Below are 72,089 nucleotides of genomic sequence, written 5' to 3' on the forward strand. Positions count from 1 at the left end.
AATAAATACAACTACTTAATACATAAGTCTTCTTCTTTGTTTAGACTTCTTGTATGTCTCGTCTTCTTCTTTGTATCACCTCCATTGGATAGCCTTCTTGAGTCTTCAATTACATTACATAGATTGAAAGTAAAACAAATCTAATGAACTTATAAGAATAACTCGAGTTACATTCGAGATTTATGATTACAAAGATTGACGACATGCAAGTCGTATTTAAAACCAAAACCAAAACCATTACACTAAGGTCGAAAGGCCAAAACCATCCACCATGCTCATACAACACATAAAAGCATGTTAAAACATATAATCTGATCTTAACATATCATATTATCCATGATCTAATCATAAAAAAAAATATGACAAAAATCAGAAAAATCAGAATCAAATCAGAAAAACAAGAATCACTGTTTGCGGGCAGTAAACGACGTCAAACGCCTTACAGACGAGTCGTTTACCTATGGAATAGGGTATTCGTTTCCGTAAATCGGACACCAGACCCAGATTTCAGCAAATCTGCAGCAGCCAATTCAGAATCCGTATCTAATATGATTCTCATAATTAGAACAAACATAAGTCATGTATATATCAGTATATATACAGATTACATAATCATCTTATGATTATACAACTCACATGAATATCATATATTCAAAACCATACATATATAAGCATATTATATCAACATCAAATCATGATGAATCACGTACATGCTCATATATCGAAAACAGTTAAACACATAAATGAATTAAAAACTTTTCGCAAGTAGCTCTGATGCCATTGAAGGATTTTAGCACATAAACGCAGCGAAAACGTAAATTTAAATTTTAAAAAAAACGAAACCCTCCGCGGGATCCATGCGAAAAATAATATTTAATTCGTAGTTCAATATGTTTACCTTAAGAAGCTTTACGTTAATGGAAAGATGGAGGTCTTTAATAGCGATCCAAGAACGATGAACGGAAATCCCTAGCAGCTGCTCCTCAACTGTGAAGCACTCCACCGGTATCCACCAAGAGTACAATGTGATGGAGGAGGAAGAGGTTGAGAGAATTAGTTGCCTCCCTCTTGTTCTACTTTAAAATTAGGGTTAATTATTTGGGTTGAGGCAAATAGGGTTTATAATAGTATATTTATAGGCAAAATTTTCAGCTGAAATTTTTCCATAAAATAGTATTATTATTAACCCTTTAATTGATTATTCTTATTAACCAATTAACTAATAATTAAAACACCTTTTAATCATTAATCCCTATTCTAAACACTTTAGAAAAATAATTCTCTCACTTGATTTTATTTCCAAAACTAAATTTTTAATTAATAATATTAAGAATTAATTAAATCTCATTTAATCAATTATTAAATCTGCTAATTAATTATTTATTTCACAAATAAATAATTACCGGCCATTATTATTTAATTCCTCCACCATTAAATCATTCTCTTTTATGGTGTGACCCTGTAGGTTCAATATTAAGCCGGTAGTAGAAATAAATAATAATAAAACTATTTTATCATTATTTATATAAATTCTCTAATTCATTAAATATGATTAATTAATTAATCATATTTATTCTACATCGTGAGGGATACTTCTCAGCATATCGCGACTATCCGGATAATACGAATTCACTGCTTAGAATACCAAGAACCTATTCAGTGAGTAGTTACCGTACAATCAATTCCTTCTACCATGCAATGTCACGATTAAATACAAGGCATGGAACTTGTGTCAAGCCTATCTTATTTAATCATTTGCTTTCCCATTCACGATGCTTAGTTCTATTTAATGTAAATTGGAAACTCCTTTCTAATTTCATTCACTCTGGCCAGAGATTCCTGAACTAGCATAAGTGGATCAGCATTGAACATTCTCTTCCTTCACTGGAAGGGGTAGATCCTTTATTAATCATACACTATCTTCGTGTACAAATTCCTATACCCAGTAGAACCCTTATAATTGTCCCTGGAGGCTAAGAACTAAACCAAAGCATAGTTCAGTGTACACAAGATGACTATGATGACCTCAAGTCTAAGGATACTTGTACAACTATCACTATGTGAACAACTGCTTACACGTGAGTGAACTCCATCTGTTGTTCAGCTGTGTGAGTCATGTTCAGTGAACTTATTATATAATAAACACCTACATACTAGCTATAGTGTCACCACACAAATGTCTATGAGAACAAACATCCTTCATAATGAAGCAAACATAGTATGTACCGATCTTTGCGGATTATTAATTACCAGTTAGTAATTGTTATTCCTAGTGGACTAACAATGAGATTTACAGAAGGGGGGTTGAATGTAAATCTCAATACTTTTTCAAGTTTTTAGCAGTTTTCAAGGCTTTGTGTTCAAGATAAACAAGTGTGTGAATTGCTTTAAGCTAATACAGACAGATATATATTCAAGCACTAATGTAAAGAACACAACAGACCTTAAAAATTTTTCTGGTGGATTGTTGTTCCACCAGAGATGGTATTTCAGAAAATCTGTGATTCAAGATGTTGATCACAGCTGCATCCTAGTACAAACTAGATAATTTTTCTCTCATGATTTTTTTAAACAGCACTGGAAAAATTCTCATCTAATTACTAGCTGCTACTTGGTTTATATATCACCAAGTGTACAAGTGAAGACAAAGATAAAAATACAATAATAAAATAAGTTCTCCACTTGTTTCTTCTCCATATCACTCAAGTACTTTGTTGACTATTGCCTCTTTGTACTAGAGTAGAACGGCTGCTTTTTCTGATGTTCCTGATATTAGGCTTCCACATTTCAGTTATCTCTGACAACCCATGTGCCTCTGTCTGCTGTTACAACTACCACTTATCAACTGCTATTTAACAGGACATCCGTTGAAGCCTTCATCCGTTGATGGCTTTTTCCGTTGATGTGTTAGCAGTTGAAGCTCTATCCGTTGAAGCTTTAGAGACATCCGTTGAAGCTTTGTTTCTCATCCGTTGAAGGTCTTTAAGACATCCGTTGATACCACTTCATTTATACAAAATTACAAGGCATGAAATATTTACAATTGGCCTTCCTATTTGCATATCTTCTAGTAGTCAACATGACTTATATTTTCTCTCAACTTCTAAGAATTATATCTTAAATACAGAGACTGAAATATGCTACAACACTAGACTTATTTCTAAGTAAAGCTGCACCATCAACGGATAGCCAAAGTGGTCTTATCCGTTGAGGCTACAAACACTAAACTTCTACTTAAGTGTTTTGTTAAACATATCATCAAACTAATGCACATATATTCCTAACAATCTCCCCCTATTTATGTCTATAAGAATTGTAGACATAAATTCAGGGTTAACTTGATGATAACAAAACACTTAACAGATATATGAATTGAAACTAAGTAGAAATTTAAAAGTGCTGCAAAAGTGTATGTACTAGGAGGTAATTGAAGATTTACAGAATTTCCAAGGGTGCTCCTCTAGTCTGAGCAAATCATCTTTTTCTTCTTTGTTCCCTTGTTTTCTTTCCTAGCCCTTTGTCATTTTCCTCAATTTGGAGTTGGAGTTGTCTGTAGAATTCAGCTTCATCTTCATCACTGATATCCAACTTAGATTGCATTTCCTTGAGAGTTTCATTGCTGGCAATCTTGAGTTGGTCTTCAAGTCTGAAAAATCTTCTGACTCCTTTATCATCTCTAAATTCCATCAACCAATGAGGTGATTTGTGGATTGTAATTCCCCTTTCTTGAATGAGTAAAGTTCTGGGCAAAGCATTGGGCTCCCTCCAAGTTTTCCTTATGTTGGCAATCTTGTTGAGAATTTCAGTCTTGGCAGTCCTGGTAAAGCCAGAATCCTTTTGTATGGCTGAAAAGACTCTGATCAAGGTAGAGTAGCCTTCATTCAGAATCCTGTAGAGAAGCCATGTTCTTTCCCCAGCTCCTTTGTATCTGAACACCAATCTCTCTGGTAGCTGTCTATAGGCAGCTATTCCCCTTACATCCTCCAGCTCATCCAGATAGAGTTCAATGTCTGAAATTTCTTTTATGTCACAGATGTGAACATAATCATCTTTAGAAATGGGTGGCATAGGCTTAGGTTTTTGTTTTTGAGTGAATTTCTTAGAGGTTAGTGGAGGTGTAGATTTGGATTTTCTTTTCTGTTTCTTTGGTAGTGGAAGAGTGGTTAAAAAGGTAGGCAATTTGATGGTGTCCCAATCAATAGGTTCCTCTTTTGGGATGATTAGTTCACCATGGATGTTTATAGTGGGATCAGCAACACAAGGTTCAGGTATGGAAGGTAGTGGTTTAGATATTGATTTAGTTTCTTCAGTGTTATCTTCACTCCTTCTATGTGCCTTGGCCTTTCTTCTGTTTCCCTTCTGCTATTCCTCTCTTTCCTCCATACTCTCACCAAATATACTCCCAAAAACCTCATCTAGGTTTGCAATCTTGTCTTCACCCCTGACTTCAATTCCTTTCTCTCCTTCAACTTGACTTGACTTTAGCTGTTGTTCAAGCTTTGCTTGTGCTCTTTTGTCAGCCTTGAGTTTTTCAGCTTCTTTCTTCAACCTTTTGGTTTCTTCCCTCTTGGCCTCTGAAAATTTGGGATGTCCTTGCATCACACAGATACTCTTTCCCTCTCTAAAGATAATGGCCATTTTCATTCTTTCAACTATGTTCTTGGTCTCCTTGTACTTTATGATGTTAGCACCCAAAACTTTGTCTTCATCAGGCTTTGGAAGAGGAAAGTCCACTTCTTTCATCTGAGCAAAGTCTAGGGGGTTCTTTGTGGAGTCCTTGCTGGATCTAGTGTTGGGCTTGAGAACCATAGGTTTTAGATTCTTGAAAGAAGTCTCTCCAACCTTATTCCTCCTTTCTGGCTTGTGCTCCATAATGATTGGTTCAACCTTTGTGTTATGTTTCACAGATATTGATTTATCTTGTGTTGAGCCAAACACTTGTTGCACCCTTTCATCAATTCTCCTTCTTTGCTCTTTCACTTGAATTTCAGCTGCTGCTAGCTGGATTAGGTCAATTCCATCAGGCTTTCCTTTGATTTGCATAATTGGAGAAGTAGTGATGGCAGGAACTAGCACTTTAGATATCTGGATTTTTGTAGATGGCTCTCCTTCCCCTTCCCTTTTTCTCTCCCCCTTTTTGTTATCATCAAGGAGAGGGGTCAAGCCTTGTGCCTTTGCCAGCTGCATAAGTAGACTTGTTTGAGATTGTTGGTTGTGAAGAATGCTGGCCACAGAATTTTCAATAACTTGGACTCTGTCTTCTAACTTAGCCAGCCTCTTTTCAGTATTTGAATCCTTTTTCAATCTCAACAATAAGTCCTTCATTGTACCATAGGGCATGACTGAATCCAATTTTTCAGAATTGTAGGATTTCAAGTCAGCAATATCCTTCTTGAGTTCATCCACACTCTGATTCTGGCTTACTTGCTGCAACTTCATGAGATGCATTGAGTCCAGGTGAGCTGTAAGGATTGCCTTGGTACCAGCATGTGAAGTTTTCTGAATGGCCTGTTGGATAGTACTGATTTGTTTGACTAAGGAGACATTGAATTGCCCTGGTGTAGACTCCTTTGACAAGGCCCATTCAGGTAAATTTGGAATAGAACTAGGGCTTTCATCTCCCCCTAAGTTCATGCTTCCATCAAAAGAAACAGAGTCATCATCATCAGAATTTACTCCAAATTCCTCAGATGACTCACCAGCTGTAGAAGGCATCTTGTTAATAGCAGCTTTATCCCTTTGAAGAGATTCTGTTGTATGTACTAGATGTAGTGTCTTTTCTGCCTCCTCATTGCCCTGAGCAGCCAACAACTGATAGGCTGACACAGGATGAGTAAAAGTGTCAGCATCCAAGGAAATGTTATCAATTACAGCTTTGTAATGTTGCTGAAATTGTCTTTCCTTTTCAGCATCATCCACAATCATTGACTCATTAGCAATGGCTGGATCCACCCTTATATCTGTTGTACCTGCCTTTCTCTCTTTTTCTCTATATTCTTGCATCAGGGGCTCCCCCTGGCTCACACTCCTCACTTCCTCACCTTCACCTACTAAGGTGGTACTCCTCTCACTTACTTTTGCCATGCTGGAAGAAATAGCATGCATATTTGAGCTCTCAATCTCTCCTTTTGCCTGGGTGCATCCCAGCCTCTCACTCAAATTGTCACTCCCTTCCCTCAGTCCTAAAAGTGATTGTACAGTAATCATGTCTTCAACACTTGGAATTGTTTCAGTTGTGTGTGTAGAGACTATCAACGGATATGAAATAGCCGTTGAAGGTGACACGGATGGTATCAACGGATAACTGCTGTTAAGCTTATCCGTTGAAGAACAACCACTTGTCAACGGATGAGTGATATCCGTTGAAGAAGGAAAAGAAGTAGAAATTGAAAGTGATATAACTGTTGAATCTGTGTGGATTGATTTGAGTTTTGGTGACACAGATCCTTCAATTACATCTGAAAGAATTTGCGGGTGATCCAACAAATCATCTAAAAGATGATGATCACCTGTATTTGAGTGGGGTTCCTCCCTGAGTTGCAAAGAGGGAGAATCAGGAATTGATGGGAATAACATATCCACATCCAGAGATGGTGATGAAGTGTGTGGTGATTGATGTGTGTTAATTGTGAGAGAATGGGACTGTGACTCCACATTTGTTGGAGCCACATCAAACTGAGTTTGAGAAGGCATAGATACAGATGGATGTATCTGTGCAGTGTGTGCACCCTGTATAGAAGATTGGGTTATAGCCCTCTTTCTTCTAATAAAATCTTTTGTTGGTGAGTGTTTGGCTTCTGTGTCCCTCCCTCGTTTGATCTGTGTTCCTGGTTGGGAACTATTTTCAATAGTTACATCCTTTTGGGAGAATGCAGCTAGGGATGTGCTAGTAACCTTTTCAACCACCACAGCTTTTTGAGAAACTGTGGCTTGGCTAGCTTGGGAAACACTTATTTCTCCTTCCTTATCCTGGGGGTTTCTTTGATGTTCACCCCTCCCCTCACCACTCACACCCTGTTCACTCCCCTCAGGGTTAAGGGTAGGTGTTACAACTATTGTCTTTTGAGAAACAACAGAGGTGGTTTTCTTTGTCTTTGATTTTGAAAGTTTAGTTTTGGTGACCTTGGTAGGAATCTGTTGGGGCAATGTCACAGATTCCATGGGCACACTAGAAGATAAAGAAATAGAGGGGTTGGAAGAAGTAGGAGTTGTAGAAACAATTACCTCACTTACCTGAGGTGCATTCATGATTGGTAAATATACCAATGGTACACTGCTGTTGAGATCCATTCTCAATAAATCTGCAAGAACTCTTTTCTCTTGTGCCCAGCACTTGAGTTTGTTATTCTCATTGGTTATGACCAAACCTTCAGCAACATGGTTAGCCAATAACATAAAGAATCTAGCATAATAGATGTTATTAGGTCTATTAGCTTTGTTACCTAATCTAGTACCCAATTCTAGCATAACATAATTGCTAAAGTTGAAATACCTATCAGAAACAAGCATATAGAGCATATTAACAAGAGATGAAGTTATGGCATCAAAATTACTAATTTTCCCAGAGAAAACCTTGATAAAGGCATCCCCAAGAAAACTCCATTCTTTCCTAAGGCCTTTTCTTTTAATACTCCCTAAACTAGCAGAGTTAAGAGAATAACCTATGGAATCTAACATGCTGGATACATCATTATCAGTGTGTGGTGTCATGGCATTGTTCTCAGGTAATTTAAAACATGCTAGTAAATCATCACAGTTAACACAGTGATTTTTACCTTTGAGAGTGAAAGAGATGGTCATATCTATGGAGTTGAACTCAGCAGTTGTCCAAATCTCCTCAACTACTTCACAGTAAATCGTTGGGGCTTCCAGCATTGCATAGCTAAGTTTACAGTTTTTGATGAAGTCCATCATTTTGTGATAATCTGAGTGGGCTTCATTGTTTGCTACCAAAGCTATGAAATTGTTCTTCTCATAGATGAACCCAGATTGAGACATAATTTTTACTACTGGTGCCATTGTTGTAAGTAGAAATTGCAGAGAATAACTTGAAGGTTTTGCAGAGAGTAAATGGTAAAAGCTTTGAAATTTCAAGAAAGCGTAAAGTAAAAATGAAAAATCAGAAGGGCTTTTATACTTTCTCAAATTAAAAAGCATAAATAAAAGATTAAACAATAAATATATGTAAGTGAGTTTCAGCCGTTTAAGAATAAACTGTAAGTATTCTAAACACTACCTTTAAAACAAATACATACAGCTGTATGTATGAGTATCAACGGTTAAGAAAATAGAATCAACGGTTGTACGACACCTGAATCGACTGATGTGACATTTCAACGGATAAAGTAAATTGTCATCCGTTGAAAAGTACTACAGTTTTATCCGTTGACGGATAAAAATTCCAGAAATGTATATGTCTTTCAACGGATAATGAACAACAATTTTGACTTTCAACGGATAGGAAATACCCGTTGATGGAATAAACTGTGTTAAAAAGTCAAATTTGTTCTAGCAACTAATACATTTCAGGCTTCAATTCAAATTGCATTTAGGACATAAATTTTATGAGTAATTAAGCATACCTAGCTCACTTACCAATCTTGTGAATGTTGATTCATCAAGTGACTTGGTAAATATGTCTGTAATTTGTTGTTCACTTGGAACAAAATGTAGTTCCACTGTACCATTCATGACATCCTCTCTGATGAAGTGGTACTTGATATCAATGTGCTTGGTCCTTGAGTGCTGCACCATCTTTGGAGTTTGATGTAGATCTCACAGTTTCTTGTCTGCATTCTTTCTCATTTTCAGCTACCAAGGCAACTGAACCTCCTTTCTTTCTTCCCTTCTCCAATACCTCATCCTGTTCCAGCTCTAGTTCATAAGTTTTCAAGATTCCATATAATCTTTCAAGAGTGAAGTCCTTATAATCTTGAGAGTTTCTCAAGGAGATAGTCATGGGTTTCCATTCCTTTGGCAAGGATCTTAAAAATTTAAGATTTGAATCCTTCACCTGGTACACTCTACCATACAGCTTCAGTCCATTCAACAGCTTTTGGAATCTATTGAATGTGTCATTTAAAGATTCATTTTCTTCAAAATGAAAATACTCATACTGTTGAATGAGAAGCTGCATTTTCTTTTCTTTTACTTGTTCTGTACCTTCACATAGTAGCTGAACTGTGTCCCAAACCTCTTTGGCAGTTGTGCAATTTATCACATTATCAAACATATCCTTGTCAAGACCATTAAACAAAATGTTCATAGCCTTCTTATCCTTGTGGACTTCTTCTGTGTCTTCCATTGTCCATTCTGCTCTAGGTTTTGGAATGGATTGACCAACAACAATTATGGCCGTAGCAACTGTGGCTACTTTGTGGGGAATGTGAGGACCATTCTCAATGCAGTTTACATAACCTTCATCTTGGGAGAGTAGATGAAGGTGCATTTTCACCTTCCAATGGTGATAACTGTCTTTGTCAAGAACTGGGATTTTTACTCCAATATCCTTCTTACTCATCTTTGTTAGTTTCCAAGATCTTTAAACTCTTTGTGTGTCAAGAGCTTGCTCTGATACCAATTGTTATTCCTAGTGGACTAACAATGAGATTTACAGAAGGGGGGTTGAATGTAAATCTCAAAACTTTTTCAAGTTTTGAGCAGTTTTCAAGGCTTTGTGTTCAAGATAAACAAGTGTGTGAATTGCTTTAAGCTAATACAGACAGATATATATTCAAGCACTAATGTAAAGAACACAACAGACCTTAAAAACTTTTCTGGTGGATTGTTGTTCCACCAGAGATGGTATTTCAGAAAATCTGTGATTTAAGATATTGATCACAGCTGCATCCTAGTACAAACTAGATAATTTTTCTCTCAAGATTTTTCTAAACAGCACTGGAAAAATTCTCATCTAATTACTAGCTGCTACTTGGTTTATATATCACCAAGTGTACAAGTGAAGACAAAGATAAAAATACAATAATAAAATAAGTTCTCCACTTGTTTCTTCTCCAAATCACTCAAGTACTTTGTTGACTATTGCCTCTTTGTACTAGAGTAGAACGGCTGCTTTTTCTGATGTTCCTGATATTAGGCTTCCACATTTCAGTTATCTCTGACAACCCATGTGCCTCTGTCTGCTGTTACAACTACCACTTATCAACTGCTATTTAACAGAACATCCGTTGAAGCCTTCATCCGTTGATGGCTTTATCCGTTGATGTGTTAGCAGTTGAAGCTCTATCCGTTGAAGCTTTAGAGACATCTGTTGAAGCTTTGTTTCTCATCCGTTGAAGGTCTTTAAGACATCCGTTGATACCACTTCATTTATACAAAATTACAAGGCATGAAATATTTACAATTGGCCTTCCTATTTGCATATCTTCTAGTAGTCAACATGACTTATATTTTCTCTCAACTTCTAAGAATTATATCTTAAATACAGAGACTGAAATGTGCTACAACACTAGACTTATTTCTAAGTAAAGCTGCACCATCAACGGATAGCCAAAGTGGTCTTATCCGTTGAGGCTACAAACACTAAACTTCTACTTAAGTGTTTTGTTAAACATATCATCAAACTAATGCACATATATTCCTAACAGTAATCCTACGACCAGGAACTATTTAAGTTTAGATTTATCATCTTTTAGGTCTCATTATTATGATCTCATCACAATCCATAAAAAGCTTTACTCTAAACTGTGGTATATCTTATTTAAACACTTAAAATAGATAGAGCCCGCAATAAAAACAAAACAAGTCAATGAAATCAAAACAGATTACATAAAAGGTATTCCTAAATCATCATACATGATTGGACTTATGACACATCTCTTTCAGAAGTAGGGTCACGCCCCTCGACTGAGTGTATCATATGCAATAGCCTCGGCAACAACCATGACTGCAATGAAATTATGATCCGAGAATGAATATAATATACAATTGGTAAGGACTATATAGAAGACAGTAATAGTAGAGGAACATACCACCACTCATATATCCTCACGATAATCCGGCTCGTCATTCATTTAATCTATGATAAGACCTTCAAATCGTCTAGTACCGAACATGAACAAAACCCAATGCACATCTCCGACACAACATGGGATGAATATGTAGTCCACCTCGAGAATAGAAGGACCAACAGTAGCACTAGAAAAACCAGTAAAACTACGTAATGCTTTATTCCATGCCCTCTGCAATGTATCTTCACCGACCCTCGATGCCTTTCTGATTTTCTTCACATGTCTTTTTCCAAGTACCATGAAGTAGGGATCCATGAAATAATAGACGGGTTTCCTCTCCCATATACTTCCAGTGTGAATCTCCTCCTCCCGACTCCTTAGCAATCCCTGAAAATATATATGAATGCAACAAGTAAAATAAATGCAACAAGTAAAATGAATGCAACAACTAAAATGAATGCAACAACTAAAATGAATGCAATAACTAAAATGTATTAGACAACTAAAATGTATTAGCAACGAGTAACGAACAATACCATATAAGTGTATATGATCCTGTCATCAACCCATGTTCCTGGAGCCAGACTCTGCATAGCTGATGCATGGACGTGATAGTCCTGAACACTAAGACCACCGGGAATCCTCGGCGCCATCCCAAAACCCCATCCCCAATCTGAATATATAGCATTTTTCTTTGTCATGCTGAGACTCTTAGTGATACTCCACTTCTCCTCTTTCAACCTTCGGGATGCAAGCTTCGCGGGCCTACTAGATGAGGCAATAGTCTGGGGTGGCTGAGACACATGCTGGGATGGTTGTGTCATGTCAACGACATCCTGGGCGGGAATGGCTGGAATGTCAAAGTCGTCAGCCGAAGGTGCAATGAAATCTGGTTTTATGTTCTGAAATGTGGGAGGTCTATAGGCGGGACCTTTGATCTTCTTCATCAACCGAGAGAATGGTGTGAGGAAGGTACCATAAATCCTCCCAAACTCCTCCACAAACTCAGGAGGAACCCTAGCATCCAGCTGCTTCAACATATTAAGCCCGACAACCATCTACAAACAAAAACAAGCAAACATTTTTTCATTAATTCCACAAGGATATCATATCATCAAGATGAAATACGTGTGAATGCAAATTTTGTATTGTGTGGTGTAATGTGAAAATATGCATATTGGTAAAACACTTACAACTTCATATCCCTCGAGGCTATCATACAACTCCCTCGTCTTGTACTGCTGCTGAGGATGTGGATCCGGCTTCCCTATGCGCATACGATATATATCAGCATACCACGCCATGTAATCAGCCTCCGAAGCTATGTCTACCGAGTCATCAACAAGTCCATCCAAATCTGAACAGAACTTGGCCCATTTGCCAATATCAATAAACCACCGCACAAGCCAATCCTCCCCTGCAAACGTGGCATCCTTAGCCCCCTGTAACCAACCATGTTCACCGGCGCCCGTGGAATCTGGGGACTAGAACCAAATTATCTCGACATCCTGTCTGGATGCTGCCACTCGACCACGTCATAACATACAAGGGGAACTCGACCGCACCCAACTAACTGTGCCTGTATCATCTCACTGTCCATAACATCCTCGAACCTAGCATACGGCCTCCAGACCACCTCATCACCAGCAACACCATCAAACTCACCCCTATAGAACAGTAAGCTGTGGTGAGGACCTGACATCCTGCGCTTCTTCGAAACCCCGACATGAGTATCACTAGAATAGGCCCATCCCTCAGCAACCGGATAATCATCCTGACCGGGAGATCGTAAAGGCACGCCAATACGAGGAAATCTCTCGTAAGACCAAACATGTAACACCCAGACATAACAAGCAATGCTCTTGCTGCCCTTCCTTGCAGCAATCTCCAAACCCCGGTATATATGAGCTAACACAGCTGCACCCCAAACATAATAAGGAATCTCCCGCATATTAATCAATGGGTGCATATACCGAACATGAACAAAAGACCGGTTGATGCTAGGGAAGAGGATACAACCCATAGGGAATAGCAGATACGCCTTAGTATGTACAACCGTGACCCTCATATTGTTCTTCTTAGGCTTATGTGTACCATATCTCTCAAATAACCACCCTAGCTTGATGTTATTCCGAGACAAAGCCTTCTTTACCTCCTCCTCGGTCAAAGGCTCAAATCAGTTATTAGCAAAATACGCAGCCTTGTTCTCTATCACCCCACAAGTCAGTGCATCCCCCTGAACTGGCAACCCTAGAATAAACCCTACATCCTCCAGTGTAACAGTCATCTCCCCCTGCCTCGTGAAGAAAGTGTTGGTCTCAGGTCTCCAACGCTCTACCAAAGCAGATATCAACCGAGTGTCAGTAGCCAAGACAACAGCAGGGTCTGCAAAAATCCCAAACCCAAGCATGTGTAGCAATTCCCGCTGTGGTCTCCTTAACTTCCACAAGTGCAATGACTTGTTCCCCGAATAACTCTGCAACTCATCTCTCCCTGCACCATCCCAAACATCCTCACTAACATGATACCGATTATCCCAAATAACATTATGCGCGTTCGGACCCGACAACATATTCCCGAAATCACCAAAATTATCCATACCTGAAAATATTGTCAACAGAATTCATCAATCACCACAATAAATACACCATCGCGTACACAATAAAAACAATCATCACATATATAAACACCAAGTACACAATATATTCGAAATAACTACCCATAATTTGGAACAAAATCATATGTTAATTACATCCATACTTTTACACTAATATAATTCGAATTTAACACAAATTTTATCATTAAATTTTCGAATTTTACACTAAATTTATCTATCATTACAAATTCGAATTTTATCATACAACTTTATCATTAAAACTTTGAATTTTACACTAACTTAACTCGAATTTAACACTAAATTTATCATTACAAATTCGAATTTTGACAAAATTATGACGAATTATCCTAAAAATGTAACACTAAAATTCGAATTATAACTACATTAAGGGTTAATAATTTGAATTATCCTAAAAATTTGAATTTAATATTTAGCACTAAAATTATCCTAAAAAATTCTGATTTGACAAAATTATCACGAATAATCCTAAAAATTATTAACCCCAAATTCGAATTATCACTAAATTTATCACTAAATTCGAATTATCACTAAATTTAACACTAAATTCGAATTATAACTAAATTTAACACTAAAATTATTTGACAAAATTCGAATTATCACTAAATTTAACACTAAATTTATCCTAAAAAATTCATCCATATTTTTCATTACATTACAATTCGAAATTTACAATAAAAAAATCGAATTAACCCTAAAAATTATTAACCCTAAAAACTGTAAAAATTCGAATTAAATCATGCTAGAAATCATACGTTAATTCGAATTTAATTATATTATAATTTACACGTTAATTAACCCTATAATTTTGAATTACATACAAATATTCGTATCTAAAACAACAACAAAAACACAAAAAATCAGTTTAATAAAACAGAAAATAACAAAAGGGGATCGATTTTATACCTTAATTACGAAAAAAGGAACGATTAAAGGATGAAATTGGTTGTTGTTTTGTATCTTCTCTCTGCTGCGGTTGTTGCTCTGTTCTGTGTGTTTGTGTTTGTGTCCCGTGTTTCTGTGTTGTTTGTTAGGTTTTGATAAAAATAAAAATGACACCAACCGCGGAAACTTTCCGCGGTCCGTAGGCGAGGGTGTTTTCGTATTTTCTTCGTACCGCTGTTCTTTTCCGCGGTCCGTTGTAGATTGTTTTTGTTATCAGTCGTTGGATCTACCATCCAACGGCTCAGAAGTTGTTTGTTGTCCAAAGGTATCTAGCAACTGTTTGGTAGAGACCCGTCCCCCATATATATAGGGGAATGATCTCAATCATTAGATCAACCTAATCTAATGGTCCCCCTAAAAGCACCCCACCCAACTACTCTCCACCATCCCATACCCTATTTCAGCTTTTCCCCTCCATTTTTAATTTGATTTTTCCCGTCAAACCGTAACTTTTTTTTAAAATCTGATTTCACTGTATTTTTCTACATCTCTCAACGATCGATTTGCATACCATATATGTTATATTTCGAACTAATGTTAAAAAAAATATTTGGTTTCTAGTCTCTATTTTAAAATTGGTTTATATTAGAGTAGCCCCATATATATCTATATACAGAGAGAGAGAGGGAGCGCTATTCTACTAGAATTATTCTAAGAATAAAAACTAAAAATTGATGACATTTTTGTAATTATTTACAATTTCATGACCTAAATATTATACACGCATATACACCAACCACCCCCTCTCCTCCTTTCCCCTTTTATTCACCACAACCTCTTTCATCCCCAGATACATCCCGCCGAAGCACCACCACCGATGGCCGCAGCACCTGTTAGGAATGTATGTGCATTAGTTTGATGATATGTTTAACAAAATACTTAAGTAGAAATTTAGTGTCTGTAGCCTCAACGGATAAGACCACTTTGGCTATCCGTTGATGGTGTAGCTTTACTTAGAAATAAGTCTAGTGTTGTAGCATATTTCAGTCTCTGTATTTAAAATGTAATTCTTGGAAGTTGAGAGAAACTATGAGTCATGTTGACTACTAGATGATATGCAGATAGGAAGGCCAATTGTAAATACTTCATGCCTTGTAATTTTGTATAAGTGAAGTGGTATCAACGGATGACTTAAAGACCTTCAACGGATGAGAAGCTAAGCTTCAACGGATGTCTCTAAAGCTTCAACGGATAAAGTCATCAACGGATAACATCCTTCAACGGATGAGTGCATCAACGGATGAAAGCTTCAACGGATAACATCCTTCAACGGATGAGTGCATCAACGGATGAAAGCTTCAACGAATGTTCTGATGATTAGCCGTTGATAAGGGGTAGTTGTACCTACAAACAGAGGCACATGGGTTGATAGAGACAACTGAGATGTGGTAGCCGAATTTCAGGAACAACAGAAAAAGCAGCCGTTCTTCTTTAGTACAAAGATGCAATAGTCAACAAAGTACTGGAGTGAACAGGAAAAGAAGCAAGTGAAGATCTTATTTTATTACTGTATTTTATATTGTTCTTCACTTGTACACTTGGTAATATATAAACCAAGTAGAAGCTAGTAATTAGAAGAGAGATTTTCCAGAGCTGTTTAGAAATATATTGAGAGAAAATTCATCTAGTTTGTACTAGGATGCAGCTGTGATCAACATTGTTTAATCACAGATTTTCTAAAATACCATCTCTGGTGGAACAACAAATCCACCAGAAAAGTTTTTAAGGTCTGTTGTGTTCTTTACATTTGTGCTTGAATATATATCTGTCTGTATTAGCTTAAAGCAATTCACACACTTGTTCTTCTTGAACACACAACTTTCATAAACTGCTCAAAACTTGAAAAAGTTTTGAGATTTACATTCAACCCCCCTTCTGTAAATCTCATTGTTAGTCCACTAGGAATAACAGCACCGCCATCTACGGGGAAGGACTCTCAGATACACTCTCTCTCGCTCACTCCCCTCTCCCCCTCTCTCTCCACTCACCAACTGCATCTCCTCCCTCGCTGCCGCCGCGACACAACCCTACCACGCCCCCTTCCTCCGCCCTCATCTCCCTAAAGATGGTGCCGTCGTATTTCAGATTTGTAATATGATTATCCTGGACGATTCATTTCAGATCTGTAATTTCGATGCTTTTTTTTTTAATTTTTTGAACATATGCACATCAGATTTGGTGATTGTGAACATATACATACGGTGGTTTTGTTTATATTCTGGTAGTGTTGTGTGGTAGATATGATAGATGACATTGTTGGGGTGGGGAAAGTTAGTAATAGTTTAGTGATTTATTGGTGGTTGGGAAATATGATTGGAAGTGATAACCGGAATATGTGCGGTGATTTTTTGTTTTTCATATGTGGTTTCAATTTTCTAGTGATGATTTTCATTTTACAGGTAGTGATTTTTCATTTTGATGGTGATTTTCCGGTTATGACGGGGCAATGAGTTCCATTGATGATGTGGCGATAATGTGGCAGTGGGGTCATTACCGATGTAGAAGTTAAAATGTAAAATTAGGGAAATAATTATGTGAATTAGGAGGCAAAATGTAAGTTTTAAAAATAAAAGAAACATAATGTAAATTTGAAAATTTATTTCTAGTTTTCATTTTAAGAGTTATTCTTATTTGAACAATTGCCTATATATATAGGCCTTTATTCCGTGTAGAAACATTTTAGACAGAGAACCGCAGAAAATCATTGATTTTATTATAAAATCTCAGTACTTACAAATTGTACAATTTTATTTCAAAAAATATAAAATTAGATGCGAATCTAGAATATTAAATATATTTGAACATAATAAAAAACTTAACAATTAAAATTTGATAAAATTACTTGATTTTAAATTTGATTGTACAATGGAATAATTTTTAATAAATATGATTTTACTGTGATTCTACTATATAACCAATTTAAACTTTTTCATAAATTTCAATGATTTTTTAAATTAAAAAATTGTGTAGCTTTGAATTTTAGCCTGATAATTAAAATTTATAACTATTTATGATGAAAAATAAAATAAATTATATATTTTATATTTTTTAAGTAAGATCAGGTTAAAGATATCAAAATTATTTTACGTGGGATAAAAAAGTGCCCACAAACTGTCACTATTCGGTAGTACGTATTATAAAACCGGGGGTCTTTCGGAAAACACACTCTTCGTTCTTTTGAATGAGGGGAAAGTTGCGTAAATCATACCCTTCCCAAACCCTACTTTTGCGGGATATACCGAATATATTTGGTTATCTGCAGTTTTTGTACAAGTTCTCCATTAAATGCTACCTCAATTCATATAACTTATTAAATTGTTTTTCTACTTATATTTTATTTTTTTTGAAATTGTTAATTTTAAATAGCTTTTGTAATAAGTTATGTTACAAAATAAATGTTTATAAATGGAGCTATTGTTCGATTCAAAGTCCATGATCAAACAAATCCAAATAGGAATTAGTCTATAAAAAAATTCAGTATTAATCCCATCCGAAAAACCAAATTTATATTAATAAGAATTTAGGTCGATTCGATTCAAACTTGAATCATTGACAGACCTCCATTACGGAATTGCATACAATAATTTGGATTAATTTGGTCGAGTTATAATCACAAAGATATAATCACCCCTGCCTTCATATCGCATGGTGTTTTCCGCTTCTTTACCCTTTACTTTACCTTTATTTATAGCACAAAAATTGCTCCCTCAATTCCAATTCGCCGATGTCAATTCTGTTTTTTTTTTTATTTATCGTTTTGATTTTTACACACATTTCAATATCCTTTGACCGACTAGTTAAAATTAACATTTATAATTTTTTTTTTAATTATAAGTAGACAACTTATATTTTAATTTATAAAAAGAAAATTTTTAAAATAATATTTTAACTAGCCGGTCAAACCACATTGAAATACGTGCAAAAGTCAAAGCGACAAATAAAAAAAAACAGATGGAGTATTTTAGAACGGCACCAAGTTAGTTTTACAGAAAAATAATTTTTCGAAGGATGAAAAGTTAATTTTGCAATTTTTCAATATTTTTAAATGTGTAAAATACGTTCCTTCATCCTTAAAAAGTTTGATTGATTTCAAACCGTCATTCCACTCGTCCCGCCATCTTCACGAACTTGTACATATAAATTTTATGTTACAGAGGAGCGTGTCCTTTACTAGATCCTCCTTCATCGTGTCCTTTACTAGATCCTCCGTCCTCGGCCAGAATGCTATTTCGAAACACATATAAATTTATATAAAAAGAGAATATAGGGAAAATGATTGTTGTTGAATCAACGATGTGAATGAAACACAACTGCCCACCTTCCCCTTCATTTTTGTTCTAGCATGGGAATTCTTTCGAGCTTTGCGCATCTTTTTTTAGCACACGCCGATACACACTATCCCTGCATATTCAATTTATAAACTAAAATAAATAAATAAATATTTTTTAATAAATATGACTTATAGTAAATTCTCCGGGATAAGCGAGAACGAAACTCATAACCTAAAAGACGGAGAATAAACTCTTAACCACGTTAGATATCCAACCGTACTCTAAAACTGAAAATACACGATAGAACTGAACAAATATAAACATACAAATATAATATAGAACTGAAAATGTAAAAGATGAAGCAGCCTCTTGAAGGCTGATGTTGTGTTTGAAAGATATGAATGAGTTGATGCGTTATATAGGCGGCTTTGTTGATGGATTAGGGTTTTTGCGGAAATGGGCTTGGAGATGTTAAATGGGCTTTTTGGAGACTATTGGGGATCCAGATGAATGTGTAATGGGTTGAGTTATTGGGCCAGTTTAGTAAAAATTGACAACGGAGAAAAAAAATAAAAAAAATGCGGTGAACGTGGATCGAACACGTGACCTTCAGATCTTCAGTCTGACGCTCTCCCAACTGAGCTATCCCCGCTTATGTTGATATTTCCCAAAATAACAATTTCTACGAAGTATGTATTTGGGGTTAACACTAGGACTGTTAAACGAATAATTCCGGATACAAATGCGGATTTTTTGAACGAATATATTTGAGGTTAACACTAGGCTTGTATGACATCAGTATCTCAGAACTGTCTGTTAAGAGAATGATCAGTTTGCTTCTTCATAGATTCAGACACTTTCTGGGTACATCAAGTTTTCGACATCATTCATTATTTATTCTCTGACTGAAAATTTCAAATGACAATATAAATCATCCCATTTAAAACTTTAACAAGATGGAAAAGAAGAGCCCTATAAAAAGTTGCAACATATACTTCATTATAACCTGTTCTTCCTTAAACTGTAGTCTTTTATCGCTGTACGTTTAGCAAAATGATAATAAACAGAACGAAAACAAAGAAGCGATAATAACTGCTTTGACATGTAACACCATATTCTTGAAAGGAAGCTGGAGTGATCAACTGATGAGGTTGATGCCTTCAATGAGCAGAGAATCAGCAAGAATCTGATTTGCAGCCTCGGATGGATGAACGCTATCCCAGAACACATATTCAGTCGCGTTGCTACATGTTCCTATCGACTTTGGATTGCACAATAATGATGTTAGCTCTATTCTTCCGGTTCCACAACATCCTCTAGTTGCCTCCACAAATCCTGTCAAATAAAAATAATTATATAAATAAACGTTCGGGCTCTGAATTGAAATTCTACATACTTGGGAATATTTACTTACCATTAGTTGAAGGAGATGCAATAACATCATACAGAGGCTTAAAAATATCAAAAACCGCGATCTTAAGGTCAGGAAGTTGTTTCTCGAGTTGTTTTGTAGCTGAATTGATCTTCTTGTTGAATCCTTGTGCATCGGTATTGATTCTTGATACACACCCTGGCTCATGGAATCCGAACAAAGTTCTAGTTGCAGGAAGACATCCTAATGGTGGGAGTGATGTTACTCCAATTCTTCTGGCTCCCAAATTATACAAGTCCTGTCAATTGTGAAAATTAGTCCAATTTTGTCAGCTTCGAGTTTGTTACTTGCTGTATAACACTGTCTGTGGTAAAACTATTAATATATGTACCTTAATGAAGCTTTGATATATATCAACGAGGTATGATCCGTATTGATCAGGAGTATAGAACTTGTTAAGGTAAGGATTGACATAGTAATTCTGGACAAAGTCACTGCTCCCGAAGCTCACTAAATATAACGCTTCCTTGATAATGGATGCTGCCTTTGTACTACCTGCAACTGCAGCTAATTTTGATTGGTATTCCTTGTAGTATGCCAATTGCTGCGTCAATGGAATTGCGTGCTGCAACCAAAACCTCGTATTAGTACAGTACTTGAAGTATAAAAGATACATTTATCTTCCAGTATCCCAATTTTAATCTTGAACTAGAACTACAATTATCTGAGTGTAGTTTAGGATTAGGAAGATTTCCTAGTGTAGCTGTGTAGTACTAAGATGAAGATTTACACTCAAGAAAGCTGTTTTGTCATCGAAACCAGATGCAGCAGAAGCAAAGTTGGCACCGATGAGTAGATTTTTTCCTGATGCTTGCGGGCTAAGGTATGCTGGTGGATAAGTTGTAAATCCCAGAGTGTCAGCTTCAGAAGGCATAACCTTGTTAGTACAATGCAGATACTATACAGATCTGTAATGTGCATGCAATATTTTGTGTACAAAGGCTTTTAGTAGTTAAATACCAGTGATGTCAGTGGCTAATTTGCCATTGCAGAATCTTCCAGTAGCTTTCTGATTTGCAAAATCCCTGCCATATGGTGGATAATCAGCCTTGAAAATGGTAGGGAGATAATCATTATTTCCGATATCAACCGCAGAGTCTCCAAAGGTTATGATTGCAGGAACAAGAGTTGCAGCAGTGTCCTGAGCCACACCAGTATAACTGACAATTGCCAATGCAAAAATAAAAACCAGGACTTCTCTGCAAAAGTATGCCCCCATTATATTGAATATATGCTGAATGAGGTTAATGGCAAAGCAAATTAAGTTTATATAAGGAAGAAACTGATCATTAACAGAAAATTTGTATTGACAAAGTAAGCAGATATTAATGGAGTGTCCTGGAAGTAGCTCAGTTCTTCAATAGCATTGAAAGCATTGACAATGTTGGAAAAATAATATGTGCACCCCATTTTCTCTTGTCTGAAAGTTGCTCTAGTAGACTATTAGTACAATCTTATTACAATGTAGTAGCAAAATCTTGTGGTATAGGACATCTACAAAACATTCACTAGTTTAATGTTAATGGAGTCTAGACATTAAACAGATTGCATGCTGTATGAAAAAAGTTCTCATTAAATTTTCACCTCAAAAAGATAATTTTTAGTTAATGTGAGGGCATTATGAAATTTGAAGCCTTAACCTCAGAGTGCAAATTGAGCTAATACATCTACAAAATTTGAAGCCTTAACCTCCGTGTTCAAAACGCTCATTAAGAGCTAAGATCACACATAAATCTACAAAATTCGAAGCCTTAACCTCTTACGTAAAGGGGGAAGAGGAGATTACCATCGAATAATATACCAGTCATCGTCTCTACAGAGTACATACATTTTGCTAATAATCCTATAGTTACACTCATTACAGGACTGCAATTATGATATTTTGTTCATCTAACTACTATGGTTTGTTGGGGAGATCAATGATTACTCAACTACATTGAGAAGTAGGCATGTGCTTGCTGGATGCATCTCGCAACTATTCAATGCATTGAAAAGTTACCATTGATGATCTAAACTATACAATGTATGAGTTAACAAGTAAAAAATTGACTGCAAATTGTCCCCATTCCAGGTGAACTGTAGATCTCTACCCAAATACTTAGATCAAATGTCTCAACTATTACATTTAACAGTAACAAATAATCGTAGATTAATCGATGTCCAGTTGAGACCTTCTTCTAACACCTTAAGGTTCTAGAATGACGGGTTACTCAACATAGTGGCCAGCAAAATGCAGGAACCTTAGCTATGTATGCTTGTAATTAGAACTTTAGAAGCAGGTATCAATCTAATCTAATGTAATGGTTTTGCGGTTATTAATTTGATTAAGACTGATGTACAAGTATGTATTAAAACAAGTTGGTTGACTGCCAAATTAGGTAATGATTAATTGATTATAACTAAGGATTAGTTGATTCTTACTAAAGAAAGCACCTCCATGGCTCCATCACATTCTTGGTTTAATTATCCATACAGATGTCTCCTATGCGCACCGACTACTAATTAAATGCAAAATATCCTGGATGAGGTTTGTGAATTAGTGGTTATATAACATCCATCTGGATTCTTATTACAAGTTCATAAGAACTTATTAATGGTGTTTGTCATCTCAACTTATGAGCTCGACTTATCCCTTATGCAATGATAAGTTGGAAGTTAGTAACAACGTAAATATTATTATGTACTTATAAGTTGATCTTCAATTATATAAGAAAGCTAGCTTAACACTTTGTCAATTGTTTCAGCACATTCTGAAAACTCACCTGCCAAGTTTGTTACTTACAAATTTACAAAGCTCAAGTGCTCAACAAGTCGTAATTACTTTGTTAAGTAACCAACTCCTCCAAAACCAATTTTAAGGTAGATTACTGTGTTAAGCAGAACACAAGAATTAGGTAGGTTGAAAGAAATTAGATACATGGATTACGATGATGATCAAAATATCTGTGACGATGTTTGTGGTATCAGTAGGTCAAACTAACATTAGAGATGCACAAAAAATCTGAATCCGAAAAGCCTGTCCGATCCAATCCGGAAAAAGTCTGGAATCCGAACTAGCATGGTAGATATAATGGTTGATAGTGAATGCTGCTTTCGCAGTGCCCTATGGCCTCTGTTATGACAATGAAATTGCGTGATGCGACCGAAACCTGGTGTAGTGTTATAGTGTACACAATTCTGCACTTGTATAACCAGTTTGGAGAAAGCTTATCTGTCGGCAACATGCATGAACTACAATTATTCTATGTAGTACAATTCATGTACAGGAGTACAGGATGGAGTAAACACTACATATACATTTAGATGATTCAAATTTTACACTCAATGAAGACTGTATTGTTGTCAACCTGGCGACATTGAAGTAGGCTTAGGTATATGGGTAGATGAACGCTACTTATCCAGTTTATTCCGCTTTTGCAGGGTGTGGGAGAGTAAGATGAACGCAGTATTTAAGAATTTATGAATGAGAGGTTGTTTCCCTCTTAACTTATCTTAAAAAAACCAAGATCCGGAACACTCTGCACCAATCATTTACCACCCTTTGTTGGTGTACTAAAAGTGGAACTCCAACAACTTCCTCCTACACCCTCCTTGATCAATTTTTTAGGAATTTAAAGGAAAAAAATGATTTCCAAGAGATTCCTAATAAAAGTTTAAGAGCTAACTCCGACAATCTCCTCCCATTTTCCCTATAAATAATATAAATAAATTAGCTCTTAATTATTTAAGAGTCAACATTACACATTTTCTTCAACGATCTTACCTAAACTTATACCCCTATTAGAGCTGTCAATAGATCGGATTTGGATCAGATCTTATTAAATCCATATCCTATGTATATAGGATCGGATTTTTTTAGGATAAATTTTTTTTCGGATTGAATTATATTTTAAATGATCCATATCCGTTTCATTGGCTCTCGGATCGGATCGGATATCCGCTCCATTGACAGCCCTACCCCTATTCATTTTTACTAATTAAGTAGGTATATACATAAACAAAATCAATCATACTGAATATATGGGGAATATATAAATTATTATTAAACTAATTTAGGAGGGAGTATCACTCCTCATTGCTGAGTAAGCATTGCTGAGTAAGCATTTGAAACTCTTAGAATTTTGAGTAGTGGTCAAGATCCTTGTTGGAGATGATTTTCAAGTTCATTTTTTCAAAATATAACTTAAGAGCATCATTTAAGTTTGTGTTGGAATTGATCTTAGAGCTTCAAATCCTTCCTCAAACATGGTTAGAGTCTATTTGTTTATATTAGTTTTGAATAAAATCTTAGGTGATACATGCACGAAGATCAGTAGATAAATGAGTTTGTCACTCATTTATCATCTTAACTCTAACAAGAAGATCAGTAGATAGATAATATATTGAATAATATAAATTATTTCCCTCCTGGACATTGAATGGAGAAGATAATATATGGATAATATTTATTTGAAAGGTTCCAAAAAATCACATGGTATATGCACATATAGTACTCTATATGTATCAGTATTCTGCACAGATTGTCAGTTTGTCACACTGATTAGTTCATGTACAGAGAGATAGTCTGTCTTGACATCGAAGTAAACTAGCAATATTGCATGCAAAGAAAGGATTGGATTGGTGTTGTGGTCGAGCTCTTTGTCTTTTTTGAAAGATATCAATTGTTCGACTCGCAAATGTGTGTGAATTTACTTCTGAAATATTTTTTAAAATATATATAAAAACTTCGCAAAAACATTTTCGAGATATACGATGTTGTCATAAAGTATTATCGATGTCCATCAATATTAGAGAAAAATATTATTATAGATGATTTAAATCTCGGAAAATAGCAAAATATCTAAGTAGTCAGTTCATCTATAATATAACATTATCTTACCATGATCTTATACTTCGATACCGGGTTCGCTTTACGTGAAATACATACAAGGAATCTGCAGTTAATTAATCCCAAGTCAATGAAGTCACTAGTATTATTATCCGGCGCACCTTTCGTTTTAAGTTTTACAAATCTCAATGCACAGATCTCGCCGTAACGCCTTTATATACACCGGCTTGACCTTGACCTGTCCGTAGACAAGTAAAACTTGCATTAATACATCTATATTGCACAGTACATGTTGAGTAGACTCATAAATTGATTTCGACTAAGATCCAACGTATCTCAAGGCCGGCCTTGACGTATAAATCGAGTATATACATATAACTACCAAGAATTAATATACCAGCCAAAGCTCCATCACAAAATGGTACCAACAACAACAGAAAACACACAGCCCGCCGACGCCGTAGATCCTTTCTCCTACCTCGGCATGGTCTTCAATGCCGACGGTACCATCACACGCAAAGAAGAACCACTACAAACCCCCGCCACCTTCGATTTCACCCAGTTTCCGGTCTTCACACAAGACATTACCATTAACCAATCAAACAACACCGGGGCACGTATTTACGTGCCCCGAAAAACACTCGAATCCACCACTGCTAACCTACTACCTGTCATTATTTACATTCACGGTGGCGGGTTCGTTATAGGCCGTCCCTCCTCACCGATTTTTCACTATTTTTGCTCAGTCATGGCTGTTGAGACTCCTGCATTAATCGTATCCGTTGATTATCGTCTCGCACCCGAGCATCGACTTCCTGCAGCCTATCAGGATATTGTGGAAGTGCTGCAGTGGATCAAAACTAGCCCTCATGAACTGCTAGTGAAATACGGTGATTTGTCAAAATGTTACATTATGGGTGGGAGTGCGGGCGGGAACATTGCTTACCATGCACCCGCATTCATAAAAGACGTCGATCTTAAACCAATGATAATCGAAGGGCTGGTATTGATTCAACCATATTTTGGTGGGACTAAGAGAACTGAATCAGAGCTACGACATGTTAATAATCCGACGTTGCCCTTGCATGTCAATGACGTAATGTGGGACCTAGGGTTGCCGGATGGTGCTGATCGCGATCACGAGTATTGTAATCCGACGGTGGAGAGTAAGTTAGGAGTGTGTGATTGGATAAGAAAATTAGGGTTGAGAGTTATGGTGAAGGGGTGTGATGGGGACCCACTTAGGGACCGACAAGTGGAATTAGTGAAGATGATGAATGAGAGAGGGATTGAGGTTGTGAGTAGCTTTGACGAAGGTTATTTTCATGGCATTGATGTGTTTGATCCATCTTATGCTAAGTCTTTGTGTTTGGCTATAAGAAATTTTATTTCTCCTGCTCATGAGACTACTCTTTGAGCCATAGCTTCGTTGTAAGAGTGTGTTTAACTAGAAAAAATAAAAAAGATACTAAGTGTTTTATGACTGATGTTTGTGTCTTGTAATAAAGAGATTTTTTTTGTGGGAATTTTCTTATTTTCTGAATCTTTGTAATTTTCACAGGTGAAATATTTTATATTTATAATTCTTTTTGGTGGTTAATTGTATGTTGTTTGATTAGAATAAGATCCGACTTGATTGAGTTAATTAGAACTTGAAATGTATTATTGAAGCACTTTTGCCGATTTGAATATGAGAAATATATATTTTACATTTCTAATATCGGTTTCAAATCCGATCCCATATTTTTATTGTTAGGACCGCTTTCATATTTAAATTGTCACAAAGTTATTAAATGTTTTTTTAATAAATGAAATGAAAATTTAGCATGTATATATAAGTCCTACAAACTAAAATATGGCATGTATTGTTTTGAAACAATTTAGGAGGGGCATTTATTTTATTTCAAATGATGTATCACAAATCACATTATTTTTCTTCTTAAATATTAGGAAGTAATTGAATTCAAAATGATCCACCGCTAATAAAAATCTTCTTTTCCTAAGTTACCCTCAATATATAATCAAAATTAGTCAAAATTTAAAAAGTTAGAATATAAAATAATATGCAAAATAAATAAATATGAAATAAAATATAAATTCAGTTCTTTCTGTTCGGAACCAAATACGGTTCGGTTATTACATATAAATGGATCCGGTTCGCTTATTAAAATATTCCTATTTCGGTTCCGGTTCGGTTCTTAACCATTGCTCACCCCTAAACGTACATATCTTATAAAGAAAAGCGGTCTATGTGAATCCTAATAGTAGTGCTAGTAACCGGCCCATTTCAAATAAATGTAATCTATTCTCATAACACGGGCCTTTATTGTAACAATCTAAACAGACCACACTCTTGGACTCTGAGCCCAACAATCTTGACACTATTTCCTTAATTAGAAAGAGCCCATCATTTGCATCTGCTTGTCACTAGTCAGTGCAATTGCAGTTCATGGTTTCTTCATATATTTAAAGAAATAATTAGTCACGTGTTGTATAAGTTAAATGCAATAATATATAGTTTAAAATAAAGTCATCATGTATAAGAATACAAAATCAAGGTGCAAGGGTTCTCGTGAAGCTCTATAATATTGATAATGGCATCGATTTCCAAGCATGGTGCAGGTTACAGGTATGCATATAAGACCTCGCCCATAAGGATCACAAATATAACTAAACATTGTAGTGCACCTTCCATTAATGGAACAAGACAGAACTTTTGTGCTAAAAATATGCATGATTTATAATGAAGGAGGGGCGTCAGAAAAATAATCAAATTGTGTTATTGTTTTGCTCAAAAAAAAGACAGCTAGGGTTCTTACCGGAATAATTATGGAGAAATTTGTAAACTAAACTTGTCTATAGTAGTCTGTGTATTTCAGAACTGAGGCTTTGGTTAAAATGAAAGCTTATAACTTATGAGATTTTCGATGAGGATATAAAAAATGAAAGAATTATGAGATTTAAAGTCCCTCAATAATTTAAAATTTGCGAAATCAGCATAATTACTCGTAGTACGATAATATATAAGATCTAGTTTACATATTTTTCAGCATAGTTCTTCGTATTATGATATGATATAATATTCAGTTTTTTCCTTATACAAGCTATTCTTAAAATTTTATGATATGATATAACATTCGGTTATTTCTTTATCTAGTATATACATATGTAGATGAGAGCATTATTTACGACATAAAATCGACTGTGAAAGTAGTCGGATCAGATAGTTGATTTTGTTGGTCGATAAAGACAGTCAATTTATGTTGACATGGGCAAAATCAAAGGAGTTTTCTTAAAGTAGAGCCAAAGGAAGCTTTGATCGGGTTTGATGGCGAAACCGACTGTTATGACATAAAATTTTGTCCTATGATTTTGGAAAGTTAAATTTAGAACGGTCGAAAATGACTCTATTTTTTTTTTGTAGTGATAATTAAAATAATGTCACAATTATTTAGTTCCGACCTGACGTCTAAAAGTTAAAAGTTTATATAATTGCAACCAAGCGATAATCTAACAATAAATTCAAATATTGCATATGTACCAAAAACATTTATAAATGAAAAGAATATATGAACACTCAAGTATATAGTTGGTCATCATAAATCTTATCTCTAGATAAGAACGGATCACCATGGATATAATGTCAACTTGGAGGAAGAGAGATATGAGAAACAAGATATACATAGGGAAAAGCAAGCCAGAAAGCTGGGATCTTTTTGCAACAATAAGTTTCTAATTATAGCAAAGATATAAAGATAAAACCATTCGATTCTATTCGAGGAACAAACTAATTAATTCATTATTAAAATTCTTTATATATTGAAGTCAAAGAAATCGTAACAAGAAGATCACTTCAATTGTCAAAATGAATTTTGTGTTGTTTGTGAAGAGAAAATAGTGAAGGACGTGAATGTGCACCAGCTAGATTGGTCAGCTGAATTGGAAGTTAGAACAATGTTGAAACATTTATTCAAACTTGCAAGTTTTTTAAACCGTTTGAATTTTTCCTATACGCAAATTTAGAGTTGCAAATGAACAGAATCGCTCGTTAATAAAATTCAGGGTCGTCTCATTTAAATGAACTCGGCTCATCTTGTTTTCTTCAACGAGCCGATCTTAAACATGAAAATAATTTCGGATGAGTAAACGAGCCGAGCTGAGCCAAGCTTTTTGTCTGTTCGGCTCGAACTCGGCTCGTTTTGCTCAAACTCAGTTCGGACTCGGCTCGAACTGGATAACTCGACTCGACTCGGATAAAGTCTATCCGATTCGAGTTAAATGTATTGTATATAAGATTTATCCGAGCCGAGTTATCGAGTTCGAGTCTCATCCGAGCTAAACGTGCCAAGTCTGAACCGAACAAATAAAAAGCTCGGCTCGGCTCGTTTATTGGGTGACGTCATTTTCATGTTCAAGGCCTACCCATTCAAGAAAATGAGCCGAGCCGTGTTCATTTAAACGATTCAATTTCAAATTTTGTTCATAGATGACTCTGTTAATGTGCAGCCCCATTCTAATCTAATAACCTCGAAGCTAGACACTAAATATGAGTAAAACAAACACATATTCATCGTTATTGAAGGCAGGCAAGAGGAAAAGAGAAACAAGGAGAATAACATTGGAAGATGAGATGGAACATGTGGTAAGCAATAATAATACGAGGAACTTAAAATAGATGTGAAAATCAAGAAACACGCGTGCCTTCAAATTTGGACAGAATAAAGGGGACACAAAGCACTGACTGGTGAGCTTGCAGAGTTGCAGGGGGTGCGAGTTTTTTTACAGAATGTTTGGTGCTGCAGTGCTCAGCTCACGCCACATTCTTCATTCTACTTTACTTGAACATCACAAACAAACAGAGATGCTTTTTAATTTTGTGAGTTCAAATAATTAAACACTTAAAAGTTGTAAGGACTTTCTAACAAAATGTGATCTAATTTTGTAAGAGTATGTTACAATACTAACCTTTTCTGTTATAAAAAAACACAAGGAAAGCTAACACTACTACTACTTTTTTGTAGGTTCTAGGTTGATCAAATTATTTGGTGTGACTAGATTACATTAATCATATTGCCTTTAGTATATATATAGTTTCATTCTATTTTTGTTAAATAGGATTGAATATATGTTTATGTTCATGTAGTTAGAAGAATGGATTTATTCAATGAGAGATATGATTCGGGATAAATTAAAAGCATCATATCATATTACGGTATTATATATACAACAGTCTAAAAAATAACAAGTCACACATATATTTATGTCAAAAACTGTACTATACATGTGTATATCGCACAATGATACCGGGATATGATTTGTTACAAAAATAGCCATCCGGACTCATTAATTAATATTGGCTTTCTTTTTATATGTCATTTTTCGTTGAGAAAACATCCATTTATACTTTTTTAAGACACCATTTTCTAAACTTTATCTTTCTGAAAATAGGGACTCCAATTTTAATTTTACGAAAATGCGGTGATTAACCTAATGCAAAATTGAAATTGTATATTTGATATTTATGTGTGTGTTAATACATACTCCCTCATTCTCCTAGAAAGTATACATTGTGGAACGGGGAACCAAAACACATTTTAACGGTCCTTTATAACATGCTTACATAAATTATTTTAATTTCTTTTTTCTTATGAATAAAAACTTGATATTTGAAGTTTAATACAGAAAAATAAAATTTAAAAATGAATCATGAAAATGTTTATTTTATTCAACTTAAAATACCTGTCGAGCATTAAAAAAAAACGTTACAATTGAATGAGACTGAGGGAATATATTACTGGCCTTGGAATCAGATTAAAACATGATAGACTTAAGGTGGGGTTCATAATCATAAAAGTCATGATTGAATTAGCAAGATTGCATAATCATTACAATCTCATAGAACTGCACATTACTACATATATAGTACATCTTACTCAAACTGAGAATTCATGTAGGAGTAATGATGGCCTGCTGGTGAATTGCATGATGTTGTAATAATCAGTAACCAAATCAAGATATGATGATTAAATCATGATGACCAACTTTTCATAAAGATATAACCAAAAAATACATTTTAAAAAACCAACACCAAGTCTGCAACTTTATCAAATCTTGGTGTGATTAGGGTTTTGAAGTGAAAAACTAGCAGTGTTGTCTTGCATGGAAAATGGAGCCAAATTAGGATAATTCACATTAGTTGAATTCCCAAAATCAATCTTTTGTCCAATATTTTCCAATGCTTTAACTTGTGACCTTAAAAACTTGAGATAATTTGCAGCTTCATCTAGCATTGATGCTGTGTCCATTTTGCTTCCACCAGGTACAAGTCTCTGCAAAACCCTAATCTTTTCGCTTATTTTTTCCCTCCGTTGTCTTGCTGCAACTGTTTGCGGATCACTTGAGATTTTCACATTTTTTCTCTTTGGTTTCGCCACCACCTCATCACCGAAACTCACTGGCCTAAATGCTGCTGCACGGTATATCATTTCCTTCATTTGTGCTATAGCCTCGGAATCAGGCTCTTCTAGAGCACAGTTAGGAGTGGATGATGAGTTATTGTTACCCGGATTTTGAAAGCTTATGTTTGATGAACTCGGTGGCTTCTCCGATATCCTCCTTTTCTTCGATTGTGGCAGCTGATAGGCCTGAACTTTTTCACCATTGTTAGCTCCCGGAAACATGGACTTACTAACAACATTTTTGTGAATATTATCGTTAAAGAAGAAGGAATTAACGCCCTCGTCTTCAACGGATGTGCTCGTATTGCTATTTGTTGCAGATAGTAAGCAATCCAGTGACTCGAGAGAGGCAATGTCGGTGGAAGCAATAGGCTTGAAATAATTATTTTCTTTGTACGGCATTCCCAAATCGGCCATTAGGCCACTCAATGTGTTATCCATCATAACATCATGAGGCCTTTTTATCGAACACAACCCGTGGCCTTCTGATAAAGTACTTACAGCTTCTGCTTGTGAATAGTTTGGATTCGAAGAAACAATGATTGAATCAAGTGGTGGTGCTAAATGATGAACCATTTGGTTGTGTACTTTTTCCGGATTTGAAAAATATTGGAGATGATGAGATTGAGATACTGTTGGCTCGGTGGTATAACAAATTTTGTTGAACTTCTGGATTGGATTAAATACCATATCATCCGGAAGGTCTAAACCTTTTTTGCCATTATAAGCAGGACAATTTGAGTGATCAGATTCAGCAGTGAAAGCTTCTGCGACTCCATGTTCTTGATTACTCCACGAAGATGGTATGTTTGTGTTTGTGATGATCGGTGAGCATTCCCAATCCAAATAATCCATAGATTTTTGAACGATTAATGTACAAGCTCCTTATCGTCTGTTCTAGCTAACTCCTATATAAGATAACATATCGAGGTTCAAGATAATGGAATTCATTAAATTCACTACAAGAAAAAGTGCAATAGACATCGGCTAAAAAACGATGTCTGAAAATCACAAGCTACACGTACAAAACAAAACCAGAAATTATCAGATGAAAACCCTACACGTACCTAATTCGATATAATCTGCAGCTTTGCCTAGGGAAGACTTGATCAAATCGAACTTCTTCTGGATATCGAAAAAAGTACTAATAAATCCGAAACTGCCTGATGAATTACAAAGCAAAGAGTCTATGGTCTAAGCATTTACGAATAAGCACACGGACATACAAATTATGATCAATTACGTCAAAAAACAATATATAAAAGTGTTGTATATAATGTAGGTGCCTTTGATGACTAACCTTGATTGTTAATTTGTTAGAGCATGTGTAATCTGTTGAGATCCAGTTGAGGGGTTGTATGTAGAGAAGAAGAGAACAGAAGTGCAGTTAACTTATACAAGAAGATAAACATGTAAAATATGGGAAAGAGGATATATTAATTTGAATAGAATATAAGGTTTCGACAGTTGAAAGCTAGGAGATGAATAATGGATCATTTGTATAAAAAGATAAGCTTTTTTTAGTTTCGGTCAGTCTTGGTGGGACTGTAAGACTTGGAGAAGATGAGCATTTTTAAATTATTTTGTATTCACATTCATTTTGTTAACCTAGCTTCTCTATCTATATACATATATATATATATATAAATTTCAGTTATCACACAATAATATACAATACCACTAACACGCAATATATATAAATTTGTGCTCAAATGAGAATTGTGATAACTGGTAATTTATGTTGAAACCGGTCTTTGAAGAAAGTAATCACGAATTTAGCATAATTTGTTACTTAAGCTTCACTACAAGAAAAACGGGTAAATACGACCGGTTAAAAATCGGTTGTATTTAGTTAAATTCGACCATTTTCAGTCGTATTTAACTAAATACGACCGATTTTGGGACAGGTCGCATTCGCTCGAGTCATATTTAGTAAATCGGACGTATTTAGTATATGCGCGCTTAAATTCGACCGATTAACTACTTGAAATAACGTTCGTCCACACATCAAGCGGTTGTAGGTAAATCGCATGTTAGGCAAAAAAATTCCGTAAATAAAGAAAACCGTAAAATCAAGAAATTATGCGTCAACAAAGTTACGTTACCCGTATATTTATATCAATGTTCAATTTTAAATCTATTTACAAAAAATTTCTGCAGACAAGTTATTACGGTCATCGTTTATCGGGAATCAGGACCCCGAGAGAATGTTTATATTGCAGTAGAGTGGGGAAAGTTGCGGATTCCTCTGACTTGCCTACTTTTGGGTAATCGTTCTAATGCTACAATCCATTCCATGCGTAGCAGCCGGGGTGCCTGTAAAGTTTTCACAAAGTGCATCGAGAGTGAGAGTGAGCATGCATGTTTAACCGTGCAAAGTTATACTCTTTTTCTCCAAAATATTTCCACTAATCATAGTTTTAATCATCTTCTACTCTTTCCCGTTGCCACTTTTTGGAACTTATATACACAGACTTGACACTTTCTATACATACATCCAGTACCAGCACTTTCTAAGCATTAACCAAATATTGTCACAAGGCACATACCTTTTTTTGGTATGGTCCATGAATCCTGTATTCTTGATTATAATTAGTTAGTGCAAACATGTAGTATTAATAATATGTGGACGAGTTTCTAACCGAGTGACGAAAACTGTTTGATACTATTTTGTAATTTGTACTGTCCTTACTGATCATTTGAATCAAATCTATATAATATAAAAGTATAGATTGTACAATATATAATGAAGTTGTTCCACAACAATCGATTGTTAGCAACCAATAACCATTCATCCGCTATAACTTTTTTTGCAGAGATGGTTATAACCAATAACCAATAACTATAGCGGATAGATTTTTATAATAATCGTTTGTCAGGGACGTGACCCCGATATGTATTACTGAGATAATTTGGCATTTTCCTGGGTGGAGGATGGGGGGTGATGTCTGAACACATATCAAACAGAGAAATGAAATGCAGCATACTTGTATTTCTTAAGATTTGTATCATACTGGATTTCAGTACTAGTGGAAACGGGATATATATGCACAAGTTGTTGGCAGGCAAGAAACTTAACAGTCAGAAAGATTGCTAATTGACATAGCGTGCTAATAACCTAATACTTGAAGCTAGGGTTTATGTATTGACAGTGCATAATTAGATTAATCATCCCTTAATTATCCGAATAATAAGGTTTAAAGAGATGTGCCTCCACATGCAGCCCATTTCATTTCAAGTAACTGCACAGCTAATCCAGTTCTTTTAATTAAATAGCTAGCATAATTATCACATGCCCTTGACTGTGATCTATAGTCTCTATATACACTAACCATTCAAAAATAAATGAAGATGAGAAAGCTGCAAGGAGCTCATACTTGGAAGTTGGGGTTTTTTTGCATATAATTTTTTATCTTTTATTAAAATAAGCAAAAATAAGTAGGAAGATCCTTGAACGATCCTGAAATTCACGATATTTTAGTCAAAATCAGTTTTCGGGACCACACTATCCTAGTAGTCTTTTGTAAATCTTGTATATAAGATATTCGAGATACTTAATAGTACAAGCACATTACAACCGGGTCAACCCTGAAATTCACGAGACCTTAGTTGAAATCAGTTTACGAGGTTCAAACATACATATATCATGCAATTTTATATACTTAATTAAAGGAATTGAAATTTTTTGATATCAAGGACCCTTGGAGCAAGTCTTGCTCGCTTTTAATCAGGGCTATATTTAAACTCTAGGTGAAGTTATGTTACGTGCACACAGACGCACACAGGGATTACAGTTGCATGAAAATACAAGAAAGGTGACAAATTACATAGAGATGATGCATATATAGATCATGTGGGGGATGAATAATAATTGGGTTGAAGGGATGCTGGGGCTCTATCCTATCTGCCTCAGAATGACTAGTCCCTTTCTCCGTAACATTTTCTAGAATTAGCAGTAGGCAGTATTAGTAACAGTCCTGTCCATCTCAAATCTTCAGTTGACATGCTCAATATTATCGAAAGATAGTCATCTGTATTTAAATTTTGAGTCTCTCATAGTTTGAAGAATCTGATTTACATGTCACGTGTTGGATGTGAAGTGTTTTGACGTGATAACGGTTTAGCTGCCCAGAAAATACACCTTTTAGCCAAGATTGTAGTTTGTTGTCTAACAGATTAATTAGATTAACAATGTTTGACATAAATTTTAACAAAGAACAATGTTTTTTATATAGTTGCGGTTATCTTGTAACATTCTTTTTTGACTATGTAAGAAGGTGGGCTTTTTTGATATTGGTTACTATGTGCGAGCCTTGCAGAAGCTGGCATTTTTAGTTTTTTTGATATATAAATAGAGTTGCCAAATTTGAGACGGCAAGTTAGAAATGGCCTGGCCTTGGTCTACTATTTCCTATAAATCAATAATGTTGGTAGCATTATTTTATGAAAAAAAGGATGAATTAAATATATTTTTTCAACAATATGACAACTTGAGAAGTTTCTATGTGTCACACATTTTATGTTAGACGCAAAAGTCCGGGTAACTTTTAGAAAATCGAAAAATAAACATCTACCCCTACCCAGCATCTACATAGTGTTTCATGTTTTGGAGATTGCTATTCTAGATTTGCAGTCAAACACACTCATCAAACGCAGCTTCTCATTTTAGTACAAACCGAGGGGTTTTAAATTATAGAAGCTGCAACCATAGTCTTAAGTTTAGCAGTAGAAATCTTCTGCTCTCAATTTGTAGATTGGCCCTTGAGGTTATGTATGTAAACATAGTAATTCCACTACATCATGTCATTTTCAACCAAGATATAATTAACACTTCGCCTTTAATAAACAAATCGGATATATTAGCAAGAATAAGAATTATGATAAAGGCTCTACACCCAATCCCAGTGAAACACTCCTACCAAAATGTATAATGGGGTCATAATCCCATTTCCCTGGTATGTGGCTCACACAGGGTGAAAGAAGTACTCTACATTCGCCCCCCAAGGCCCTCCGATTTAGATGACAAGGGGAGATGAGTTACATGTTTAACTGCAGATGCATGTTCTTAGGCGGTAACAAGAAACAATGCTTCTATATTTGTAACGTAAATCAATTCACATGGCGTTTCACAAGACTAAACAATTCTAGTCTAACTATAACAAAATGGGATGAGCCCATTGCAAACCAAAAAAACTAAGCTAATGAAGAAACTTGTACAATTCAGATTTTTATGGCGAGGCCTAGAACTAATTTCACTGATCAAATAACGTAAAGCATTCCTCAGATAATTCAGATAAGAGCAATTAGAGGCAAAAAAAGGAAGTCTGATCCGTAACTCCACCCTAACAACAAAATAGGGATCTATCACATTATATGGAGTCTGACAGTCAATAGTCTGATCTCAAGATAAAGAATACAGCCATTTGACTGCAGACTGAAAACAAAGATAAGCACAAGACTCTTTAGAGAGAGGGGTGAGCACTGAGAAGCAAGCAACACTAAGCTTAACTACAGACATTGAGTCGTCTGACTAAAAAAAAATCTGTAAAATGGGAGATTTGAGAAGATAGATCCAACAGACAAGTACATAAAAGAATCAAAAGAAGCACACTGGATATAAGGGCCTCATTGCAACCATCAGAGGCAACACTGGAGAAGATTTGTAGCCATCACTGGAAGTTACTAAGAACTACAGCATATGAAATGAGCCCCACCAAACTAGATATAAAGAATGTGACTCGAAAACCTGAGTACAAGGTATGGATATACAAATGACAAATGAAAAGAAGATGATATAATACAGCTAGTGCTCCAAAAATGAAAATAGATGACATCATACTATTAGTGCTCCAAGCCTCCAACCATAGAACTCATGATCCAGAGGGAAGAAAAGAACGGCGAAGGGGGTTTCTGTCGTTCTGTTCTATAGATGGTATATCAAAGTTTTAATCAACCAAATAGAATTACATTATGTGAAGCATATTAGCAGCTCCCACATTTCCCACCCCAAAAGAAAGAAAATATAAATATCATTCACAACAATTCAATCTATCCCGCTCCCAACATACCCAACAAGACATTAAATTCATACACCGCCTATCAATAACGGTTGAAAGTTGCGACACAGTGTAGCAGCCTCCAGATTTCCCACATCACCCCCAAGAGAAATAAAAAAATTATTATCATCCACAACAATTAAGTCTCTCCTTCCCCAATATAACATTAGATTCACACACATCTGTCAAAAAAAATTGAAAGTAAAGATATTTTTTGATAACAATCAAAGGTCCAAAACCACACAGTAGACTACTAAATTCTTCTATCACTCGCAAAAGCTGCTACAAGGAAAAACTGAAATATAAAACTCAATACAAACAACTTAAGTTGTAAAATTGGTTCTACGTACGGCCATTATAGCTCTGTAAAACAGGTACATACGCATTGCATATACGTATCATTATTGCTCTTATATTATCATAGGCCTAGTCACATTTTACTTGTCATACAAAGATTAAATGAGTAAGCTAGCTAGTTGATACTTGATGCCTCCAAACAACCAACATAAATGACTTGTGTCACTCTCTGGTTAAATGTGCAATTTTATAGTTAAAGTGTGTGAACCATGTAAATCATATTTAGGGGCCAATGCAAAAGTGGTATACACCCTTTAAAAATAGAGTCAATAGTAGACTTAATTTCTCCACCAAAATCTAATAATACAGTGCTATAACTCAAAGGTTGTGTCACATTCTTGCATACAAGTCAATCAATCCTAGAGACTAATAAACCTCAAGTATAACATTTATCAGACATAAAACTGAACAAGCTAATACAATTCTTAAGACTACTAACTACTTCATGCATTTGAAGCATACACATACGATAACTTAAATTGCAATTACTGCATATACTATACGCAATTTAATTGTAACTTAAATCGCACATTAACACACATCATGTAATCAAACCCGTATCACATTCATCATATTCATAATTAGGAAATCCTACATAAGTATAACAATTATGAACAACCTACACCAACCACATACATCCTCAAGAATCAATATCAACAGACATAAAACACATACTCTAAAGAGTAAAACCAAATCCACGAAGAAGAAAACACGGAGCACAACACGTTAATAACCGCACTGCACATATTGAAATTAAGCATTAAGGTCAAGAGTACATCAATATCATTTTACTGAATTTACAAACCAAGTTCAGCATAAGCATCAAATACGATCCCGGCAATATATATCACACAACAATAATCAAATCCATTTTCAATTTCAAAAAACTACCAATTACCCACGGGCCTTAAGTTCAGATCAATATCAAACATGGAGCACAACACGTTAATTACCACACATAACGAACTTAAGCATAAGGTAATTAAACTCGAAAGTACATCAATATCATTTCACTGAATTTACAAACCAAGTTCAGATCAACCACAACCACGATCCAATATAACATATATCACAAATAACAATAACCACGTTTCCAATACTCAAATTATTTCCACGGGACTAAAATCATTACCCACGGGCCTTAAGTTCCGCGAGACGCCTAGTAAGATCATCCTCCTCAACCTTCTCCGCTCCCTTCACCGCGACAGCATGCCCCGCAGCCTGAGGCAACCCAACCGAAACCTCCAATCCATAATCATCCGCAACCTGCTGCATCAAACTATTAACCTCTCCTTCCGGAGTCGACAATGACGTACTCCCCGCCATACTACTCTCCATAAACTCCGCCTGCACTTCCATATTAACAAACTGCTTCTCGAAGCTATCCATTGTCTCCGACATCTTCTGCAAATTGCCGCTATTAAGCGTAGATTCCAACGACTTAACAATACTACTCATCGACTTACTAATTGTTGTCATTTTCGACTGCGTATCGAGACGCGCGACGACAGCGTCGAGGCGAGACGAGAGGCGGAGGTAATTCATCTGTTCGCTGCGTTTGCGAATGGCGTTCTCGGCGTAAATACGAGCTCCGTCCATGTTGCCTTTCTCGATGGCCTTTTTGACTTTGAGTTTCTCGGTTTTTTCGTCTTTTTCGCATTTTCGAGCTTGGCGTTGGAGCGTTTTGGCGGTGAATTTTAGCTCCATGATCTGGTTCATCATCTTCTCGGTGTTTCCCATGGTTAATTGGATTGGTGATGATTGAATTGAATCGAATTGGATTGAATTGGATTGAAAATCTAGGGTTTGGTTTTGTGAGAATTGGGGATCTGTGGATTTTTAAGTGGGGGACGACTTGGGGGTTTTATTCGATTTTTTGGCCTTTATGTTACGCGGTGTTTGTAGTTCAAAAAGGAGAATTAATGGTTTTGAGCAAGTATTCAAGATTTGTTTACGATTTTATTATTTTTTGAAATAATTTGAAAATTATGATTAGTAATAACTAAAATTAATTTGATACGGAACCTATTTTGTATTTACTGAAAAATGATTGATTTTTTTTATTAAATTCGAGTTTTAATATGATCGTAAAATAGTATTGATAAGAAAAAAATTCAATAATCGTATTTTTTATAAATAAAGAATTAAAAATGTAATTTTTCTTATATAAATTTAAAAAATAGTATATTTTGAAAAGTATTTTTAATCATGACAAACACGATCCCTAATACTCATTTATTTTTCATTCTAAAAATTTTTACTCCCAGACCAAGTCGAAATAAACAATTTATATTTTTTTCATAATACGAATTAATTTACAAGCAACCCGATTAATCCCGAAACAAAAAAATAATCAATATTTGAATTACTTGACAAAAAAAAATTTAAATCACTTATATTTGAAAAAGTGGGGGCTTGGAACACTTTTTGTGTACAAATTTAAATTTTGTACTAATAAAGTCGAAAAACATGGTTTGATAACTGAGTCAGTTACGAGTTTATTTTTTTTCATTCCAGATCCGGGGTCATATTTGTCAAAAAAAGGAGTAGGAAAATATGAATGCTCTACTGTGAAAATTTTTGTTTCATAAATTGAATTGAATTTATAAAATATATTTTTAATGTAGAGTCCGCGTGCGTGTGCATTGCAACCAGAATCTTAGTTTCTAAGCAAATTCCAATAAGCTAATAAAGTACAACGAAGAACACAACAAACTGCTGTGTTGTGTCCGTGTAACATTCTTAAGTCCTAAACACATCAGGCATCAGTGGAACCAACCAAGCACGGAGGTAGCAGGGGGAGAAATTTATACTCCGTCCATCAGAATGATCTTAATATCGCGGCGAAAACGTGTAAAACCTGACTGACAACAAGAGCAATCAGAAAACAAGTTTGATGGAAGCTCTGGTTTTTTAAGAACTCCAGCTGTCATAACCTTAGATCCGAACCTGCATTAACAAGAACAATTATTAACAAGTTAACGGAAGCTCTGGTTTTTTAAGAACTCGAGTTGTCATAACCTTAGATCGGAGGCTGCATTAACAAGAACAATCATTAACAAGTTTAACGGAAGTTCTGGTTTTTTAAGAACTCGAGCTGTCATAACCTTAGATCGGATATTGCATTCAATAAATTCAACCACTTTGACCGAAACTCTGGTTTTTTAAGGACTCGAGCTGTCATAACCTTAGATCCGAACCTGCATTCAACAATTCGTTCTTTTACAACTACAATCATACTTCAGATACCGCTAGGCAAACTTGTATAGTCTTAAATTACGATGATAAACTACAGAACACTAAGGAACAGCTCTTGTATACTTAAATTAAATGTTTTGCTCCAGAGAACCAGAAGCTTGATCTACATAGGATCAAAGTACAATCATTCTTAGCTAATACTTGTTAGTAACAGATAAATTAGTAGTATCCGAGAGAAACCTTATAAAATCATCACTAACTGTAATAATTGATCATACTCAGATTCTCTACATCACATTCAGCCAAGATGTACTTAACAAAGCGCGTAAGTCCTTAGATAAAGAACACAGAGAATTAGCTAACTAGATGGATCCCGGTACAATTTCCCACAGATTGATTATTTCTTGATCACAGCAGCATGCTTCACAATCTAAATCCGCAAACTTGTTCCACAAATGGAACTTAGACTTTGCATCCCTGTGCACTGTGCAACATCTCGGCCTTCTTTGTCCTACCACCATAGTATTGTTCACCCACATCAACTTCAGCGTTCTTGAAAATTTTTCCCGAATTTCTTTAACTTTGTTTCTTGTCTGCGATTTTTTCATGTCAGTTATAATCTTCATTCCTTTTTCTTTATCTTCACCTCCGTGCAGTATCAAGATTATACCTAACACGTACATAGCTTCAAGGTGACCTAAATTTGCAGCCCTCCTTAAACACTCGATTCCAGAGTTTATCTCCGTTTTCTCAAAATATTGTACCTAAAATTTGAAAATAACACAATTAAACATCTACATATATCAAGAATACCAAGAAACCTATACACTTGCAAGTTATAACTTGTAACGAGGAATCAAGGCCGGTATTGATAGATGGGCTTACAATTCCATGCCGATATAGAGCCTCTGGATTTCCAGAGCTTATGCAGCGGTCTAAGAAGATTGCTTGTTCTGCTTGCTTGTTCGATGTCCATGGAATAACATGGAACTTCTCTAGTGAAACATGTCGAGTAATGTACTTATCATCGACATCGACAGAGTTATTCAGAGTTCTGCAGCTGCATTAACATATAACAGATCAGTTTAACTAACAACCAGTCTGCAATATACCTAATGATTAATTTATCGACAGGAACTCGTAAAATACCTGAATTTGATATTGAATAAATCATCGAATGAAGATGCTGCAACTCGAGCAACGATTTCAACGAGTAGTTCCTTCGGAACAGAGTCTAGTATGTTGTTCTTATGATCTTTCTTCTTAGAACTTGTCTTCTTCATACCTTTAATTTGTACCCCCATGTCTGACAACCTGGATTATAATAAGGGCTGCTGATTTTTGTGTTTTTTTTGGATCATAATTTTATATAGCCAGGTTTGAATTTCCCATTCCTATTCATATTAGAAGTCAGATTGTCTTATTGAAGCAAATAATTTTACTGTCTTTGTTCTGTTTTTAAAATTTGTTATTTTTAATCTTGTAATGTACCTAGCTTAAAACACAAGCCCTTCGTGTACACATTTTATTAATTTATAATGTTAAATTTTCTTGTCGCGTACAAAATTATCGAATCAATACAATGAATCGTACATGTTACTTTATACAAGATATCCCAAATGTAGATAATTCTGTATTTTAACCATCAATTTTCTGGATATTCGCTCTTACAAGTTTCGAGTTGGTGGTAAATATGTTATCTTTTCTGGGCTTTTTAACCATTATTTTTTTGGATTTTCGCTCTTTCAAGCTTCGAGTTGGTGGTGTTTTTTTGTTAAGAAGTTGGTGGTGGATTTGAGATCCGTGATTTGATTCATCAACTTCTTTGTATTCTTTGTATTTTTCATCCTGATTGATTTGGAATTGCAGGGTCACTAAAAATGCCCTATTAATTAAAATTGTTTTACACAAATATAAGGCTTGTATAGGATCCTGATTGGTTTAAGGCTAACCAGATGAACAATGAGTGCAACTCAAGCACAGAGCATAAATTCCAAATTCAAAGCAAACTTCAAAAAAAGCAAACAAAATATGATAATTGGTGGACTGATCAACTCAAATGCAGCATCAGCAAAACCAACACACCATGAAAGTAAACAGGGAGGGATGTATACAACAAGAACAATCATAAAGCAATTTGACTGAAGCTCTTGGTTTCAAATAACTCGGGCTCCCCTAAGACCTAAAAAGAGTTTCATCTATGGAGCCTAAACCTTCAACCATGGTAGTAAGTAGTAAGCTGGCACCTAGTCTCTCGCCCAGCCTTCGCCTTCTTCAGTGGCCTGTAACCTTAGATCTGAAGCTACATTGAATCTTTCATTCTTTTAAAACTATGATCAGACTTCAGATATAATATACCATACGGAAGACTTCTACAGACTATGGTCATATATACCAAACATGAAAAACTACAAAATTTCTCGTATGTTCTCAAATGTGTTGTTCGTAGGAACCTAATCTAGTAAGGGATACAAAGTTATTTTCAAACAAAAAAAATGTCGTGAAAAAGTTTTCATCTGACTTTAATTTCTTTCTAGCAAGGGATTCGGATTGTATAGGATCTGGTGTTGAGAATGTAAAGAAGCGCTCAGGACCCGAGATTGAGCCTCTCAACCCTAGTGCCCTTAAGAAGCTTAATTTTAACTTTTCAGTGTATTATCCATCACTTAAATTCCAGATGAGAAAACCATAATGTTAAACATAATCTGGAAAACTATCTATCCATTAACAAAGCAAATCCATTCATATTCGAAGCAGCAATCCCAACCAAAATACGGAAACAGAGTTAGAAAACTTAAAAACTTACAACATAGATAGTAGAACAATATTTGCAACAGAGTTAGAAAACTAAGAAACTTACAACATAGATAGTAGAACAACATTTGTTAGTTATCAACTAACATAGATAGTAGAACAACATTTGTAGCACAACAGCAGAGTTAGAAAACTTAACAACTTACAACATTAGATAGTAGAACAACATTTGTTAGTTTTCAATATATGCATTAAACTTAACATTACTCTTGTTGTACAAACCCTTCAAGTGAAACAAGGCTTCCGCTGAACTGATAAACTCTAGTCCCTATGCTGAATACCGGAGCTGCTACAGGAGGACGCTTCAAATTCCCTTTCTTCCTATCATCATAATAGAAGTATCGAAAACCACAAGAATCTTCGGCAAGAAACTGTCCATCGCCTAAATAAAGAAATACACTATCTATCTCCGGATCAGGCTGAATATTGAACATTTTAGTCCAAGAATTGCCACCAACACCATCCAACTTCCATAGACTAAGAATAGCTCCTTCTCCGCCAGATTTCAAGATCATAGCTATAGAACCATCAAAATCCAAAACTTCTGACATTCTTTCTTTTGAGTCGGGATACTCAATAAAGCGAAACACCTTATCATGTAAATCAAACGACAAAATCTTAAAAAGACCTTGAAAATACAATACACCACTTCCAACACAAACACATCTCGAGAACGGATCACGGTGAAAATCTTGCATTTCTTCAGGAACCCGAATCTCTTTCCAACAATCATCTTTAACAGAATACAACTCCGCCACCATCACAGTAAATTTAACATCATTGAACGAAGATATACCCATCATAAGCCTAAAAATCTTATAATCATTGCTCACAGAATCAAACCCAAGGCCAATATGATTAAAAATCATAACATCAGGGTATTCTGGGAATATATTCGACTTAGGAATCAACTTAAACAACCTAGTCAACGGATTCCAAATATAAAACACACCAGACTTCATATGTATATCAGCAAGAGTAACAAGATCATTACAAGAATGAACATAAAAATACATACCAGACATATAATCTGGGAGAGTGAGCTTAATCGAGTTTTCGCCTTGAGTGTCGATAAAGAAATCTTGCAATCGAGCTTGGGAAACAACTCTGAGGTGAGAAAAGGGGGGTTGTTTTTTGTGAGAAATGGTGAGGTGGGCTTGAATGAAATGAGGGTCAGAGATGATTGATTTCCATGATTTGCAAACTGCTTTGCACCGGAGAAGTGAAAGTACAGGCAGTAATGTGAGTATTTTGAAGATCATTTCTTGGGCTAGATGATAAATTGAGCTCATTTTGAGTGTTTGATTGTAAATTTTAATACTGCTCTATTTTAAACCCTAAACCCTAATTTGAGTATTCTCGACTTCTGGCCGTACAAGAAAGGAAATGATGAGAGAGAGGTGAGAGGGAGGGAGCGAGAGATCAGAGGGGAGGGAGAGAAAAAACGAGTGAGCGAGCGAGAGAGAGAGATGACAGAGAGGAGGGAGAGACGGAGAGAGAGAGGGAGAGGGAGAGAGAGAGAGTGTTAGAGCAAGTGCAGGGGACAGTCCCAAGTCCACTGCCATTTTCTCCTTTTTGAAGCCATGTAAGCAAAACACGGGCTTGACAAATTAAGTGGCCAACTAGCTCCAATGCAAATCTCAGTCCAATTTTTAGTAGGTCCCATTTAATTATTATTTAATTAGTTTTATATAATTTTGTAATTTGTAATATAATCAAGATTATATATAATTAATATATATAATCTTGATTTAATTAATAATGAAATAATTTAATAAGAAATGAAAAGATTAAAAAAATGAAAATAAGATTGAAAATAAAAATTACTTTTTATTAAAATACATTACTTCATTAAAAAGAAAATATTACAAGAACATGACAATTTAAAATATGACATCCAAAACAAATTAACGACTATTATGGAACATTGTGATATGCTCAACCAGATCGGATTGTAATTGCCGATGTTTTTGCCTGTCACGAAGTTGGATAGTCCTTCCGATATACATTTCATAAGAGGCTAAAGGTTCTTCGCCTATGTTTGGAGGTGGTAAGTCATTTATTGCATCATCGTAAGATGGTAAAGGGCCAAAGGGAGTAGCGTATGTGTCTCTCTCATCCTCAACGATCATATTATGTAGTATAATACACGCTCTCATTATCTTGGCAAGATCTTCTTTATCCCGGAATCGTACTGGACCGCGTACAATTGCAAATCGAGATTGTAACACGCCAAATGCCCTTTCTACGTCTTTTCGTTGACCTTCTTGATATTTGGAGAACAATTTTCTTTTCTCACCCTGTGGGCGTGGAATTGTTTTCACGAACGTAGCCCATTCAGGATATATTCCATCGGTTAGATTGTACCCCATGTTATAGTTGTTACCATTAATATTATAATTTACCTCAGGAGCATGACCTGCTAGTACATCATCAAATATCGGTGACCGGTCTAACACATTTATGTCGTTATTAGAACCAGCAACTCCGAAAAATGCATGCCATATCCAAAGGTCTGATGAGGCAACAGCCTCAAGCAATATTGTTGGAACTCCTTTATGACCACTCATGAACATCCCTTTCCATGCTTTAGGGCGATTTTTCCACTGCCAATGCATGCAGTCAATACTACCCATCATTCCGGGAAAGCCACGAGTCTCTCCCATTTTTAAGAGGCGTTGTACATTATTTGAGTTTGGCTTTCGCAAATATTCACTCTCGAAAATTAAAATAACATTGGTGACAAATTTTTTCAAGCATTCAATTGCAGTGGACGTACCAATGCGCACATAATCATCAACTGCATCTGCTCCAATTCCATATGCCAACATACGTATGTCCGCCGTGCATTTTTGTAAAGGTGATAGGCCCTTTCTTCCCAATGCATCAACCCTCTGCTGAAAATATGGATCAAAATTTGAAAGAGCATCCACAATTCGAAGGAACACGTGTCTTCCCATTCGAAACCGCCGTCGAAATGTATCTAGAGGGTATATTGGATTTTGAGCAAAATAATCTCTCTCCAAACGTTCATGACCTGCTTCACGGTCTCTGCATATCACTCTTTTAGTCGTGGTTGACGAGCCTTCTCCATAGATTTGGTTGAATAGCTCGAGGCGACGATCCTCCAGTGAATTATCAAAGAAAAGCTATCTTCCAAGAATCAAACAAACGACTAGCTTCCAACGGCTAGTTCCAACCGCGTCTTGATTTGACTTCCTCAATCATTTTGGCATGAATTTCTCGTTGAGCCTCATTCATTTTCCTAGTATCAAGCATAAGAAGTTGCATATCTGATTCATTTTCTTTCCTAGCCTCCTCTTTTTTCTTAAGCTCATTGAACTCTGCCATTAGATCTAATCTCCGACATGTACTAGCTTTTATTTCTTCATACTCTTTTTTCTTAAGATCATTAAACTCTGCCTTTCCTTTCCCCTTCCTCTTAGCTGCTTTTGTACCCTTAGGACGAACCGATAATTCAATAACATTCTCATCTGTTGGTGTTTCATTCATTGATGATGAGTAGTTCCCAGAATCACTTAATTTAGTTCTTTTTGTACTTCCACTATTTGTTCCAATGCTTGTCTCTTTAGGCTGTCTCCACTTAGGATGTCTCTTTAGATCATTCCAATGCTTCTCAAAATTAGACTTCTTATTGTATTTAGTTTTATGAAATTCATGAGCTGCCGCAATTATGTTCTCCATATTCGTACCACTCCCCATTTTTCGGACAGCTTCCTCATAACACGCTCCATATCGCCGAGCCCCTTCATTTATTCGTTGCCACCTTTTTTTAATAGCTATTACCCCTCTTTTAATAAGACCGGGATTACTTTCTTCACAATAATTATGAATTCGATCCCAAAATGCTTCACCTTTTTGATCCGCCCCAATCAAGGGATCAATTGACACATTCAACCATGCGCTAATTAAGAGTTTATCTTCAGTCCAAGTCCACTGGGTTGCACCTCCTCGTGGGTCATCCAATTCATTGACATCATCGTTTAAATCAATAACATTCGTAGTATCAAAAAAAGATTTTTGTGAGTACGGAGAATTTTGATTATTGGTAGGGGTTTGTGGATTTCCTAAATTTGGATGTGAAAAATTTGAACTGTATGAAAATTGTGAATTTTGAGCATAGGGGTAAAAAGGATTAGAAAACGGAAATTGAGTATTTGGCATTTGAGGATTATAACACGGATTTTGTGGGTTGAAAAATTGAGAATTATCGATATTTGTATTTTGGGCAAACGGAAAATTAGGATTTGGAAATGGATACGGAAATTGGGTGTTCGAAGATTGAGAATTCGGGTTTGTGTTTTGAGGATTTGAAGATGGATATTGATGAGGATTCATTTTTCTCTAAAACTAAATTATTAGGAAAATAAAATGAGTAAGTGTGAAAATTTTATGTGTGGAAATTTTATATTTATAGGGAGATAATATGAACGTTTATGTCTCATCTGAATCATAACGTTCACCATTTAAGTCTGATTTTACAACGTTCATATTAACGTTACATAAGCAGTAGAGCAAATAAAGTAAAACATATAAAACTGAAAAGTAATAAAATGCGGCAGAGTTGGCCAGCCCACCTTCCCGGGCCTGGCCAACTTATTCACAGTATCACAGTGGTGCAAATGAAAGGAGGACATACCACTTTTGTACACCTCAGCCGAGTTAGGCCCGCGCTGCACTTGCTCTTAGTGCTGCCTGTTGTGTGGTGTACTCATCCTCCGAGCTGTTTGAAACATAAATGTCTGACAAGTTCCAACAAGTTACAAGTACTGCAACATATAACTATGGAATCTTCTCCTATAAGCAATATCCTTATTCCATTTTTCCTCCCAAATTTTAATGGCGTGTTTGAGTTGCACACGCACGTGCATTCTACATTTAAAAAAGGGAAAATGAATTTTTTCGTCACCCAACTTATTGTGTATTTAGAAACTTACCACGCAACTATAATTTTTTTTGTTTTACTCACTAATGTTAGGTTCAGATTTTTTATAATCACTAACGTTAGGTCCGGATTTGATTATTAGTATTTTGTCAATTTTCTATAACATTATTAAAATATAGTGATAACTAGTACAAAAAGTGTCATATGTGTCTTGTAAGAAAACTTAAATGTGTCTGAGTTTGCTAGATGCATATGGAGGAGTCATATAATGTCTGAATTATATATGTATGTTATACGAAGGACGCATATTGTTGTTTTAAATATCTGGTAAGAACATATGTATATACATTGTAAACAGACGCATAAAATCAGTTCATATACGTCTGTTACTTTTTAGGTGGGGTAGTAAGCTCAAAACCAAAATTATTAGGAAGAGCCATCGCAATCCGTAGTAAAATTATTGGGAAATAAAAAAATAAAAATACATATCAATATTTTACCAAACGACACATTCAAAAACCCAATGAAATCACCAATCACAACTCCTTCATGCAACTCTTGCCGACCCAAAATCAAAACTATAAACCCATCCATTCTAATAGAATTGTGAAACAAATATATATATATATATATAAACACAAAAATATAATAATGTTGTAATAATGTGAATTTGGTATTAAATCAAACAACTATCACAAGATATTTATCTTTAAAACATAGTTTTATAACTTATTTTTAAGATTTTTTTTTGTATATAAAAATTTAAACGTTAAATTATTATTTAGAAGAAAAAAAATTAAAAACAATTCATGAAACTACATCTTTTAGTAGACTTAAAATGCTTGTCAAACTATCATCACCAAGGTAAGCGTCTTGGGGACATATGGAGTACTATATATAAAGATATAGACCTATATCAAATCATTAAAATATTACAGACTACCACTATATTTTAATAATGCTACCAAAAATTGACATAATGCTAATAATTAAATCCGAACCTAACGTTAGTGACTAAAAATAAATACGAACCTAACATTAGAGAGTAAAAGAAAAAAAAATAAATGGTAATTTCCTAAAAACACGATAAGTTGGGTCACAAAAAAAATCATTTTCCCTTTAAAAAATAAATTTTGTAAATCCAATTCAATTCATGCAGAGAAATGCTACATAACCCAAAATAGTTCCCAAATTTTGTTACAAAATGACATGGTCATATGATGTGTCATCCAACTCGCATATAATTAAATTTTTTTACAGTTTTTTATTAAAATAAAAAATGAATCACGCTAACTGCTGTGTGCCCGGTGTCTTTCTCGGTCTTCGTTTACTAACTAATTGTCTTCATTCACCAAAATTAAGCCTTCTTATATCATTTCTTTTCATCTTCATTTAACACATATGTATAGTTATTTCTTTAACTTTATAATCTCATTCTGATAAAAATCAAATTTCTTGGTTTTGTTCATCACAATTTGGTGTTGTAATATGCCTATTTTTTGGACTCAATGATTTCTACCTCTATGATTAAATGTTCCAAAGAACTTCAATATCTATAGATAGCTCCATAGCAAACTCATGATCAGCTCTTTTTTTTTCCTTTTTAACAAGATCGGAAATTAGATAACAGGCTCATGATCTTACATTCTTGTTTTAAGTACAAGTCCAAAGAGATGTTAATTTTTTTTTTAAATTTGTTAGCGGAACCTAGTAGTGAAGGGAATGTTAGAAAATGGAAAGTTTGAGGCATATTTCATATATGTTCTTGATATTATTTTTGGAAGCTAACACTTGGAGGTTGTTCCTTGACATGAGGACTTAAACTTTCATATTTGGATCTAAGACATTTTCTTAGTGGAATCCATGAATATATTGCGACAAAGTTGCTTGTTTGAAACGGGTTATGGGGATTTTGTCCCACATTGATATTGTAAAAGAAAGATATTGAGTTTATATAGCATCGTGTGTTAGTGTTGTTTACAACTACTAGCATAAGTGGAATGCTTGTGTGGCTTAGTGCTAGTGGGAACTCTTATATTTTTCTTTTCTATTACAAGTTTAATTATTTATATTGATTATTTAATTATTAATATAAAATATATTGAGTAAGGATTATTTTAATCATACGTTGAATATATTTTGTAATATTAATATTAATTAATCAGGATATAGTATAAATAATAAGGAAAGCCCATTTTGTTTACTTTTTTTGTTCTGTTACTTGGTGTACCACATCGAGTAAAATAGAAGAAGAGTAACTTGAGATGCCTATATATTGAGAGGTACACTTGAGATAAATATAACACAAGTCTCGGTGCTTACCTCACAAATATATATGAGTTGCTAAGGTTTTTTGGGCAAACTGAGGTGCGAGTCGTCGTTGATCATTGTTGGTTCTGTGGCCAGATTGATCTGTTGCTATTTTATCCTGGAAGCGATATTGTTGCATTCCTTCACAACTTAAGTGGGAGCAATAATCTCTTCACGAACAGTCAAGTCCTCTTGAAGGGTTTGGCGACTTAGTTGTTGTGTTCTTCTTCTTCCTCTTAAAGGGTTTGGCGACTCAGCTGTTGTGTTCTTTTTCTTATCAGAATTTGGAAAGCGATAAGAGATAAGTTTTCTTTGCTTTCTTTGTCAATTACAGTCTTTATAGTTTGTTATTGCCTTCGTGTTTTGTTTCGTTAGTTAGTTATTTGATTATTTGCCTTGTTCTTGTTATTATATATATATAACTGCCCATTGTTGCTATGTAGTTAGAATTATACCCAACAATCTTGAAGAGATTATTGTTATATATATAGTTAATTAGCAAGATGGTTAACGAAACTAGTGATGTTCCTAAGACTGTTGAATTTGGTTATAGTTCTGGTGGTACTGTTTCCATTGATTGGATTACGTACCGTTTTCCTCATCCAATTAATTTATCGGGTATGCCTGATAAATTCGGTGGTGGAGTTTCTTTTTCTCGTTGGCAGAAAAAGATGAAACTCTGGTTAACGGTTAAGGGTCTATGGTTAGTGGTACAGTATAATCCTCCTGGGTTGGATCAAGAGAAAGCTGAATCTGTTAATGTTTATGCTTTATGGGCTGAGAAGGATGGGGTGGTCAGGGCAGCCATTTTGGCAGCCTTGGAGAACACCTTGTTCGATATTTATTCATCATATGCCTATACTGCAAAAGTCTTATGAGATAAGCTGGACCAAACCCATAATACTGATTCTTAAGGTCTTGAGAAGTATTATGTGGCTAGGTTTCTTGATTTCAAGTTGGTGGATGGGAAATCCATGACTGAATAGGTTCATGAGTTTGAGATTTTGGTTTATACTTTGGGTGAGTCTGATATGGTCTTTCCTGAGAAGTTTCGAGTGATGTCTTTGATTGAAAAGCTCCCTAAGTCTTGGGAAGAGTTTGCTCTCTCCCTGAAAAGACAAAAAGGAGAGATCACATGGACTAACTTGGTGTTGGACATCTTTGTACAGGAGCAACACAAGTCCAAACAGGGACATGTGTTGCCTGTGGAACATGGGAGCTCAAAGGTGAATGTAGTGACTGTAGGATAGAAAAGAAAGGTAGTCACTAAGAAGGATAACACTAAACCTGACAAGAACAAGGCTAAGAAACCAAAGGCGAACAACCCATGTTGGTCTTGTGGACATGTTGGTCATTGGAGTAAGGATTGTCCAAGTAAGAAAGCTAAGAAAGCTGTTGTGGTAGCTCAAGCAAATATTGTGCTTGGACTTGGAACCACAAGTGGGCTTGTAGCTAACATGGTCGTTGGTGAGGTTGTTGCCTCTAGAACCGATGACGGGTATATTACTTACAACCCTGTACTACTTTCCACTTATCTGTCACATGAATGGTTGATTGATACTGGAGCTAATGTACATATTTGTGCTGATATTAGCTTGTTTGTATCGTATCAACAGAGTAATGGAGTGACAGTGACAATGGGGAATGCGTGTGTTGCACAAGTGCTTGGAATAGGAAATGTGGACCTGAAGTTTGCTTCTGGGCGGATTATATCTCTCACTAGAGTGCATCATTTTCCCTCTATTCGTAGAAATATTATAAGTGGAATTTGTTTAGTTAAAAATGACTTTGAACTTTCTTTGAAGTGTAATAAAATAGTTACATTCTTTGGCAAGGGTTACTTGTCTGATGGTTTATTTTTAATAAATGTTGAACCCGTTTTGGGTGGTTTTATTAATGATAGTGTTGCACCTTCTGTTAATTGTGTAGAATCATCTGATTTGTGGCACTTACGACTTGGTCATTAAAATTTTGGTGCTCTAAAGAATATGATGAATTTAGAGTGGATTCCAAAGTACGCCATTGATAAGAAATCTAAGTGTCAAGTGTGTGTAACTGCTAAACAAATAAGGAAACCCTTTCATAATGTTGTTAGGGATTCAGACTTGTTAGATTTAGTGCACTCAGACATATGTGAATTTGGTGGTGTGTTGACTAAGGATCACTGTAGATATTTCATTACCTTTATAGATGATTGTAGTAGATATTGTTATGTTTATTTGCTTAAACATAAGGATGAAGCACTAGATAAATTTATTATGTATAAAAATTAAGCTGAAACACAAACTGGAAAAGTACTTAAACGTTTGAGGTCAGATAGAGGTGGTGAGTATACGAGTACCTTGGTTAATGAATTTTGCGCAAGCAATGGTATAGTTCATGAGGTTACTCCACCATACACACCCGAGTCTAATGGGTGGTAGAACGAAAGAACGGAACTTTTAAAGACATGATTAAAAGTATGCTAATTAATTCCGGGTTGCCTAAGTACATGTGGGGAAAGGCTCTGAATACGGATTGCCATATTCTGAATAGAGTCCCTCTGAAACATATGTACAAGACACCATATGAATTATGGAGAAAGCATAGGACAAGTTTGAGTTATCTTCGTGTGTGGGGGTGTCTTTCTAAGGTGCTTATCACTGAACACAAGAGAACGAAACTGGGTCCGAAAACTATTGATTGTATCTTTCTGGGCTATCTTGAAACCACAACCTCTATGAGATTTTTAGTATTAAAATCTTACATAGATGGTATTATGGCGAATACGATAGTTGGGTTTCGTGATGCAACTTTCTTTGAGGAAGTATTCCCAATGAAGACTGGTATACCTTTGGGTAATTCTGAGGATGATCTCACTCACACATCGACTTCTATTCCTAATCATGTAGAAAAGATGACAAATGTGGGGGTGGATCCTGGTAATAGCTCTGCTCCCAACGAAGTAGAGGAACCTAGAAGGAGTAAGCGTGTAAAGGTAGTCAAGGACTTTGGAAGTGACTTTATCACTTAAAATGTCGAGGATGAGCCTTTAACTTTCCGTCAAGCCAAGGATTCTTCAGAGTCAAGGTATTGGAAAGGCGATGCAAAGAGTGAAATTGACTCAATTGTTTCAAACGGAATATGGGAGTTAGTTGATCTCCCTCCTGGGTGTTTTACTATTGGATGTAAATGGATCTTCAAGAGGAAGCTAAACCCTGATGGCTCAATAGATACGTACAAGGCTAGGCTAGTTGCTAAGGGCTTTAGGCAAAGGGAAGGCATCGATTATTTTGATACATATTCTCCAGTTGCCCGAATGACAACAATCAGAATGCTTATTGCATTGGCTTCTGTACATGGTCTTATCATCCATCAAATGGATGTAAAGACAGCTTTTCTTCATGGTGACCTTGAAGAAGAGATTTATAGGAATCAACCTGAGGGATTTGTTGCATTTGGTAATGAGAGGAAAGTATGTAGACTAGTCAAGTCCATTTATGGCCTTAAACAAGCACCTATAGACTGGCATAAAAAGTTTGATGAACTGTTTTAGACTCGAGTTTTTAGTTAATGAAAGTGACAAGTGTGTCTACTATAAGGTTAGAGGTAATGATTTTGTGATCGTGTGATTGTATGTAGATGATATCTTGTTGTTTGGAACCAATATTGAGATTATTAACGAGACAAAGAGTTTCTTGAAGAGGCACTTTGAGATGAAGGATATGGGTGAGGCTAGTGTGATTCTTGGGATCAAGTTGACTCAGTCAACTGATGGAATAACTTTGTCACAGTCTCATTATATAGAGAAATCTATACTTGAAAAGTATAGTTATTCAAATTATAAAATCGCTAGTACACCATATGATTCAAAAGTTGCCTTAGTCAAGAATAGTTCAGGAATTCTTGTGTTTCAGTTAAGGTATTCTCAGATTATTGGGAGTTTGCATATCTTGCTAATGTGACTAGGCCAGATATTTCATATTATGTGTCTAAGTTGGCTAGATATACAAGTTGTCCAAACAAGACTTATTGGGAGGCACTGGATAGAGTTCTTAGATATCTGAAGGGAACTATTTCCCTTGGCTTGTATTACCGGAGATTTCCGGGGTACTCGAGGGGTACAGTGATGCAAGTTGGATAGCTAAGAAATCTGGTTCCAATGGAGTGAATGGATATGTATTTACCCTTGCGGGTGGAGCAGTGTCCTGGAAGTCTTCTAGACAGACTTTAATTACTCGGTCTACTTTTGAGGTTGAGTTGTGTGCACTTGATACCACGGGGACGGAGGCTGAATGGTTACATGGACTCATGTCAATGTTACCTGTAGTAAGCAAGCCGCTTCCTGCCATTTTTGTTCATTGTGATAACCGTATAACTATCGACAAAGTCAGAAGTGTAAATTATAATGCTAAAACAAAGAGACACATCCAAGTTAGACTAAAGTCTATAAGGGGTCTTCTGTCTTATAGGATTATAGCTATAGAGTTCATAGGAACTAGGGATAATATAGCTGATCCGCTGACTAAAGGGCTTGAGCATGTTGTAGTCCTTAAGTCGAGGTTGGGGATGGGGTTGATAACTCATCATAATTCATCAACAGCGGGAACCCAATACACCTGAGAGGAGATCCCTCGAAGTGTATTTAATGTGGTGATAACAAGTTGTAAGGATGAATTGGTAGTACCTTTATCATATACATTTAGATACTTATGTATCTGAGTCTATCCCCTGTAAACCTTAAGAGGTACTTGAAGTGCTAGTTAGCAAGAGTTATTTGATCTCTGAATGGGGTCAAGTCGTTTGACGAGATGATAGCAGTACATCTCTGGAGATGCCCAGCTAAGTGAATGTAATTGTGTGGTCGCAATTAGAGGAAAGGGTTATTCCTCGAAACTTTCGATGAACGGGATCGAGACATGACCACTAACATCTCAAAGTCGTAGATTGGCACCATAGCCTTTGACTTGTCATCGTTTATGGAGTGTGGTTACACCCAACGGATAAAGATTCAAGGTGAAACATTCCACTGTATCCGATAGCCATCGAAGTAGAGGACTTATGAGGGTTCAAACCCGGAAGGGTACCGGCTCTGAAAAATATGTCATGTATAAAATCTGGTATGCAACTTAATTATGGATTTGTGGGGGATTGTTAGAAAATGGAAACTTTGAGGCATATTTTATATATGTTCTTGATATGATTTCCGGAAGCTAACACTTGGAGGTTGTTCCTTGACATGAGGACTTAAACTTTCATTTTAGATCTAAGACATTTTCTTAGTGGAATCCGTGAATATATTGCGACAAAGTTGCTTTTTTGAAATGGGTTATGGGGATTTTTTCCCATATTGATATTGTAAAAGAAAGATATTGAGTTTATATAGCATCTTGTGTTAGTGTTGTTTACAACTACTGGCATAAGTGGAATGCTTGTGTGGCTTAGTGCTAGTGGGAACTCTTATATTTTTCTTTTCTATTACAACTTTAATTATTTATATTGATTATTTAATTATTAATATAAAATATATTGAGTAAGGATTATTTTAATCATACTCTGAATATATTTTATAATATTAATATTAATTAATTAGGATATAATATAAATAATAAGGAAAACTCGCAAACATATATGAGTTGCTAAGGTTTTTTGGGCAAACTGAGGTGCGAGTCGTCGTTGATCATTGTTGGTTCTGTGGCCAGATTGATCTGTTGTTGTTTTATCTTGTAAGCGATATTGCTGCATTCCATCACAGCTTAAATGGGGGCAATAATCTCTTCAAGAACAGTCAAGTCCTCTTGAAGGGTTTGGCGACTCAGATGTTGTGTTCTTCTTCTTCCTCTTGAAGGGTTTGACGACTCAACAGTTGTGTTTTTCTATTTATCAGAATTTGGAAAGCGATAAGAGATAAGTTTTTCTTTACTTTCTTTGTCAATTACAGTCTTTATAGTTTGTTATTTCGTTCATGTTTTGTTTCGTTAATTGGTTATTTGATTATTTGTCTTGTTCTTGTTATTATATATATATATAATTGCCCATTGTTGCTGTGTAGTTAGAATTATACCCAACAGGGAAGAAGTGCAATACTCACTATATAGATTAAGTTTTATGTACGATCATCTCTAAAAACCTTCCCCATATTTAAATGAATTAGAAGTCCAGGACTTGTCATCTTTGTTCTTAAAGAATATATTAATGAACATGTTCAATGTGTTAAGCACCAAAGTTAGTTCGTGATCTCTCCTGTAGCATTTCTGAATGTACAGTCTATGTTATTAGCTAGACATAATGAGATCTGAATTTTAAGGACAGTAGGACGACAAATAAAGCACAACAAGATCAGGCAAACTATAAATATTTATAAAAACCAAACACTATATATGAAGATTTAATTAATTTAAATCCTTAACTTTTTAATCCAATTTATTATCAATAATCCCAAAAACACTATATGTGAAGAAGAACTTGAGCCTGTACATTAGGAGGAAACTGTTATTGGCATATAATATAAAATTTCCAATTAACAAGTGAAGTGACACAAGGTGAACACATGAGATCAGAGCTGTTCATATGAAAGTTCCTTGTACAAAATTGGTTATACTTTAGATTTGTGCATATCATATTGCAGCAAGTCATATAATAGACACAAATTCAACCTAGAACTACTTCCTATATTTCACTGATTAGGTGATGTGCTAGTGCAACTTGTAATGAATGACTAGAGTCTACACTGAATTACTCAAAGATCTTTACACTTCTTCTTAATGGGAGTAAATGACTGATAGAGCCGATCCAAGGCTTATAATTCTTGCAAATAAGCATAGCCTGTTACACTCCATATCCAGAACTTTTCTGCTATCAGCATTCAGATATATGTACCATTCATATTAAAAAACAGATACGTGGAATTAAATACATTTATAAAGCTTTGTAGCTAAATTCTTAAAATAATAAAATTCAATATCATCAAAAAACATTAACCAGGTAATGACCAGAAGATGCTCTCGGAACATTAATAACATAATAAATTTCATCTCTCGACCTACATCAAATATAAAAAACTATAATCTCTTATTAAAATTAAAAGTGAAAACACATCTTCACTGTCACTGCATTAACCAGGTACCAGGAGATGCTCCCAGAAAAGTAATTCGTCGAGCACAACATTAAAATCAACACAACGACCACTATCCTCCAATCGTTGTATTACACTTGCAACCTGATCTCTCCTGTAACCCAATCTAATTATTTTTTCATATAGTTCATCATACGGAGGGTATTGATTTTGTTGTATATCACACGACACATGATTAGCATTCCAATGTTGTTCTGGAGGTTGTTGCTGAATTGCTAACATTTCTGTAAATGACATATTCATCAGCATACAATTTGGAACACTAAATGGGGTAGAATTAGCTTGCAAAAGGGCTTGTTGTTCTGGTAAAACTTGTTGATATTGATGTCTGACCACTGTTGCGGCAGAGATGAATACTGTGAATCAAAATCATTGTTAGATTGCACATATTAAAAATAAACTTGAATATTAAACATGTAAAAAAAAACTGATTAGTTACATAAACCAATTCTGACCTGAGACATCTGAACAGAGGCTTCTTCTGCCTCACTCGCGATGGTACCATCATCAACAATTTTTTTACGGTTTTCATTTTTTTTACAGCCTTTTCAACTGCGGACTGTTTTCTCCTAGTCGGTGGACGTCCTTTACTTCTCACAACCAACGGACTAGATATTTTGACATTTTCAGCAGAATTTTTGGCTGCTGGTTCATTAATTTGAACCTCATTCTCATTTGATAAAGGTTCAGATCCATGGAAAAAATTATTGTCGACACTTAGAACTCCCTTCAAATCATTTATCCATCTGATTACTCTTGTACATTTAGAATCATCTTCCCTTGCTAAGTCAGCCACCTCATGAAATGCATTGCACATTTTTTCAAATCGTTTTGCTTCAACATTAACTGACATAGCATTGTAACCTATATTGACCCGCGTATGAACTCTTTTGATATCTTTTCTCCATTGACGAGAAATATATCTAGTTGGTAGATGATAAATCTTCTTATGGATAAGTAATGAAATAGCATGCCTACATAGAATATTTCTAAACTCAAATAACTTACAGTTACATGTTACTTCTAAGTTTTTCTCGTCAAATTCAACTTCAAAATGTACATACCTTCTGAAATCTCCAAACTTACAATCTTCAACAACAGTGTACTTCGAACCATCACTTGGAACTGGAGATACTTCACAATAAAGTTTCCCTTTTATTTCTTGCTGAAACTCCTTGAATTTTGAGTTCGTGTAAACAGACTGAAGTTCTTTCTCCATCTCATAGTCAGTTATGTAAGGATACATCGAATTATAGGAATTAAAATCTTCTTGATTCTCCTTTGACACTTTACTCGCAAGTGTATTCTCATATTGCTCTACAAATTGCTTTAGTGTAGTCTTGGAGTTAACGTATCCATCAAAAAATGAGTTCATACTCTCACTTCGTTGTGTTGTTGACATTCCAGCCCAAAAACAGTCTTTTACATAAATTGGAACCCAACGATGTTTATCCTCGTACAAACCAAGTAACCAATCATTATTTTACAGTTTATACTTTTCAATCATCTCATTCCAGCTATTTTCAAAATCATACATGGTTAGGGAATTATAAACTGCATTACTCAATGCAAATTTAATGAAATCATACTTTTTATGCGTCTTTAATTTTTCAGGAAGTTTTTTCATTATATGCCACAAACACCATCGGTGGCGAGCTAACGGAAACACTTTTTTGATTGCATTCCGCATGGCCATATCCTGATTAGTGATTATTGCACCAGGAGCCTTTCCTGACATACAAGTTAACCAATAACTAAATAACCAAATAAAAGTATCAGTATTCTCATTCGAAATCAAACCACAACCAAGTAAGATTGATTGCCCATGATGATTAACTCAAACAAATGGGGCAAATGGCATGTCATATTTATTTGTTAAATATGTCATGTCAAATGTAATGACATCACCAAACTCTTCGTATGCAGCTCTACTTCTCGCATCAGCCCAAAAAATATTTTTTAACCGGCCTTTTTCATCCAAGTCCATTGCATAAAAAAATTGAAATTATCAGCTTACATTTTATGAAAATAGTCATTGACTGCATTTGCATCCCCTTCTCCAAGTCGTAAACGTCGTATTTTATCAAGAAAATTCCTAAAATCTTTTTCCAAAAATGGCACATTTTCAGGTCCACCTGCTTCAACCACTATAGAACGATAACTTTTATTTGGTCGAATCCCAACTATATCATTCATTTCAAGTTTCCTCTTTATATTTGAGTTTATTACTCGATTCGACCGAAAAAATCGAGATTTGTTTGGACTCAATGAGTGGTTATGCTTCAAAATAAGGGAATTGATCAAGCATTTTTCATCTGACCCTATAATCACATTAAGCCTAGCCTTACAATTTGTTCCCGATGTTGGTTTAATGCGAAATTTCATTTTTTGACCTTGACGCTCTTTGACCTTCTCTAGAACAAGTTAGTGTTCCATACCTTTTTTCTCCATCATCACTTATTGATGTTGATCTTTTGAAAACTGCAAATCCTTCTTGTTTAGCATAACTTTCATAATATTGAACGAGTTCTTCGTATAAATTAAAAATCATTCCAACTTTTGGCTCCCTGACCTTATCCTTCAATAAATCGCCACCGTCCTCTGTTTCGTTATCATGTGAATGAGTACACAATTCATCTTACATGTTTTGTTTGTCCATATCCATATTGATATTTTAATTTGTACCGAGCCATATTTCGTGAAATTAGGACGAGAAACGGAGTAGATTTGACGAAAATGGAGTTTTCGGTGGATTCTCAAAAGGGTTAGTACACAGTTTTTTCTCCAATACTGAGTCCGGATGTATTATGGATATTTTCACATACTTGAATTCATATTGATATTTTAATTTGAACCGAGCCATATTTTGTGAAATTCAGACGAGAAACTGAGTAGATTTGACGAAAATGGAGTTTTCGGTGGATTCTCAAAGGGGTTAGTACACAGTTATTTCTCCAATACTGAGTCCGGATGTATTACGGATATTTTCACATACTTGAATCTATATTGATATTTTAATTTGAACCGAGCCATATTTCATCAAAATTCGGATGAGAAACTGAGTAGATTTGACGGAAATGGAGTTTTCGGTGGATTCTCTTAGGGGTTAGTACATAGTTTTTTCTCCAATGCTGAGTCAGGATGTATTACGGATTTTTTCAAATACTTGAATCCATATTGATATTTTAATTTTAACCGAGCCATATTTTGTGAAAATCGGACGAGAAAATGAGTAGATTTGGCGGAAATAGATTTTTGGTGGATTCCCAAAGGGGTTAGTACACAATTTTTTCTCCAATACTGAGTCCAGATGTATTATGGATATTTTCACACACTTTAATCCATATTGATATTCTAATTTGAACCGAGCCATATTTCGTGAAAATCGGACGAGAAACTAAGTAGATTTGACAGAAATGGAGTTTTCGATGGATTCCCAAAGGGGTTAGTACACAGTTTTTTCTCCAATACTGAGTCCGGATGTATTATGGATATTTTCACATACTTTAATCCATATTGATATTCTAATTTGAACCGAGCCATATTTCGTGTAATTCGGACGAGAAATTGAGTAGATTTGACGGAAATGGAGTTTTCGGTGGATTCACAAAGGGGTTAGTACACAGTTTTTTCTCCAATACTGAGTCCGGATGTATTATGGATATTTTCACATACTTTAATCCATATTGATATTCTCATTTGAACCGAGCCATATTTCGTGAAAATCGGACGAGAAACTGAGTAGATTTGACGGAAATGGAGTTTTCGGTGGATCCTCAAAGGGATTAGTACACAGTTTTTTCTCCAATACCGAGTCCGGATGTATTATGGATATTTTCACATACTTTAATCCATATTGATATTCTAATTTGAACCGAGCCATATTTCTTGTAATTCGGACGAGAAACTGAGTAGATTTGACGGAAATGGAGTTTTCGGTGGATTCACAAAGGGGTTAGTACACGGTTTTTTCTCCAATACTGAGTCCGGATGTATTATGGATATTTTCACATACTTTAATCCATATTGATATTCTAATTTGAACCGAGCCATATTTCGTGAAAATCGGACGAGAAACTGAGTAGATTTGACAGAAATGGAGTTTTTGGTGGATTCTAAAAGGGGTTATTACACAGTTTTTTCTCCAATACCGAGTCCGGATGTATTATGGATATTTTCACATACTTTAATCCACATTTATATTCTAATTTGAACCGAGCCATATTTCGTGAAAATCGGACCAGAAAATGAGTAGATTTGACGGAAATGGAGTTTTCGGTGGATTCCCAAAGGGGTTTGTTATTCCTAGTGGACTAACAATGAGATTTACAGAAGGGGGGGGGTTGAATGTAAATCTCAAAACTTTTTCAAGTTTTGAGCAGTTTATGAAAGTTGTGTGTTCAAGAAGAACAAGTGTGTGAATTGCTTTAAGCTAATACAGACAGATATAAATTCAAGCACAAATGTAAAGAACACAACAGAACTTAAAAACTTTTCTGGTGGATTCGTTGTTCCACCAGAGATGGTATTATAGAAAATCTGTGATTAAACAATGTTGATCACAGCTGCATCCTAGTACAAACTAGATGAATTTTCTCTCAATATTTTTCTAAACAGCTCTGGAAAATCTCTCATCTAATTACTAGCTTCTGCTTGGTTTATATATTACCAAGTGTACAAGTTAAGAACAATATAAAATACAGTAATAAAATAAGTTCTTCACTTGCTTCTTTTCCTGTTCACTCCAGTACTTTGTTGACTATTGCATCTTTGTACTAAAGAAGAACGGCTGCTTTTTCTGTTGTTCCTGAAATTCGGCTACCACATCTCAGTTGTCTCTATCAACCCATGTGCCTCTGTTTGTACGTACAACTACCCCTTATCAACGGCTAATCATCAGAACATCCGTTGAAGCTTTCATCCGTTGATGCACATATCCGTTGAAGGATGTTATCCGTTGAAGCTTTCATCCGTTGATGCACTCATTCGTTGAAGGATGTTATCCGTTGATGACTTTATCCGTTGAAGCTTCAGAGACATCCGTTGAAGCTTAGCTTCTTATCCGTTGAAGGTCTTTAAGTCATCCGTTGATACCACTTCACTTATACAAAATTACAAGGCATGAAGTATTTACAATTGGCCTTCCTATCTGCATATCATCTAGTAGTCAACATGACTCATAGTTTCTCTCAACTTCCAAGAATTACATTTTAAATACAGAGACTGAAATATGCTACAACACTAGACTTATTTCTAAGTAAAGCTACACCATCAACGGATAGCCAAAGTGGTCTTATCCGTTGAGGCTACAGACACTAAATTTCTACTTAAGTATTTTGTTAAACATATCATCAAACTAATGCACATACATTCCTAACAATCTCCCCCTATTTATGTCTATAAGAATTGTAGGCATAAATTCAGGGTTAACTTGATGATAACAAAACACTTAACAGATATATGAATTGAAACTAAGTAGAAATTTAAAAATGCTGCAAAAGTGTATGTACTAGGAGGTAATTGAAGATTTACAGTGTTTCCAAGGACACTCCTTTAGTCTGAGCAAATCATCTTTTTCTTCTTTGTTCCCTGGTTTTCTTTCCTAGCCTTTTGTCATTTTCCTCAATTTGGAGTTGGAGTTGTCTGAAGAATTCAGCTTCATCTTCAACACTGACATCCAACTTAGATTGCATTTCTTTGAGAGTTTCATTGCTGGCAATCTTGAGTTGGTCTTCAAGTCTGAAAAATCTTCTGACTCCTTTATCATCTCTAAATTCCATCAACCAATGAGGTGATTTGTGAATTTTCATTTCCCTTTCTTGAATGAGTAAAGTCCTGGGTAAAGCATTGGGCTCCCTCCAAGTTTTCCTTATATTGGCTATCTTGTTGAGAATTTCAGTCTTGGCAGTTCTGGTAAAGCCAGAATCCTTTTGTATAGCTGAAAAGACTCTAATCAAGGTAGAGTAGCCTTCATCCAGAATCCTGTGGAGAGGCCATGTTCTTTCCCCAGCTCCTTTATATCTGAACACTAATCTCTCTGGTAGCTGTCTGTAGGCAGCTATTCCCCTTACATCCTCCAGCTCATCCAGATAGAGTTCAATGTCTGAAATTTCTTTTATGTCACAGATGTGAACATAATCATCTTTAGAAATGGGTGATTTAGGCTTAGGTTTCTGTTTTTGAGTGAATTTCTTAGAGGTTATGGGAGGTGTAGATTTTGGTTTTCTTTTCTGTTTCTTTGGTAGTGGAAGAGTGGTTAGAAAGGTAGGCAATTTGATGGTGTCCCAATCAATAGGTTCCTCTTTTGGAATGATTGGTTCACCATGGATGTTTATTGTGGGATCAGCAACAAGGGGTTCAGGTATGGAAGGTAGTGGTTTAGATATAGATTTGGTTACTTCAGTGTTATCTCCACTCCTTCTATGTGCCTTGGCCTTTCTTCTGTTTCCCTTCTGCCATTCCTCTCTTTCTTCCACACTCTCACCAAATATACTCCCTAAAACCTCATCTAGGTTTGTAGTCTTGTCTTCACCCCTGACTTCAATCCCTTTTTCTTTTTCAACTAGACTTGACTTCAGCTGTTGTTCAAGCTTTGCTTGTGCTCTTTTGTCAGCCTGTAATTGCTTGGCTTCTTCCTTCTTGGCTATTGAGAATTTGGGATGTCCTTGCATCACACATATGCTCTTTCCCTCTCTAATGATAATAGCTCTATTTCTCCTTACAGCCTCATCCATGGACTTTTTGAGATAAGCAATACTCCTGCCTAAAATCTTGTTCTCATCAGCTTTTGGAGGAGGAAAGTCCACTTCTTTTAAAGGATTCTTTGTTGAGTCCTTATTGGATCTTTCATTGGGCTTGAGAATTATAGCTTGTAGTTCTTTGGAAGAAGCTTCTCCATCCTTATGACTCCCTACTGGCATGAGCTCCATGTTGATTGGTTCAATTTTTGTGCTGTATTTCACAGATGTTGATTTGTCTTGTGTAGAACCAAACAACAGTTGCAACCTTTCATCAATTCTCCTCCTTTGCTCTTTCACTTGAATTTCAGCTGCTGCTAGCTGAATCAAATCAATTCCATCAGGCTTGTCCTTGATTTGAATGATTGGAGAAGTAGTGATGGCAGGAACTAGCACTTTAGATATGTTGATTTTTGTAGATGGCTCTCCTTCCCCTTCCCTTTTACTCTCCCCCTTTTTGTTATCATCAAGGAGAGGGGTCAAGCCTTGTGCTTTTGCCAGCTGCATTAGGAGACTGGTTTGAGATTGTTGATTGTGAAGAATGGTGCCACAGAATCTTCAATAACTTGAACCCTGTCTTCTAACTTGGCCAACCGTTTTTCAGTAACAGATTCTTTCTTCAATCTCAAAACCAAGTCCTGCAATGTACCATAGGGCATGACTGAATCCAATTTGTCTGAAGTATAGGTTTTCAAGTCAGCAATATCCTTCCTGAGATCATCCATACTGAGATTCTGCTTCACTTTCTGCCGCTTCATGAGATGCAGTGAGTCCAGGTGAGCTTGAAGGATAGCCTTGATACTTGCATGTGAAGTATTCTGAATGGCCTGTTGAATAGTGTTGATTTGTTTGACTAAAGAGACATTGAATTCCCCTGATCTATACTCCTTAGTCAAGGCCCATTCAGGTAGATTTGGAATTGAACTAGGGCCTTCATCTCCCCCTAAGTTCATGCTTCCATCAAAAGAAATAGAGTCATCATCATCAGAATTTGCTCCAAATTCCTCAGATGGCTCACCAGCTGTAGAAGGCATTTTGTTAATGGCAGCTTTATCCCTTGAAAGAGATTCTGTTGTGTGCACTAGATGTAGTGACCTTTCTGCCTCCTCATTGCCCTGAGCAGCCAACAGTTGATAGGCTGTTACAGGATGAGTAAAAGTGTCAGCATCCAAGGAAATGTTATCAATTACAGCTTTGTAATGTTGCTGAAATTGTCTTTCCTTGTCAGCATCATCCACAATCATTGACTCATTAGCAATGGCTGGTTCCACCCTTGTATCTACTGTACCTGTTTTTCTCTCTTTTTCTCTATGTTCTTGCATCAGGGGCTCCCCCTGGCTCACACATCTCACTCCCTCACCTTCACCTACTAAGGTGGTACTCCACTCACTTACTTTTGCCATGCTGGAAGAAATAGCATGCATTTTTGAGCTCTCAATCTCTCCTTTTGCCTGGGAGCAACCCAGCCTCTCACTCAAATTGTCACTCCCTTCCCTCAATCCTAAGAGTGATTGCACAGTATTCATGTCTTCTACACTTGGAATTAATTCAGTTATTTGTGTAGAGACTGTCAACGGATGTGGAATATCCGTTGAAGGTGAAACTGATGTTATCAACGGATAACTGCTGTTAAGCTTATCCGTTGAAGAATAACCACTTGTCAACGGATGAGTGATATCCGTTGAAGAAGGAAAAGAAGTGGAAATTAAAAGTGATATAACTGTTGAATCTGTGTAGATTGATTTGAGATGTGGTGACACAGATCCTTCAATTATATCTGAAAGAATTTGCGGGTGATCCAACAAATCATCTAAGAGATGATGATCACCTGTATTTGAGTGGGGCTTCTCCCTGAGTTGTAAAGAGGGAGAATCAGGAATTGATGGGAATAACATATCCACATCCAGAGATGGTGATGAAGTGTTTGGTGATTGATGTGTGATTATTGTGAGAGAATGGGGCTGTGACTCCACATTTATTGGAGTCACATCAAACTGAGTTTGAGAAGGCATAGATACAGATGGATGTATCTGTGCAGTGTGTGCACCCTGTGTAGAAGATTGGGTTCTGGCCTTCTTTCTTCTAATAAAGGCTTTTGTTGGTGAGTGTTTGGCTTTAGTGTCCCTCCCTCTTTTGTTCTGTGTTCCTGGTTTGGAACTATTTTCAATAGTAACATCCTTTTGGGAGGATGCTACTAGGGATGTGCTAGATACCTTTTCAACCACCACAGCTTTTTGAGAAACTGTGGCTTGGCTAGCTTGGGAAGCACTCAACTTTCCTTCCTTATCCTGGGGGTTTCTTTGATGTTCACCCCTCCCCTCACCACTCACACCCTGTTCACTCACCTCAGGGTTAATAGTTGGTGTTACAACTGTTGTCTTTTGAGAAACAACAGAGGTGGATTTCTTTGTCTTGGATTTTGAAAGTTTAGTTTTGGTGACCTTGGTAGAAATCTGTTGGGGCATCTCAGATTTCATGGCCACACTAGAAGATAAAGAAATAGAGGGGTTGGAAGAAGTAGGAGTTGTAGAAGCAATTACCTCACCTACCTGAGGTGCATTCATGATTGGTAAATATATCAATGGCACACTGCTGTTAAGATCCATTCTCTTCAAGTCTGCAAGAACTCTTTTCTCTTGTGCCCAGCACTTGAGTTTATTATTCTCATTGATTATGACTAAACCTTCAGCAACATGGTTAGCCAATAACATAAAGAATCTAGCATAATAGATGTTATTAGGTCTATTAGCTTTGTTACCTAATCTAGTACCTAATTCTAGCATCACATAGTTGCTAAAGTTAAAATACCTATCAGAAACAAGCATATAGAGCATATTAACCAGAGATGAAGTTATTGCATCAAAATTACTAATTTTCCCAGAGAAAACCTTTATAAAGGCATCCCCAAGGAAACTCCATTCTTTCCTAAGGCCTTTTCTTCTAATACTCCCTAAATTAGCAGAGTTAAGAGAATAACCTATGGAATCTAACATGCTGGATACATCACTATCAGTGTGTGGTGTCATGGCATTGTTCTCAGGCAATTTAAAACATGCTTGTAAATCATCACAGTTAATACAGTGAGTTTTACCTTTGAGAGTGAAGGAGATAGTCATATCCATGGAGTTGAACTCAGCAGTTGTCCAAATCTCCTCAACTACTTCACAGAAAATTGTTGGGGCTTCCAACATTGCATAGCTAAGTTTGCAGTTTTTGATGAAGTCCATCATTTTGTGATAGTCTGAGTGGGCTTCATTCTTTTCTACCAAAGCTATGAAATTGTTCTTTTCATAGATGAACCCAGATTGAGACATAATCTTCACGACTGGTGCCATTGTTGTGAGTAGAAATAGCAGAGAATAATTTGAAGTTTTTGCAGAGAAAAAATGGTAAATGCTTGAAATTTCAAGAAAGCGTAAAGTAAAAATGAACAATCAGAAGGACTTATATGCTTTCTCAAATTAATAAACAAAAATATAAAAGAAAGATTTATCAATAAATATGCGTTAGTGAATTTCAGCCGTTTTAAGAATAAACTGTAAGTATTCTAAAAACTACCTTTAAAACCAATACATACGGATGTATGTACGAGTATCAACGGTTAAGAGAATAGAATCAACGGCTGTTAAACACCTGAATCGATTGATGTGACATTTCAACGGATAAGGCAAATTGTCATCCGTTGAAAGGTACTTCAGTTTTATCCGTTGACGGATAAAAATTCCAGAAATGTATTTGTCTTTCAACGGATAATAACTATCCGTTGATAGAGCAATTTTGACTTTCAACGGATAGGGAACATCCGTTGATGGAATAAACTATGTTAAAAGTCAAATTTGTTCTTGCAACTAATATATTTCAGGCTTCAAATCAAATTGCAATAAAGACATGAATTTTAAGAGTAATTAAGCATACCTAGCTCACTTACCAATCTTGTGAATGTTGATTCATCAAGTGGCTTGGTAAATATGTCAGCAATTTGTTGTTCACTTGGAACAAAATGTAGTTCCACTGTACCATTCATGACATGCTCCCTAATGAAGTGGTACTTGATATCAATGTGCTTGGTCCTTGAGTGCTGCACAGGATTCTCTGTTATGGCTATGGCACTTGTGTTGTCACAAAAGATAGGAATTCTATCAACATGAAGTCCATAGTCAAGGAGTTGGTTCCTCATCCATAACACTTGAGAACAGCAACTTCCAGCAGCAATGTATTCAGCCTCAGCTGTAGAAGTAGAGACTGAATTTTGCTTTTTGCTAAACCATGATACAAGCTTGTTTCCCAGGAATTGACAGGAGCCTGTTATACTTTTCCTATCTATTTTGCAACCTGCATAGTCTGCATCTGAATAACCAATTAGATCAAAGCCAGATTCTCTAGGATACCAAATACCTAAATTTGGTGTACCCTTGAGATATCTGAAAATCCTTTTGATAGCAATTAAGTGAGACTCCCTAGGATCAGCTTGGAATCTAGCACATAGACATGTAGCAAACATTATATCTGGTCTGCTAGCAGTTAAATATAAAAGTGAACCAACCATGCCTCTATAACTTGTAATATCCACAGACCTTTCAGTCTTATTTAATTCAAGTTTGGTGGCAGTGGCCATGGGAGTTTTTGCAGATGAACATTCCATTAAGTCAAACTTCTTTAAAAGATCATAAATATATTTAGTTTGACTAATGAAAATTCCATCACTAACTTGTTTAACTTGTAAACCAAGAAAATAGGTTAGTTCTCCCATTAGGCTCATTTCATAATTACTTTGCATTAGCTTAGCAAACTTTTTACAAAGTTTATCATCTTTAGAACCAAATATTATGTCATCTACATAAATTTGAACAAGTATACTAGAGCCATTAACATTCCTAAAGAAGAGAGTTTTATCAACAGTACCTCTAGTGAAGTGATTCTTCAAAAGAAATTTTGATAAGGTTTCATACCAGGCTCTAGGTGCTTGCTTCAGTCCATAGAGTGCTTTCAACAGATAATACACATAGTCTGGAAAATTTGGATCTTCAAATCCTGGAGGTTGACTTACATAGACTTCTTCCTCTAATTTCCCATTTAGAAATGCACTCTTGACATCCATTTGATAGACTTTGAAATTGGCATGGGCTGCATGGGCTAGAAATATTCTGATGGCTTCAAGTCTTGCAACAGGAGCATATGTTTCATCAAAATCTATTCCCTCTTGCTGAGAATAGCCTTTAGCAACCAGTCTGGCTTTATTCCTTATGATAATGCCATTTTCATCCATCTTGTTTCTGAATACCCACTTTGTGTCAATAGGACTCTTGTTCTTTGGTTTGGGTACCAGCTTCCATACTTGGTTTCTCTCAAATTGGTTCAGCTCTTCCTGCATAGCTAATATCCAATCTGGATCCAATAGAGCTTCTTCCACTTTCTTAGGTTCCTCCTGAGACAGAAAACTGCTATACAGACATTCATCTTGAGTGGCTTTTCTTGTTTGCACTTTAGATGATGCATCACCAATGATCAGTTCGAAGGGATGATTCTTGGTCCATTTCCTTTGTGGTGGAAGATGTGCTCTAGATGAGGTGGCCTCAGTATTGTCATGATGTGAGACAGAGTGTTGACTAGTTGAAACTCCCCCTGAGTTGTTGGTCCTTTGCAGGGAACTTGGAGTTCTATCAACTGATGATGCAAATCGATTATCCGTTGATGAACTATGATCAACGGATGCTTCATTTTGTACTTCAACGGATGATGCACTGTGTCTGTCAACAGATACTGCATTATTTTGTGCATTATCCAAGGGCATGTTTTGAATCCCTTTTGAAGTGTCATCTCCATCAGTCTCCTCTTCACTATCATCACAATATATCTCAATGTTGTCAAATTTGAGTCTCTCATTATGTCCCTCATCTGTTAGTCCATCAATCTTTTTATCATCAAACACAACATGCACAGATTCCATAACAATGTTGGTTCTTAGATTGTAGACCCTATAAGATTTTCCAGCTGAGTAACCAACAAATATCCCTTCATCAGCCTTTGCATCAAACTTCCCTTTATGGTCAGATTGATTCCTCAGTATAAAGCATTTACATCCAAAGACATGAAGAAAGTTTAGAGTTGGTTTTCTTCTCTTGAACAACTGATAAGGAGTCATGCCTTTAGCTTGATTGATCAAAGAAATATTCTGAGTGAAGCAGGCACAATTAACAGCTTCAGCCCAGAAATATGTTGGTAACTTTGATTCTTCAAGCATTGTTCTGGCAGCTTCAATTAAAGATCTGTTCTTCCTTTCAACAACCCCATTTTGCTGAGGTGTTCTTGGAGCTGAGAACTCATGTATGATTCCATTTTCTTCACAGAACAACCTTAATGTTAAATTCTTGAACTCAGTTCCATTGTCACTCCTGATATTTCTAACCTTCAAGTCAGGATGATTGTTGACTTGCCTGATGTGATTGATAATGATTTCACTTGCTTCATCCTTTGATCCAAGAAAATAGACCCATGAGAACTTTGAGAAATCATCTACAATCACTAAGCAATATCTTTTTCTTGCAATAGACAATACATTGACTGGTCCAAACAAATCCATATGTAGCAGCTGTAATGGTTCATCAATTGTTGTTTCAAGCTTCTTTTTGAATGATGCTTTCCTTTGTTTGCCTTTCTGACAAGCATCACACAAACCATCCCTTGAGAATTCAACTAGAGGGATTCCTCTAACTAAGTCCTTTTTGACTAGATCATTCATTATCTTGAAATTCAAGTGGGATAGCTTCTTGTGCCATAGCCAACTTTCAACTGCGCTTGCTTTGCTGAAGAGACAAGTAATGGATTCTGCATCTGTAGAGTTGAAGTCAGCTATGTACACATTTCCTTTTCTAACTCCAGTTAGAACCACTTTGTTGTCTTTCTTACTAGTGACAACACAGGCTTCAGAATTGAAGGAAACTGTATTCCCTCTATCACATAGTTGACTGATGCTCAGTAAATTGTGCTTGAGACCATCAACTAATGCAACTTCATTAATGATGACATTCCTTGTTGAAATCAAGCCATATCCCATAGTA

General features: G+C 35.8%; 8 protein-coding genes and 2 non-coding genes across 11 annotated transcripts; 1 reads left to right on the forward strand and 9 right to left on the reverse strand.

Moving 5' to 3' along the window:
- Positions 1-18,809: 18,809 nt before the first annotated feature.
- Positions 18,810-18,958, reverse strand: LOC141701901 (small nucleolar RNA snoR135). Its single transcript, XR_012566934.1, has one exon. It is a non-coding gene; the product is annotated as a small nucleolar RNA snoR135 (small nucleolar RNA).
- Positions 18,959-19,400: 442 nt separating this feature from the next.
- On the reverse strand, positions 19,401-19,473 carry TRNAF-GAA (transfer RNA phenylalanine (anticodon GAA)). The gene has a single exon. It is a non-coding gene; the product is annotated as a tRNA-Phe (tRNA).
- Positions 19,474-19,798: 325 nt separating this feature from the next.
- On the reverse strand, positions 19,799-21,504 carry LOC141701893 (GDSL esterase/lipase APG-like). Its single transcript, XM_074505517.1, has 5 exons — positions 21,214-21,504; positions 20,984-21,114; positions 20,585-20,818; positions 20,236-20,491; positions 19,799-20,156 (listed from the first exon to the last, which is right to left on the reverse strand). The coding sequence occupies exons 1-5, from the start codon at positions 21,470-21,472 to the stop codon at positions 19,960-19,962; spliced, it is 1,077 nt and encodes a 358-aa protein (XP_074361618.1). The 5' UTR covers positions 21,473-21,504; the 3' UTR covers positions 19,799-19,959.
- A 4,325-nt stretch (positions 21,505-25,829) lies between these two features.
- On the forward strand, positions 25,830-26,498 carry LOC141701896 (carboxylesterase 1-like). The gene has a single exon (XM_074505520.1). The coding sequence runs from the start codon at positions 25,830-25,832 to the stop codon at positions 26,496-26,498; it is 669 nt and encodes a 222-aa protein (XP_074361621.1).
- Positions 26,499-31,185: 4,687 nt separating this feature from the next.
- On the reverse strand, positions 31,186-32,875 carry LOC141701897 (uncharacterized). Its single transcript, XM_074505521.1, has 2 exons — positions 32,607-32,875; positions 31,186-32,447 (listed from the first exon to the last, which is right to left on the reverse strand). Exon 2 carries the CDS (start codon positions 32,392-32,394, stop codon positions 31,186-31,188), a length of 1,209 nt encoding a protein of 402 aa, XP_074361622.1. The 5' UTR covers positions 32,395-32,447; positions 32,607-32,875.
- Positions 32,876-38,712: 5,837 nt separating this feature from the next.
- On the reverse strand, positions 38,713-39,839 carry LOC141701895 (ESCRT-related protein CHMP1A-like). Of its 2 annotated transcripts, XM_074505518.1 has the most exons (2): positions 39,093-39,839; positions 38,713-38,858 (listed from the first exon to the last, which is right to left on the reverse strand). In XM_074505518.1, the coding sequence occupies exons 1-2, from the start codon at positions 39,690-39,692 to the stop codon at positions 38,847-38,849; spliced, it is 612 nt and encodes a 203-aa protein (XP_074361619.1). In that variant the 5' UTR covers positions 39,693-39,839; the 3' UTR covers positions 38,713-38,846. The 2 variants fall into 2 exon arrangements, with proteins under 2 accessions (XP_074361619.1, XP_074361620.1); XM_074505519.1 differs by lacking the exon at positions 38,713-38,858 and having other exon boundaries at positions 38,935-39,838.
- A 1,571-nt stretch (positions 39,840-41,410) lies between these two features.
- Positions 41,411-42,453, reverse strand: LOC141701892 (putative F-box protein At1g67623). The gene is made up of 3 exons (XM_074505516.1): positions 42,300-42,453; positions 42,036-42,210; positions 41,411-41,914 (listed from the first exon to the last, which is right to left on the reverse strand). Exons 1-3 carry the CDS (start codon positions 42,431-42,433, stop codon positions 41,513-41,515), a joined length of 711 nt encoding a protein of 236 aa, XP_074361617.1. The 5' UTR covers positions 42,434-42,453; the 3' UTR covers positions 41,411-41,512.
- A 1,714-nt stretch (positions 42,454-44,167) lies between these two features.
- Positions 44,168-45,226, reverse strand: LOC141701898 (F-box protein CPR1-like). The gene has a single exon (XM_074505523.1). It carries the CDS (start codon positions 45,224-45,226, stop codon positions 44,168-44,170), a length of 1,059 nt encoding a protein of 352 aa, XP_074361624.1.
- A 645-nt stretch (positions 45,227-45,871) lies between these two features.
- Positions 45,872-48,323, reverse strand: LOC141701899 (uncharacterized). Its single transcript, XM_074505524.1, has 2 exons — positions 47,165-48,323; positions 45,872-47,049 (listed from the first exon to the last, which is right to left on the reverse strand). The coding sequence occupies exons 1-2, from the start codon at positions 48,321-48,323 to the stop codon at positions 45,872-45,874; spliced, it is 2,337 nt and encodes a 778-aa protein (XP_074361625.1).
- An 11,454-nt stretch (positions 48,324-59,777) lies between these two features.
- Positions 59,778-60,490, reverse strand: LOC141701900 (protein FAR1-RELATED SEQUENCE 8-like). Its single transcript, XM_074505525.1, has 2 exons — positions 60,312-60,490; positions 59,778-60,048 (listed from the first exon to the last, which is right to left on the reverse strand). The coding sequence occupies exons 1-2, from the start codon at positions 60,488-60,490 to the stop codon at positions 59,778-59,780; spliced, it is 450 nt and encodes a 149-aa protein (XP_074361626.1).
- Positions 60,491-72,089: the final 11,599 nt, after the last annotated feature.

The sequence above is a fragment of the Apium graveolens genome, unplaced genomic scaffold (genome assembly GCF_009905375.1).
Source record: "Apium graveolens cultivar Ventura unplaced genomic scaffold, ASM990537v1 ctg4467, whole genome shotgun sequence".
NCBI classification, from domain to species: Eukaryota; Viridiplantae; Streptophyta; class Magnoliopsida; order Apiales; family Apiaceae; genus Apium; species Apium graveolens.

Bases quoted from the DNA above. Each gene is read 5' to 3' on its own strand.
- LOC141701893 (XM_074505517.1), bottom strand. From the start codon at position 21,472: ATGGGGGCATACTTTTGCAGAGAAGTCCTGGTTTTTATTTTTGCATTG. The intron at 21,115-21,213 runs GTATTTAACTAC...TGCCTTCTGAAG, and splicing joins ATTAGCCACTGACATCACTG to CTGACACTCTGGGATTTACA. The intron at 20,819-20,983 runs GTAAATCTTCAT...TTTTGGTTGCAG, and splicing joins ACAAAACAGCTTTCTTGAGT to CACGCAATTCCATTGACGCA.
- LOC141701896 (XM_074505520.1), top strand. From the start codon at position 25,830: ATGGCTGTTGAGACTCCTGCATTAATCGTATCCGTTGATTATCGTCTC.
- LOC141701897 (XM_074505521.1), bottom strand. From the start codon at position 32,394: ATGGATTATTTGGATTGGGAATGCTCACCGATCATCACAAACACAAAC.
- LOC141701895 (XM_074505518.1), bottom strand. From the start codon at position 39,692: ATGGGAAACACCGAGAAGATGATGAACCAGATCATGGAGCTAAAATTC.
- LOC141701892 (XM_074505516.1), bottom strand. From the start codon at position 42,433: ATGAAGAAGACAAGTTCTAAGAAGAAAGATCATAAGAACAACATACTA. The intron at 42,211-42,299 runs GTATTTTACGAG...ATGTTAATGCAG, and splicing joins TTATTCAATATCAAATTCAG to CTGCAGAACTCTGAATAACT. The intron at 41,915-42,035 runs GTAAGCCCATCT...TTCAAATTTTAG, and splicing joins CTCTATATCGGCATGGAATT to GTACAATATTTTGAGAAAAC.
- LOC141701898 (XM_074505523.1), bottom strand. From the start codon at position 45,226: ATGATCTTCAAAATACTCACATTACTGCCTGTACTTTCACTTCTCCGG.
- LOC141701899 (XM_074505524.1), bottom strand. From the start codon at position 48,323: ATGAATCCTCATCAATATCCATCTTCAAATCCTCAAAACACAAACCCG. The intron at 47,050-47,164 runs GTTGGAACTAGC...TCTATGGAGAAG, and splicing joins GGAAGTCAAATCAAGACGCG to GCTCGTCAACCACGACTAAA.
- LOC141701900 (XM_074505525.1), bottom strand. From the start codon at position 60,490: ATGAATGATATAGTTGGGATTCGACCAAATAAAAGTTATCGTTCTATA. The intron at 60,049-60,311 runs GTAAGCTGATAA...TTGGTTATTTAG, and splicing joins AATGACTATTTTCATAAAAT to TTATTGGTTAACTTGTATGT.